This window comes from Thalassophryne amazonica, chromosome 18 (assembly GCF_902500255.1).
Source record: "Thalassophryne amazonica chromosome 18, fThaAma1.1, whole genome shotgun sequence".
Classification (NCBI taxonomy): Eukaryota; Metazoa; Chordata; class Actinopteri; order Batrachoidiformes; family Batrachoididae; genus Thalassophryne; species Thalassophryne amazonica.
The window spans coordinates 4,230,210-4,302,298 of record NC_047120.1 but is presented as its reverse complement, the minus strand read 5'-3'; the positions used below and the strand labels follow the sequence as shown (position 1 = coordinate 4,302,298).

Below are 72,089 nucleotides of genomic sequence, written 5' to 3'. Positions count from 1 at the left end.
GGTAGACCAAGGAAGACATCAAAGCGTCAAGACAGAAAACTTAAAGCAATATGTCTCAAAAATCGAAAATGCACAACAAAACAAATGAGGAACGAATGGGAGGAAACTGGAGTCAATGTCTGTGACCGAACTGTAAGAAACCGCCTAAAGGAAATGGGATTTACATACAGAAAAGCTAAACGAAAGCCATCATTAACACCTAAACAGAAAAAAACAAGGTTACAATGGGCTAAGGAAAAGCAATCGTGGACTGTGGATGACTGGATGAAAGTCATATTCAGTGATGAATCTCGAATCTGCATTGGGCAAGGTGATGATGCTGGAACTTTTGTTTGGTACAGTTCCAATGAGATTTATAAAGATGACTGCCTGAAGAGAACATGTAAATTTCCATAGTCATTGATGATATGGGGCTGCATGTCAGGTAAAGGCACTGGGGAGATGTCTGTCATTACATCATCAATAAATGCACAAGTTTACGTTGATATTTTGGACACTTTTCTTATCCCATCAATTGAAAGGATGTTTGTGGAGGATGAAATCATTTTTCAAGATGATAATGCATCTTGCCATAGAGCAAAAACTGTGAAAACATTCCTTGCAAAAAGACACATAGGGTCAATGTCATGGCCTGCAAATAGTCCGTATCTTAATCCAATTGAAAATCTTTGGTGGAACTTGAAGAAAATGGTCCATGACAAGGATCCAACCTGCAAAGCTGATCTGGCAACAGCAATCAGAGAAAGTTGGAGCCAGATTGATGAAGAGTACTGTTTGTCACTCATTAAGTCCATGCCTCAGAGACTGCAAGCTGTTATAAAAGCCAGAGGTGGTGCAACAAAATACTAGTGATGTGTTGGAGCGTTCTTTTGTTTTTCATGATTCCATCATTTTTTCCTCAGAATTGAGTGATTCCATATTTTTTTCCCTCTGCTTGGTCTAAAAAAGTAACAGTTACTGACTGCCACAATTTTTTTTCCTGATTTCTTATAGTGTTTCTTAAAGCCAGAAAGTTGCCATTTGAAATGACTTTAGTTTTGTTTCATGTCTGTGATCTGCTTTTTTTCTACAAAATTAAACAACTGAATGAACATTCTCCGAGGCTGGTGATTCCATAATTTTTGCCAGGGGTTGTAATCTTATACGGGTATTTTCGGATTCCTGCCAACTCCAGCTTCTTTCTGCAAATTCTCTTTGTCCGGATACATCATCAAAAAAACAAACTTGGAAGTAGAGAAACAACGAACTCTGCGGACGTGCTCACGTTTCCCCCAAACAAAGGTGGCGCCTAGAAATTGCATCACGTGTGACGCCACGCCAACTGCGAGGATGAGAACAGTCTGTCGGGGGCACGCGTCTCTGTGAACGCGTTTCCTTTTGTCCCTTTGAAAAATATTTATTTCGATTAAAGGACTGCTTTCTTTCAACCGTGTTTTGCTGTCGAATTTACAGCCACAAGCCACTGCAGTAAACACATTAGAAACAGTCCACACGTTTAGAAAACAGAAATAAAATTAACTTTGACCTGTTTAGCTGCTATGCTATGCTAAGCAGCTCCAAACTAGCCCCGCTGCTAACGTCCTGCTAAACTAGTTTGTTAATGAGTCCTAAGTATCCATTAGCATCACTTGGCTCATGCACAAATAAAGTGTGTTACCTGCTGAAATGCTCCGCTCGACGGACTCCGACAACTATACCTTTTTCGAATCTTTATGTTCAGACAAATGATGTGGTGACGTTGTCAATATGATTGGAGCATTTTTTAATTTTGACCCCTGTCTAATTTCTCAATTGACCCCGACCTGGCTGCCTATTGAAAATTCAAGTAGCCAGTCCATTTTTTTTTTTTTTGGTTTTTACAAAAATAAATGTCTGAGTATTTTTGCTGAATTTAACACTTGCATCACCATTTGAAGGACTGTTTTCTGCTACACTAGATCTACAGGAACTCTGTAAAAACATTTTTGGCAGTGAGAACCAAAATGTACTGCAGATAGTCCATGAGAAATCACAAAATGAAATACAAATGTCTCATTTTCAATCTTGTAAAGTTTAAAAATTACACAAAATATTAGATTTTCTTGAAAAATGTATTCAGAAATAATAAAACAAAGCCATTTCATCTTAGTCTCGTTTGTTGTTCAAAATTGTGATGAAGGTTTGGGTGGGCTCCAGAAGCTTTTCAGATCCAGTGTCAGCTCTTTGCTGCCCACTTGTGTCCTACTTTAATTTGTGAGAATGCAACATATTTCTGTTGGCACTGAACTCTGGGTCTCTGGAACTCTGTCTTTCTGTGAAACACTGTTTCTGTGCTTGTCATGTGGTTGTAGCTCATTTGTTCTAGTCTTCATCTCACAGACACTGTTCCAGGTTCTGAAGGTTCCTTCCAGGACCTGTAGGTCGAGAGCTGCTGATGCTGCTTCCTCAGACCTTTGACCGTTATTAACCTCTTGTCATTCAGATTATGAGCTAATGTGCTGGACTGGACCTCACAACAACTGTGCAGCCCAACAAGAGTCTGAAATAAGTGCATCAAAAAATTAAGTTTTAAATATGTTCACATTTCAAAGAATGTAGTTATTTGATTAATTTTTTTACCCGCAACAATTAATCAGAATGTTTTTTTTTAAATCACTTTCTCTGCACGACCAGCGGATTATCCGTAGTGTCCGTGGATATCGGTGAATCTCTCATAGGTTTGTCAGTAATATGCACCAAATACAGAGTTACACTCACCACACTAGTTCAGTTGCAGACTCCCTCAAACTTTATTCTTTGAGTTATCCACATTAAAAGTGGAAAATGTGATTAAAAAAAAAACCTGTTCTGTAGAAGAGATTTGGAGGATTAAAAATAGCATCCAGCCTTTTACCTCTTTTGTTCTCTTCTTTTAAATGACTCATTTCTTCTTCCTGGTCTGTGATCATTCCTTCATCAGCAGGTGTTAGCTGTAGTTTCAACATGTCCCTCAGCTGCTGTACTTCAGACACGTTTGTAGAAAAACTTTAAAACACACAAAAGAAAGAGAGAGTCAATGACCAAGTGAAGGAAAGATAAAAAAAAAACAGGCCGATTTAATCATCTGCTGCTGCTCTGCTGCCCAGGATGACCAATCACAAGTGTGAGACAACACCGAAATGTCCCTGTGCTGGGACAGACGTCCTAAAGCAGGAGATACCAACCCTCATCCCAGATATCACCTGACGTGCACGTTTTCCTTGCGTACCTGCTGCAAACAGCTGATGAGAGAGAGAGAGAGAGAGAGAGATGATATTAATGTCCATAAGATGTTTGTTTAAGTAAAACTAAGATGGTGATGAAATAAAATTAAATGTTCTGAACATCCACAGCCATTGATAAGGAAGAGAAAGAAGACAATGAGACATCGTCCCCATTTTGTGGCAAGTAATGGGACAATTTAATTTACAACTACAGGACAAACCTTCCGCAACGCTAGTTTCTAATTCCACAAATTTTTATCTCTGAAAAACTTTTCAAGGTCAAAGTCCCATGGCTTTTCAAAAGCTAAATTAAATGTGATCAAATGTCAGGGGCATGTATTTAGTCCATGCAGTTGAACCAAAGGTTTTTTAGGAGTGATGTCAGGGTCTGTTTTTCACCTTTTTCGGTTTTCACAGAACATTGGTTGTCTCTGCTATGCACAATTTGTCATCCCTTTTTGGCACTTGGTTTCCCACTGATAACTGGAAGACAAACAGACATAAAATTGGAACTTCCATCCAATTTTGATGGTGTAGGTAAATCCATAACAGAATAATGTGACTGAGGCACTTTTGAATGAGATATAATGCAAAATGTTCACTAAATGGGCTTTTCAATATTAAATTCAAACGTCCACAAAATTCACAATCCAAATCAGATCTGGATCAAATGTTGTCAGGCGATAGCCAGTGCCAGTCTGCACCTCACTTTCAAATATGAAAGTGACACATTTGATTAAGATATAATGTAAAATATACATTAAACGGAGTTTACAATGTTAAATTTAAATGGCCATAAAATCAGATCTGGATCAAACGTTGTCAGTCGATAACAGATACCATCCTACACAGATTTTTTTCAAATATGAAAATGACACATTTGATTAAGATATAATGTAAAATACACATTAAATGGAGTTTGCAATGTTAAATTTAAATGGCCACAAAATCAGATCTGGATCAAACTTTGTCAGTCGATAACGGATACCATCCTACACAGATTTCTTTCAAATATGAAAGAAATGTTATCTTTTTTGGTATAGCTATGAATTTTGGAAAATGTGTTCAGTGTTAAAGACAGGGATTTAGTCCAATGTTCCAAGATTTTTCCTGACTCTGACCGATGACCTTGAAAACTGAATCAGTTCTTGCCTATCAGGATATGAATCTTAAGTAAAAATTATTTCATAATGATATATTAAAAATTGTGAGCTCCAGGCTCTTCACAAACAAACAAACGGGCAAAAACATAACATGAGCTTCAGATTTTATGAATTGTGTGCACAGTTCCAATTCTGGTGTATAAAGGAAAAACTGTAATCGATAGTATTGATTACTGATCGGATTCATCAGTCCATCACCAAGCTGAACTGTCCTTCATTTATCATCATAAAGTACAGTTTGTCTTATTTATTTTGTTGATATTTGGTGTTCAGTCTATAATAAGAAGAACTCCAACACAAACTAACAGCTATCATTTGGATGTGGTGGAGTTGGTCTGAAATAAAGTTTAGTGGACAAACCTGCTCTGGATCAGCGAACTTCAGGCTTGAAAACAGCATCCAGCACGTTGACTAGTTGCTTCTCTTCTTTAAATCCACTCGTTTCTTCTTGCTGCTCTGCGATCTGTTTGTTTCTACCAACTCAAATATCTCGGCTTCATTAGCAGCAGTTAGCCGCTGTTTCAACAACCTTCTCAGCTCTTCCACCTTTTCGCGCTAACTTCGCCTTTTCTTCTTCTTCCGGTTTACTGTGGACCTTTGTGCTTCTGGAGCTCTTCAAAAAACATATTCGAGGATCACAGAGTGAAGTTTGATCTGTTCACAGAAGAGTTTCCAACGTCTCCAGCTAACTAGCTTTAGCCTCGGACCACAACAGGAAACAGTTCTTCGTTGCATTACCGCCACCTACTGGACTGGAGTATTGACAAGAGATTCACCAGGAGACACCAGGAAACTTAAGTATATATATATATATATATATATATATATATATATATATATATATATATATATATATTCTCTCCATCAAACCTGTAATTTAAAGATGTTGAACTGTTGTGTTCTTCAATGTGCTCTTCACTCTGTTCTCATTGTCAGAGTGCAGCAGATAATCAATAAATGACTGTGACTTTGCTCCTGTGAGCAGTTTTCCTGTCAGTCAAACAAACTGAAGGCTGTGTGTGAGTTTGTTCCTCATGATGTTAAGACACAGTATTCCAGTGCTTTTATGATGCAACATCAACAGGTTATGGACCCAGGAAGGAGACTGGAAGCTGATGGAATCGATTATGTTTCGATGGAGATGAGAAAAACTATGAGTTACGGGAAACTGCATCTGCTCAGTCTAAAGAGGAACAAACTGCAAGAGCCAGATGAAGGTGACGAGGATGCAGATGAGACACTGAAAGAAATGAAGAGGTGTTTGTTGAACTGATTCAAGTGTTGGATGATAAAAGTCTGTCACTTGTGATGAGAGACACAGCGGACGACAGCAGGAAGGTGCTTCAGATTCTCAGAGACCATGATGCTGGTAAAGTGAAGCCACGTGTGATCAGCCTGGATACAGAGCTGACATCCCTTCAAAAAGCTGTTCATGAGAGCATCACAGATGATATTATTCATGCCAGACTGTTATCACCACACTGAGGAAGGAAGAAGAGACTTTGGTTGATGGTTTATTTAAGAGTTTTGACTCAAGTTTCAAACTGCAAAAGCACATATTGGAGCTGCTGATGGACAGAGGACCAACAGGGTTTTGTTGGGGGGGGGGGGGGGGCAGCCAAAGTTCACTTGACTGACAGCAGAACTTTTACGTCCCATCATTCCACCAAGACATCTTCTCCATGAAGGCAACGACCGTCATCTTCAAGGAGGGACAGAAGGAGCTCGTCCATAAGGACGATCTGACCTTTGACATTCATGTGTCTGATCAACTGAACTATTTAAACACTGTTCAGCCTCCAGATGAAAGTGATGTTGATTAATGTCATGGATGATACCATCTTCAAACACGGCACCAAATATTAGGTCACTGTGACTATATGAGGACGTGTTAAAGCTGTAAAGTGTCACAGAGGAGATGAAAATTAAAGGTCAAACACACAGAGTTTACATCTCCAGAGTTTCAGTCACTGATTTGTCTAAACACCATTCAGCACGAGGCCTCAGCTCCTTACTGTCCCCATCAGAATGGGACAGGGAAGAAGTCTGGCCTTTTAAGGATGAGAACATTTGGGTCGGTGTGTCGTGTCCACAAACAGAACAAGAAAAAACTGGACTCACAAAAAAGGGGTTTTTGTGTGTTCTGACAAAAACAGCTCTTCATATCTTCATATCTTTATATCTTGTCTTTTATCCAGACACAGGAAGAGAACTCAAAAACAGGTTGGTGAAGTTCATCACCAAATTTGCAGTTGAGTGTCAGATGGTCTCATGGTTAAGGCGTTGGGCTTAAGACTAGAAGATCCTCAGTTCAAATCCCAGTCTGACTGGAAAATTACAAAGGGCCCTTGGGCAAGGTCTTTATTGCTTTATTGCTCCCAGTGTGTAGGGAATGTGAGGCATTATTGTAAAGTGCTTTAAGTGTCTGATGCAGATGGAAAAGCACTTTATAAATGCAGTCAATTTACCATTTACATTCTGTGGTCCTGTCCAGCTGTCCTAGAGTAACTGTCTGTCTCCTGGAATCTCATTTGTGCTCTTGAGACTGTGCTGAGAGACACAGCAAACCTTCTGGCAAAGACACATATTGATGTATGTGTTGGGTCCAGGTACCGCCCCATGGTCCCAGTGATGACACTGACCCAAACCAAATGCTCCTGGAAAAATCACTCAGAAAATGAGGGGAAAATGTCGGTGGCCTCCACCTGTAAAACCATTCCTCTTTTAATTAATAAGGAAATGGTTGTTTTGCCATTGATTTATCATCATCAAGGAAAATTATATATGTACAGGAGAAATTAATGTTTTAGTTCACTTTTGTGTCCACCTGAGGGCAGTGAATCATGATTTCCTTTGAATTCAAGAAGTTTATTTTTTGTGGCTCGTAATATATATTGTAAAATATATTTATTTTACATATTTTGAAATCTGTTCTGACTGAAATTCATGACTCTGTAGTACAGCATTAATATCCACTTGAGGGCAGTAAAAATTCATTTTAGTTTACAGTTTTTGTCGGTTGCTTACGCACATTTTGCAAAATTTGGCTCAGTGTGTCAAACCTCTACACACAAACAAGATAAGACACAACAGTTGTTGTAAAACTCCTCACAGCTCTGTGAAAATGAAACCCGACAGTCAAAACCTAACAATCTCTTCTAAAAATGTCATTCGAGCAACAAAATGATACAAACATGCACCATTTGGAAACACTTTCAAATCAACAGCAACACACTGATGTGTTTTACACAAAACACTGAAGTCAATATATTTTTATTTACTTTTTCTCAAACAAGAGCTGAATGTTACAGGATTTAGAAACAAAGGTGTAATTTCCCTGTTTTTGTGTTTTGTTTTTACAAAGAAATTTAAATTTCATACAAATACCTAAAGAAACAGAGAACTGTACAGTTTAAATTCAAAACACAAATCAGAACAATGACAACAAGTGTTTCCAGTCCTGTAGTTTCTATCCATGGTACAGTAACATCAGAATGATGTTGTACTTGACAGTACGACCCACAAAGTGACGGAGATAAACGACTTTGGCACGACACCTGTCACAAGAAGAATGATAAACTAACAGAAATCAGAGCGCACACCTGCTCATTTTACAGTCTGGATGCAGGTGACCACCTCATTCCTGCGTCGTCGAGGCCGCATGAAGCAGCTCGGTGTCAAATGCGCTTTAAGCACAGAAAGCAGGGCTGTAACAAATGTTGCTGGTGCATGTCTGCCCTTTGTCTTGGCTGGTGATAAGAAAAGGTTCCATCAGTTCATAGTCAAAGCAGTTGTGGGGGATGTTTGGTGAGGCATTTGTTACATTGTTGTGGAACAGATGTTAATGCTCGTAGGTGTGGTTGTAAACTGGAGGCTACATGCATTCCCATTAGGATGATAATCAGAGTTTACAATCGGTCTGCCGTACAGTATTGTGCGACCAGTGAAATGTCACACAGTCTCTGAAGAGAGGACTGTTCATAACAACATGACTGAGATTATATTTCCTGTTACACTGTTCTGGAAAAAAGCAAAAGCCTGCAATTGAATCTTTAGTTCTGTATTGTTGTTCAGACAGTGAGTACAAATACAGGAGATTCTGCTCCCCATTTAGCCAATGTTGCAATATTACAGCATTTCTGTAAAACTTACAAAAACATAATATGAAAACACTTCATTTTCAGCCTTAAAGGCCTCCAACAACATCTGAATGGTTGGAATTTTTTTGTGTGTGTGTTTTTCTATAGTTGGGTTCTTCTACAAGTATATTTGCCACACCTTCAAGTGATCACCAAAAACACCTTAAATTCCTTGCATAGTGCTGGTATTAATGGAAAAGAAATCTTCTGAAAAAAAATATTTTGTTGAACATTTTAAGCATTTTAAACTTGACATAATTCTCACAATTACAATTAAAATGACCTGTTTTGGTTAAAATTACAGATTACATGAAAAAATGTAATGATTAGAATCAGTTATGATTACAGATTGTGATTACCCCACGTCTGCCACATATCATCAGACTGATGATTAAAACTGATCAAGAACATTATCCAGACTATTGTGCAAACTCTTTTCTTCATCTGCAGGGGTGGTGTGAAGAAAGGGGGCAAATAAATACCATGTATTTGATGAAAATTATTATTAGCAGGTAATCTAAAGATATTTACTATTACATTTTGGAGGTACAAAGTGAAGCAGACCATGTTGGAAAATAATTATAGATTACAATGTAGTAATATATATATAATATACGAAGTCTGTTAGAAAAGTCAATCAATCAATCAATCAATTTTTTTTTTATATAGCGCCAAATCACAACAAACAGTTGCCCCAAGGCGCTTTATATTGTAAGGCAAGGCCATACAATAATGATGTAAAACCCCAACGGTCAAAACGACCCCCTGTGAGCAAGCACTTGGCTACAGTGGGAAGGAAAAACTCCCTTTTAACAGGAAGAAACCTCCAGCAGAACCAGGCTCAGGGAGGGGCAGTCTTCTGCTGGGACTGGTTGGGGCTGAGGGAGAGAACCAGGAAAAAGACATGCTGTGGAGGGGAGCAGAGATCGATCACTAATGATTAAATGCAGAGTGGTGCATACAGAGCAAAAAGAGAAAGAAACAGTGCATCATGGGAACCCCCCAGCAGTCTACGTCTATAGCAGCATAACTAAGGGATGGTTCAGGGTCACCTGATCCAGCCCTAACTATAAGCTTTAGCAAAAAGGAAAGTTTTAAGCCTAATCTTAAAAGTAGAGAGGGTGTCTGTCTCCCTGATCTGAATTGGGAGCTGGTTCCACAGGAGAGGAGCCTGAAAGCTGAAGGCTCTGCCTCCCATTCTACTCTTACAAACCCTAGGAACTACAAGTAAGCCTGCAGTCTGAGAGCGAAGCGCTCTGTTGGGGTGATATGGTACTACGAGGTCCCTAAGATAAGATGGGACCTGATTATTCAAAACCTTATAAGTAAGAAGAAGAATTTTAAATTCTATTCTAGAATTAACAGGAAGCCAATGAAGAGAGGCCAATATGGGTGAGATATGCTCTCTCCTTCTAGTCCCCGTCAGCACTCTAGCTGCAGCATTTTGAATTAACTGAAGGCTTTTTAGGGAACTTTTAGGACAACCTGATAATAATGAATTACAATAGTCCAGCCTAGAGGAAATAAATGCATGAATTAGTTTTTCAGCATCACTCTGAGACAAGACCTTTCTGATTTTAGAGATATTGCGTAAATGCAAAAAAGCAGTCCTACATATTTGTTTAATATGCGCTTTGAATGACATATCCTGATCAAAAATGACTCCAAGATTTCTCACAGTATTACTAGAGGTCAGGGTAATGCCATCCAGAGTAAGGATCTGGTTAGACACCATGTTTCTAAGATTTGTGGGGCCAAGTACAATAACTTCAGTTTTATCTGAGTTTAAAAGCAGGAAATTAGAGGTCATCCATGTCTTTATGTCTGTAAGACAATCCTGCAGTTTAGCTAATTGGTGTGTGTCGTCTGGCTTCATGGATAGATAAAGCTGGGTATCATCTGCGTAACAATGAAAATTTAAGCAATACCGTCTAATAATACTGCCTAAGGAAAGCATATATAAAGTGAATAAAATTGGTCCTAGCACAGAACCTTGTGGAACTCCATAATTAACTTTAGTCCGTGAAGAAGATTCCCCATTTACATGAACAAATTGTAATCTATTAGACAAATATGATTCAAACCACCGCAGCGCAGTGCCTTTAATACCTATGGCATGCTCTAATCTCTGTAATAAAATTTTATGGTCAACAGTATCAAAAGCAGCACTGAGGTCTAACAGAACAAGCACAGAGATGAGTCCACTGTCCGAGGCCATAAGAAGATCATTTGTAACCTTCACTAATGCTGTTTCTGTACTATGATGAATTCTAAAACCTGACTGAAACTCTTCAAATAGACCATTCCTCTGCAGATGATCAGTTAGCTGTTTTACAACTACCCTTTCAAGAATTTTTGAGAGAAAAGGAAGGTTGGAGATTGGCCTATAATTAGCTAAGATAGCTGGGTCAAGTGATGGCTTTTTAAGTAATGGTTTAATTACTGCCACCTTAAAAGCCTGTGGTACATAGCCAACTAACAAAGATAGATTGATCATATTTAAGATCGAAGCATTAAATAATGGTAGGGCTTCCTTGAGCAGCCTGGTAGGAATGGGGTCTAATAAACATGTTGATGGTTTGGATGAAGTAACTAATGAAAATAACTCAGACAGAACAATTGGAGAGAAAGAGTCTAACCAAATACCGGCATCACTGAAAGCAGCCAAAGATAACGATACGTCTTTGGGATGGTTATGAGTAATTTTTTCTCTAATAGTTAAAATTTTGTTAGCAAAGAAAGTCATGAACTCATTACTAGTTAAAGTTAATGGAATACTCAGCTCAATAGAGCTCTGACTCTTTGTCAGCCTGGCTACAGTGCTGAAAAGAAACCTGGGGTTGTTCTTATTTTCTTCAATTAGTGATGAGTAGAAAGATGTCCTAGCTTTACGGAGGGCTTTTTTATAGAGCAACAGACTCTTTTTCCAGGCTAAGTGAAGATCTTCTAAATTAGTGAGACGCCATTTCCTCTCCAACTTACGGGTTATCTGCTTTAAGCTACGAGTTTGAGAGTTATACCATGGAGTCAGACACTTCTGATTTAAAGCTCTCTTTTTCAGAGGAGCTACAGCATCCAAAGCTGTCTTCAATGAGGATGTAAAACTATTGACGAGATACTCTATCTCCCTTACAGAGTTTAGGTAGCTACTCTGCACTGTGTTGTTATATGGCATTAGAGAACATAAAGAATGAATCATATCCTTAAACCTAGTTACAGCGCTTTCTGAAAGACTTCTAGTGTAATGAAACTTATTCCCTACTGCTGGGTAGTCCATCAGAGTAAATGTAAATGTTATTAAAAAATGATCAGACAGAAGGGAGTTTTCAGGGAATACTGTTAAGTCTTCTATTTCCATACCATAAGTCAGAACAAGATCTAAGATATGATTAAAGTGGTGGGTGGACTCATTTACTTTTTGAGCAAAGCCAATAGAGTCTAATAATAGATTAAATGCAGTGTTGAGGCTGTCATTCTCAGCATCTGTGTGGATGTTAAAATCGCCCACTATAATTATCTTATCTGAGCTAAGCACTAAGTCAGACAAAAGGTCTGAAAATTCACAGAGAAACTCACAGTAACGACCAGGTGGACGATAGATAATAACAAATAAAACTGGTTTTTGGGACTTCCAATTTGGATGGACAAGACTAAGAGACAAGCTTTCAAATGAATTAAAGCTCTGTCTGGGTTTTTGATTAATTAATAAGCTGGAATGGAAGATTGCTGCTAATCCACCGCCCCGGCCCGTGCTACGAGCATTCTGACAGTTAGTGTGACTCGGGGGTGTTGACTCATTTAAACTAACATATTCATCCTGCTGTAACCAGGTTTCTGTTAGGCAGAATAAATCAATATGTTGATCAATTATTATCTCATTTACCAACAGGGACTTAGAAGAGAGAGACCTAATGTTTAATAGACCACATTTAACTGTTTTAGTCTGTGGTGCAGTTGAAGGTGCTATATTATTTTTTCTTTTTGAATTTTTATGCTTAAATAGATTTTTGCTGGTTATTGGTAGTCTGGGAGCAGGCACCGTCTCTACGGGGATGGGGTAATGAGGGGATGGCAGGGGGAGTGAAGCTGCAGAGAGGTGTGTAAGACTACAACTCTGCTTCCTGGTCCCAACCCTGGATAGTCACGGTTTGGAGGATTTAAGAAAATTAGCCAGATTTCTAGAAATGAGAGCTGCTCCATCCAAAGTGGGATGGATGCCGTCTCTCCTAACAAGACCAGGTTTTCCCCAGAAGCTTTGCCAATTATCTATGAAGCCCACCTCATTTTTTGGACACCACTCAGACAGCCAGCAATTCAAGGAGAACATGCGGCTAAACATGTCACTCCCGGTCTGATTGGGGAGGGGCCCAGAGAAAACTACAGAGTCCGACATTGTTTTTGCAAAGTTACACACCGATTTAATGTTAATTTTAGTGACCTCCGATTGGCGTAACCGGGTGTCATTACTGCCGACGTGAATTACAATCTTACCAAATTTACGCTTAGCCTTAACCAGCAGTTTCAAATTTCCTTCAATGTCGCCTGCTCTGGCCCCCGGAAGACAATTGACTATGGTTGCTGGTGTCGCTAACTTCACATTTCTCAAAACAGAGTCGCCAATAACCAGAGTTTGATCCTCGGCGGGTGTGTCGTCGAGTGGGGAAAAACGGTTAGAAATGTGAACGGGTTGGCGGTGTACACGGGGCTTCTGTTTAGGGCTACGCTTCCTCCTCACAGTCACCCAGTCAGCCTGCTTTCCCGGCTGCTCGGGATCTGCCAGGGGGGAACTAACGGCGGCTAAGCTACCTTGGTCTGCACCGACTACAGGGGCCTGGCTAGCTGTAGAATTTTCCACGGTGCGGAGCCGAGTCTCCAATTCGCCCAGCCTGGCCTCCAAAGCTACGAATAAGCTACACTTATTACAAGTACCATTACTGCTAAAGGAGGCCGAGGAATAACTAAACATTTCACACCCAGAGCAGAAAAGTGCGGGAGAGACAGGAGAAGCCGCCATGCTAAATCGGCTAAGAGCTAGTAGCTACGCTAAGCTAGCGGATTCCTAAAAACACGCAAAGTGAATAATGTGTAAATAATTTAGAGGTGATTCAGCAGAAGGAGTGCTTTAGTTAAGGCACGTAAAGATTACACTGGGAAACAAATCGTAATCTAGATAACTAGATCAATCTAACTGCGCAGATTAAACAGCTAACAGATACAGAAAAACACCGCTGTGCTCCGGAACAGGAAGTGATACAATACCGCAGTGAGAGCCAACCACCAGTAGAGGCAAGCAAGCATATATGTGTGTGAAGTAATGGACCTTTTTATTTTTTGCAGTAACCTTATGGATTTGAATCATGTGTGATTGCATCAGCCAAGCTTGAACCTTCGTGCACATGCGTGAGTTTTTTCACGCCTGTCGGTTGCGTCATTCGCCTGTGAGCACGCCTTGTGGGAGGAGTGGTCCAGCCCCCTCGTCGGATTTTCATTGTCAGGAAACTGGCTGAGCGACTGCCGCTTTGCTTCATCAAAATTTTTTCAGAAAGTGTGAGAGACAGCCAGGTGGAAACCATTTGGAAAATTCAGATGGCTTTCGGTGAAGATCTAATGGGGATCACACAGATTAAGGACAATTACAACTGGATTAAAGACGGCCCACAGCGGCAGATGGCGCACCGCGCACCAAGTGGCGATCGACAGGCTCAAACGACCAGATCATTTCCAAAGTGAACGCTGTGTTGATCCGGGACATCATCTGACTACCAGAGAAATGGCAAGAGAGCTGGACATAGCACTTTTTCGGCACATTCCTCTGTTACAGGAATTTTTGTAATGGAAAGAGGAGCAGAGAAATTTGCACGTCGGGACGGAGGTGAAGGGCACAGAACAAAAAAAAATGCCTTGATGAAGCCTCACAGGACATGTTGTGGCATGTCCAGCTCGTCCACAATTTCTCAGATAGTCACACGACTGAAAAGCCACCAAAAGCCGTCTGAATTTTCCGAATGGTGCAAGAGCTGGGCATGTTAGGGCTTGTCCTGTGAGACCAACATGGAGGTGCTTTCATCCCGCACCATGAGCGGCTCCGTGGCAAAATTCTCCGAACTATTCCACTATTCAAGAAATTCAGCTGGTTTTCGGTGAAAAGTTTAACGGCTGATGAGAGGTTGTGGAGTTTCTTTCGCTTTAAGGACAGCTCACAAAGCGGATCGGCGCAGCGCGGTCGGAAGTGGTGTCCGTCTGGCTGTTTCGAGCTAAAAACATCCTACTTTAAGGCTCTGTTCACCCAGGACGTCGTCAGAGAACAGAGAAGTTTCAGAAGAAGTCGGCATGAGGAGTTTATGCGGACATTCCACTGTTAAAGGAGATTTTGTAATGAAAGAACGTGCGGGCAAATTCGCCGAGTCGGTTCCGTGACGACAACGCAAATCCATCTGTGCCGTGACAGGAAAAACACCTCTGTGTTGAAAACCATTTGTAAAATTCAGGCGGCTTTTGATGGCTTTCAACAAGTGAGTATCTGAGATATTGTTTAACAGCTGGGCATGTTCCAACTTGTCCGTTAAGGTTTCCAATGGAGGTGTTTTTCCTGTCTCGACCCCCCGCGGTCGGGTCCGGCCCGACATGCGAATCTGCCCGCATGTTCTTTCATTACAAAATCTCCTTTAACAGTGAAATGTCCGCATAAACTCCTCATGCCGACTTCTTCTGAAACTTCTCTGTTCTCTGACGATGACCTGGGTGAACAGAGCCTGAAATGTGGAAGTTTTCAGCTTGAAACAGCGAGACGCTGCCGCCTCGGAGAGCAGATTGCCGTCAGGCGCCGTGGGCCGTCCTTAAAGCGACACTTACAGACTAAAATCTCTCATCAGCTGTTAAAATTTTTACCGAAAACCAGCTGAATTTATCAAATGGTGTCCACTCAGTTGTGCCTTACAGTTTTTGAAAAAAATTTTATCAAACAAAGCAGCATTCTCTGAGCCATTCCTAAACAATGAAAAAATTGACGAAAGGGTGGGCCACTCCTCACTCAAAGACTGCCCACAGGTGAATGACGTAACCGACAGGTGTGAAAAAACTCTCGCATGCCCACGAGGGTTCAAGCATGTCTGATGTAATCACACGTGATTCAAATCCATATGGTTTTTGAAAAAAATAATAAGGTCGGATACTTTTCTAACAGACCTCGTATTGCATTTTCAGTTTAGTCATTTATTGCTTTTCTTTCTGTCACTAGTTTCATTCTTGGTTATTTATTAGTCACGTATGTATTGGTTTAACTTTTCACATTTTTTACATTATGCTTTAGTCACAGGTTTTGCTTATTGTTTATCTTCAGTGTTTTGTATCTGATTATGTTCCGTTTGTGATTTTTTTTTCTTATTAGTTATTCTGTATTGTCATTTATTTTTCTATACTTTATTCAGTCTCAGTTCTGTTCGTTTTATTATTTTTGATCTCCTGTTTTTCCACATTATTGATTAATCACATTATCTCCTAGTTTTTTCCCCTTTTGTTTTGCTCACTTTTATTATTGTCTGCCTTAAGCACGTCTTATTTTCCTCCGTTAATTTTCCAGTCATCACGTAGTTCCTTTGATTTGTCTGCGTTGTGTTTTCCTCCCTCACTCCTCATCCACCTGTTCCTCATCTGTCAGCCACGCCCCCTTTCCAGATCCTTTGTCCTCACGTGCATCTTGTTTTCCTGTCACCGTCTTCCTTATTTAAACTGTGTCTGTTCACTCCCTCACTGCTCGTTTGTTGATGTTCATCACTTACCAGCACCTCATCTCCATCCTGTTTTTGCTACGCCGTGTTTTGACTCTACTCTGTCTCAGTTTAGTTAAATCAGGAGGTGCCGAATATCTACTGGAATCCTGGATCGGACATACGCCTCATTTAATGACAGGGACTGAATTTTCTCTGATTTTTTTTTTTTGTTTTGTTTTTTTGCTAAATGTATTTGATCTATTATCAAAATGTAATCTGCATTCAACGATGAAGTCACTTCCATCCCACACATCTGACTTTATTTTCCCAAATGTTTCTTCTGTTCAAATCTGAAGGGAATCTGTACATCTTGAAGCCCTTGTTGTGTGTGCTTGTGCCTCCAAATGCACAGCAACGCAGCATTTTCAGCAATTAAATGAATAGCTGGATTTCCATACAGACAGATTAACAATGAATGCTATTTTGAACCCATGAGTCACATGACCGATTTTTTTCAACTCGTCATGTCGCCACTCTCTCTAATCAAGGCGCTCTACTTTGGGGGTGTCTGGCTCAGACCCCCCACCACTGAAAATGTCTGTCACTGGTCATTTCTGTTAAAGTGGGCTCTCCTGATAAATTTGAAGTTGCAGGTTTCAAGTTGTTACTCCACAAGCTGATCTAGCATGATTTTTGGTGCCCTTTTTTTTTAGTATTCCAGATTTTCCACTCTTATTATTGCCCCCTTCCTGAATTGCCACCTTATTGTGGTGGAGGGTGGACTTTTTTCTGGTTCCGGAGCACAGCGGTGTTCTGCTGTATCTGTTAGCTGTTTGAACTGAGCTGTTTGAGTTCTTTGAATTAACAGTCTTTTTCAAGACTTTTTTACTTTTTTTTACTTTTTCACCGTGCTCCAACGCCTAAAGAAGACCTCTAACGGTCGAAGCATCGCGACGGAGCTCTTTTATCAGCTAACCTTCATCAGCGTTGGCAAGCTAACTAGCTTGCTAACGCTTTCGTTTTTATTTTTATTTTATTTTTTAGCACTGTTGTCGTGCTGCTCCACAGCCTGCCTAGTGGATTTTTATTTTATTTTTAGCACTGTTGTCGTGTGTTACCTGTGCTGCTCCACAGCCTGCCTAGTGGATTTTTATTTTATTTTTAGCACTGTTGTCGTGTGTTACCTGTGCTGCTCCACAGCCTGTTCAGTGGATTTTTATTTTATTTTTTAGCACTGTTGTCGTGTGTTACCTGTGCTGTTCCACAGCCTGTCCAGTGGATTTTTATTTTATTTTTTAGCACTGTTGTCGTGTGTTACCTGTGCTGCTCCACAGCCTGTTCAGTGGATTTTTATTTTATTTTTTAGCACTGTTGTCGTGCGTTACCTGTGCTGTTCCACAGCCTGTCCAGTGGATTTTTATTTTATTTTTTACCACTGTTGTCGTGTGTTACCTGTGCTGTTCCACAGCCTGTCCAGTGGATTTTTATTTTATTTTTTACCACTGTTGTCGTGTGTTACCTGTGCTGCTCCACAGCCTGTTCAGTGGATTTTTGTTTTGTTTTTTGGCACTGTTGTCGTGTGTTACCTGTGCTGCTCCACAGCCTGTACAGTGGATTTTTATTTTATTTTTTACCACTGTTGTCGTGTGTTACCTGTGCTGCTCCGCAGCCTGTCCAGTGGATTTTTATTTTATTATTTTTATTTTTTTTTAATTTATTTATTTATTTTATTTTTTTTAGCACTGTTGTCGTGCGTTACCTGTGCTGCTCCACAGCCTGTCCAGTGGATTTTGATTTTTATTTTATTTTTTTGGGCGCTGTTGTCGTGCGTTACCTGTGCTGCTCCACAGCCTGTCTAGTGAATTTTTATTTTGTTTTAGCACTGTTGTCGTGCGTTGCCTGTGCTGCTCCACAGCCTGTCCAGTGGATTTTTATTTTTATTTTATTTAATTTTTTAGCACTGTTGTTGTGCGTTACCTGTGCTGCTCCACAGCCTGTCCAGTGGATTTTTATTTTTATTTTATTTTATTTTTTAGCACTGTTGTTGTGCGTTACCTGTGCTGCTCCACAGCCTGTCCAGTGGATTTTTATTTTATTTTAGCACTGTTGTCGTGCGTTACCTGTGCTGCTCCACAGCCTGTCTAGTGGATTTTTATTTTGTTTTAGCACTGTTGTCGTGCGTTGCCTGTGCTGCTCCACAGCCTGTCCAGTGGATTTTGATTTTGATTTTATTTTTTTTAGCACTGTTGTCGTGTGTTACCTGTGCTGCTCCACAGCCTGTCTAGTGGATTTTTATTTTATTTTTTACCACTGTTGTCGTGTGTTACCTGTGCTGCTCCGCAGCCTGTCCAGTGGATTTTTATTTTATTATTTTATTTTATTTATTTATTTATTTATTTTTTTTTTAGCACTGTTGTCGTGTGTTACCTGTGCTGCTCCACAGCCTGTCCAGTGGATTTTTATTTTATTTTAGCACTGTTCTCGTGTGTTACCTGTGCTGCTCCACAGCCTGTCCAGTGGATTTTTATTTTATTTTAGCACTGTTGTCGTGTGTTACCTGTGCTGCTCCACAGCCTGTCCAGTGGATTTTGATTTTATTTTAGCACTGTTGTCGTGTGTTACCTGTGCTGCTCCACAGCCTGTCCAGTGGATTTTTATTTTATTTTTTAGCACTGTTGTCGTGCGTTACCTGTGCTGCTCCACAGCCTGTCCAGTGGATTTTTATTTTATTTTTTACCACTGTTGTCGTGCGTTACCTGTGCTGCTCCACAGCCTCTCCAGTGGATTTTGATTTTGATTTTATTTTTTTTGGGCGCTGTTGTCGTGCGTTACCTGTGCTGCTCCACAGCCTGTCCAGTGGATTTTTATTTAGCGCTGTTGTCGTGCGTTACCTGTGCTGCTCCACAGCCTGTCTAGTGGATTTTTATTTTGTTTTAGCACTGTTGTCGTGCGTTGCCTGTGCTGCTCCACAGCCTGTCCAGTGGATTTTTATTTTTATTTTATTTTATTTTTTAGCACTGTTGTTGTGCGTTACCTGTGCTGCTCCACAGCCTGTCCAGTGGATTTTTATTTTGTTTTAGCACTGTTGTTGTGCGTTACCTGTGCTGCTCCACAGCCTGTCTAGTGGATTTTTATTTTGTTTTAGCACTGTTGTCGTGCGTTACCTGTGCTGCTCCACAGCCTGTCTAGTGGATTTTATTTTGTTTTAGCACTGTTGTCGTGCGTTGCCTGTGCTGCTCCACAGCCTGTCTAGTGGATTTTTATTTTGTTTTAGCACTGTTGTCGTGCGTTACCTGTGCTGCTCCACAGCCTGTCTAGTGGATTTTTATTTTGTTTTAGCACTGTTGTCGTGCGTTGCCTGTGCTGCTCCACAGCCTGTCCAGTGGATTTTTATTTTTATTTTATTTTATTTTTTAGCACTGTTGTTGTGCGTTACCTGTGCTGCTCCACAGCCTGTCCAGTGGATTTTTATTTTGTTTTAGCACTGTTGTTGTGCGTTACCTGTGCTGCTCCACAGCCTGTCCTAGTGGATTTTTATTTTGTTTTAGCACTGTTGTTGTGCGTTACCTGTGCTGCTCCACAGCCTGTCTAGTGGATTTTTATTTTGTTTTAGCACTGTTGTTGTGCGTTACCTGTGCTGCTCCACAGCCTGTCTAGTGGATTTCTATTTTGTTTTAGCACTGTTGTCGTGCGTTACCTGTGCTGCTCCACAGCCTGTCTAGTGGATTTTTATTTTGTTTTAGCACTGTTGTCGTGCGTTGCCTGTGCTGCTCCACAGCCTGTCCAGTGGATTTTTATTTTTATTTTATTTTATTTTTTAGCACTGTTGTTGTGCGTTACCTGTGCTGCTCCACAGCCTGTCTAGTGGATTTTTATTTTATTTTAGCACTGTTGTCGTGCGTTACCTGTGCTGCTCCACAGCCTGTCTAGTGGATTTTTTTTTGTTTTAGCACTGTTGTCGTGCGTTGCCTGTGCTGCTCCACAGCCTGTCCAGTGGATTTTTATTTTTATTTTATTTTATTTTATTTTTTAGCACTGTTGTTGTGCGTTACCTGTGCTGCTCCACAGCCTGTCTAGTGGATTTTTATTTTATTTTAGCACTGTTGTCGTGCGTTACCTGTGCTGCTCCACAGCCTGTCTAGTGTCGGATTCCCTGTTTGGGAATCCGCTAGCTTAGCGTAGCTACTAGCTCTTAGCCGTTTTAGCATGGCGGCTTCTCCTGTCTCTCCCGTACTTTTCTGCTCTGGGTGTGAAATGTTTAGTTATTCCTCGGCCTCTTTTAGCAGTAACGGTACATGTAATAAGTGCAGCTTATTCGTAGCTTTGGAGGCCAGGCTGGGCGAATTGTCGGCTTGGCTCCGCACCGTGGAAAATTCTACAGCTAGCCAGGCCCCTGTAGTCGATGCGGACCAAGGTAGCTTAGCCGCCGTTAGTTCCCCCCTGGCAGACCCCGTGCAGTCGGGAAGGCAGGCTGACTGGGTGACTGTGAGAAGGAAGCGTAGCCCTAAACAGAAGCCCCGTGTACACCGTCAACCCGTTCACATCTCTAACCGTTTTTCCCCACTCGACGATACACTCGCCGAGGATCAAACTCTGGTTATTGGCGACTCTGTTTTGAGAAATGTGAAGTTAGCGACACCAGCAACCATTGTCAATTGTCTTCCGGGGGCCAGAGCAGGCGACATCGAAGGACATTTGAAATTGCTGGCTAAGGCTAAGCGTAAATTTGGTAAGATTGTAATTCACGTCGGCAGTAATGACACTCGGTTACGCCAATCGGAGGTCACTAAAATTAACATTGAATCGGTGTGTAACTTTGCAAAAATAATGTCGGACTCTGTTGTTTTCTCTGGGCCCCTCCCCAATCGGACTGGGAGTGACATGTTTAGCCGCATGTTCTCCTTGAATTGCTGGCTGTCTGAGTGGTGTCCAAAAAATGAGGTGGGCTTCATTGATAATTGGCAAAGCTTCTGGGGAAAACCTGGTCTTGTTAGGAGAGACGGCATCCATCCCACTTTAGAGGGAGCAGCTCTCATTTCTAGAAATCTGGCCAATTTTTTGGGATCCTCCAAACTGTGACTGTCTAGCGTTGGGACCAGGAGGCAGAGCTGTGGTCTTATACACCTCTCTGCAGCTTCTCTCCCCCTGCCATCCCCCTATTACCCCATCCCCGTAGAGACGGTGCCTGCTCCCAGACCACCAATAACTAGCAAAAATCTATTTAAGCATAAAAATTCAAAAAGAAAAAATAATATAGCACCTTCAATTGCACCACAGACTAAAACAGTTAAATGTGGTCTATTAAACATTAGGTCTCTTTCTTCTAAGTCCCTGTTGGTAAATGATATAATAATTGATCAACGTATTGATTTATTCTGCCTAACAGAAACTTGGTTACAGCAGGATGAATATGTTAGTTTAAATGAGTCAACACCCCCGAGTCACACTAACTGTCAGAATGCTCGTAGCACGGGCCGGGGCGGAGGATTAGCAGCAATCTTCCATTCCAGCTTATTAATTAATCAAAAACCTAGACAGAGCTTTAATTCATTTGAAAGCTTGTATCTTAGTCTTGTCCATCCAAATTGGAAGTCCCAAAAACCAGTTTTATTTGTTATTATCTATCGTCCACCTGGTCGTTACTGTGAGTTTCTCTGTGAATTTTCAGACCTTTTGTCTGACTTAGTGCTTAGCTCAGATAAGATAATTATAGTGGGCGATTTTAACATCCACACAGATGCTGAGAATGACAGCCTCAACACTGCATTTAATCTATTATTAGACTCTATCGGCTTTGCTCAAAAAGTAAATGAGTCCACCCACCACTTTAATCATATTTTAGATCTTGTTCTGACTTATGGTATGGAAATAGAAGACTTAACAGTATTCCCTGAAAACTCCCTTTTGTCTGATCATTTTTTAATAACATTTACATTTACCCTGATGGACTACCCTGCAGTGGGGAATAAGTTTCATTACACTAGAAGTCTTTCAGAAAGCGCTGTAACTAGGTTTAAGGATATGATTCCTTCTTTATGTTCTCTAATGTCATATACCAACACAGAGCAGAGTAGCTACCTAAACTCTGTAAGGGAGTTAGAGTATCTTGTCAATAGTTTTACATCCTCATTGAAGACAACTTTGGATGCTGTAGCTCCTCTGAAAAAGAGAGCTTTAAATCAGAAGTGTCTGACTCCGTGGTATAACTCACAAACTCGTAGCTTAAAGCAGATAACCCGTAAGTTGGAGAGGAAATGGCGTCTCACTAATTTAGAAGATCTTCACTTAGCCTGGAAAAAGAGTTTGTTGCTCTATAAGAAAGCCCTTCATGAAGCTAGGACATCTTTCTACTCATCACTAATTGAAGAAAATAAGAACAACCCCAGGTTTCTTTTCAGCACTGTAGCCAGGCTGACAAAGAGTCAGAGCTCTATTGAGCTGAGTATTCCATTAACTTTAACTAGTAATGACTTCATGACTTTCTTTGCTAACAAAATTTTGACTATTAGAGAAAAAATTACTCATAACCATCCCAAAGATGTATCATTATCTTTGGCTGCTTTCAGTGATGCCGGTATTTGGTTAGACTCTTTCTCTCCGATTGTTCCGTCAACATGCTTATTAGACCCCATTCCTGCCAGACTGCTCAAGGAAGTCCTACCATTATTTAATGCTTCAATCTTAAATATGATCAATCTATCTTTGTTAGTTGGTTATGTACCACAGGCCTTTAAGGTGGCAGTAATTAAACCATTACTTAAAAAGCCATCACTTGACCCAGCTATCTTAGCTAATTATAGGCCAATCTCCAACCTTCCTTTTCTCTCAAAGATTCTTGAGAGGGTAGTTGTAAAACAGCTAACTGATCACCTGCAGAGGAATGGTCTATTTGAAGAGTTTCAGTCAGGTTTTAGAATTCATCATAGTACAGAAACAGCATTAGTGAAGGTTACAAATGATCTTCTTATGGCTTCGGACAGTGGACTTATCTCTGTGCTTGTTCTGTTGGACCTCAGTGCTGCTTTTGATACTGTTGACCATAAAATTTTATTACAGAGATTAGGTCATGTCATAAGGCATTGCGCTGCGGTGGTTTGAATCATATTTGTCTAATAGATTACAGTTTGTTCATGTAAATGGGGAATCTTCTTCACAGACTAAAGTTAATTATGGAGTTCCACAAGGTTCTGTGCTAGGACCAATTTTATTCACTTTATACATGCTTCCCTTGGGCAGTATTATTAGACGGTATTGCTTAAATTTTCATTGTTACGCAGATGATACCCAGCTTTATCTATCCATGAAGCCAGAGGATACGCACCAATTAGCTAAACTGCAGGATTGTCTTACAGACATAAAGACATGGATGACCTCTAATTTCCTGCTTTTAAACTCAGATAAAACTGAAGTTATTGTACTTGGCCCCACAAATCTTAGAAGCATGGTGTCTAACCAGATTGTTACTCTGGATGGCATTTCCCTGATCTCTAGTAATACTGTGAGAAATCTTGGAGTTATTTTTGATCAGGATATGTCATTCAAAGCGCATATTAAACAAATATGTAGGACTGCCTTTTTGCATTTACGCAATATCTCTAAAATCAGAAAGGTCTTGTCTCAGAGTGATGCTGAAAAACTAATTCATGCATTTGTTTCCTCTAGGCTGGACTTCGCTCTCAGACTGCGGGCTTACTTGTAGTTCCTAGGGTTTGTAAGAGTAGAATGGGAGGCAGAACCTTCAGCTTTCAGGCTCCTCTCCTGTGGAACCAGCTCCCAATTCAGATCAGGGAGACAGATACCCTCTCTACTTTTAAGATTAGGCTTAAAACTTTCCTTTTCGCTAAAGCTTATAGTTAGGGCTGGATCGGGTGACCCTGGACCATCCCTTGGTTATGTTGCTTTAGACGTAGACTGTGTTTCATAATTATTGTATGGCCTTGCCTTGCAATGTGGAGCGCCTTGGGGCAACTGTTTGTTGTGATTTGGCGCTATACAAGAAAAAAGTTGATTGATTGATTGATAGGTCTGGAAGCAGGGGTGGTGGCCAACCTTGGAGCAGCCGAAGGGACTTACTTTTTTTTTTTAGGTCTGGCAGGGGTACCCCACCACCAAAAACATCTGTCATTGGTCATTTCTAATACACTTTATCATGCATATTACATTTTGACTTGCTTTTCTTTGTTACTTACAAAAGCTAAGCTAGCTCAAATTTTCCATGTATTATCCTGCCCCTGAGGGCAGGGATGGTGGCCAAGTGGTTAATGTGCTTGGTTTCATGCAGAAGGTTCCAGGTTCAAATCCCACCCCTGCCACATTTCTCCATGTAATGTGGAGTTGCGTCAAGAAGGGCATCCGGCGTAAAACTTGTGCCAATTCAACATGCAGATCCACCTAGGATTTGCTGTGGCGACCCCGAGAGCAAACAAGGGAGCAGTCGAAGGGACTTATCCTGCCCCTGAGGACCACACCCACCAGCAGGGGACCAGCAGACTTCTTTTTCCAAATTATTGTGATTTTGGTGCGACATGTTCTTTTGGAGGTCAGTCAGTCAATAACCTCATCCATGGTTCTAAAAATAACATCAGGGTTACATATGGTCTCAAGATCAACATTTATATAAAAGTCTACAAATAGACAGTGAAAAAATAAAAAACACTTTGGAGTATTTTCATCTTTCCAACAGAAAAATGTTGAGTAGAAGCGACGTTCTGATTGGCTGATGTGCCTGATGTGCCTGAGCCAATCACTGTGCTGCTTGGACGGAGGTGACCATGTGTTCTCAGCATGAGACAGAGATATGTCCGTACTGCGGAGAGGCAGAAACAGTACAGCATGTACTCCTGACTAGAGGTGGGCAATACTGGGAATTTTGGTATTGATCCGATACCAAGTAAATACAGGCCCAGTATTGCCGATATCGATACTGATACCAATACTTTTTCAGATTTAAGCTTCATAGATCCAAAGGATCCAAAAGACTTAGGATATAATTTCACCAAACATTGTACATGACAACAAAATACTTTATTATCACAATCAAGATTTTTGTTTAAAAAAAAAATCACTCAACACAACTTAAAATCTCTTGAGGCAGAGGCCTGACAAACCACAATACAAGTGTGTGCTGCTCCGTGTTGTGCGGCACGGAGCAGTGCTGCTCTTACAGACAGAGAGTAGATTTTGATGAATCTGCGTGCGCAGCAGTCAGTGCGTGCGGGAGAGAAAAAAAGCTTGTGTGTCAAGGAGCGTTCAATATCAATACCAGAGTTGGTATCGATATTATTGATATTAGGATCGATCCGCCCACCTCTACTCCTGACATGTAGCCAGTACTCTGAAGAGAGAGAGGAACTTAAGAGGATAACGAAGAACTCGTGCTCAGTCCACAGCCAAAGCAGTTATAGATTTTTTGAAATGAACTCAACTTGCAAGGAGACTTTAGTTTTGTTTGTTTGTTTGTTTGTTTTTTTCTGTTAGTTTAGTCGTCCATTGACAACCCAAAGTGATCACACCTCAATCCAGTAGATGGCGGTAGTACACTGAGATTGCAAGCCGCCACTAAAAGTCACAGAAGAACAAGACGACCGTGTGGCACTGTTAGTTGAAATGGGAGAGACTCCTTTGAGTATTAGGAGAGAGAAGTTGGGTCTTCAGTACTGGGCCAGGCTGTCAGGACTTGCGCATAACTCATCCGTGAAGTGTTTATTGGAAGAGAGTTATGAATTTACTAAAAAGAAGGATAAATCTAATTTCCTTTTTGATGTCCGGCAGGTCGCTAAAAGGGCTGTCCAGGGAAATAAGGTGATAGGGCCAGTGTGGTCTCCTATTCCTTCTTGGGTTTTGCCTGTACCAGATGTTGAGTTGGACCTTCTGGGGCTGAATAAGACTGTAGCCAGCAATCTAGTAAGTCAGTTTATATCTCAGAATACAGTTAGTATGTGTCCCATTTTTACAGATGGGTCTCGGGATCCAAGCTCTGGTAAGGCAGGCTTTGGGTTTATATTATGAATAATCAGATAAGGCAGAGTACCCGTGTTACTAATTGTTCTTCTGTATGTTCGATGGAACTGTCAGCCATATGGTGGGCGTTAGAGTGGGTACAAAGTAACAGACCTGAGTGTCATATTTATTCTGATTCTGCAGCTGCATTGCAAGCTTTGATGGGCGGAGCCTCAGGAGGAGCTCGTCCTGACCTCGTGCTAGAGATTCTGTCTTGCCTCCATCGTGTTGAGTCAGCTGGCTGTTGTGTAACCTTCACTTGGATTCCTGGGCACTCTGGCATTATAGGTAATGAGATTGCAGATTCATTGGCCAAAGAGTCCCTTCTGAAAAATAAAGTTGATGCTAATATCCCTTTGGGAAAGGTTGATTGTTATAGTATTTTTAAAGAGCTGAGTGATCAGAAGTGGCAAAAGCAGTGGGAGAGTGAGTCGGTAGGGAGGCACTATTTTATGTGTCAGCCTTCGATTAAAAATAAGAGACTCCTCTCCTCATCCTGTCGTAAGGATCAAGTCAAATTGATTAGATTGAGACTGGGGCATTGTGGGTTGGCAGCATATTTAAAAGTGATTGGAAAACATCCAGATGTATTGTGTCAGTGTGGTCAGTTGGAAAGTGTTCATCATGTTTTAATGTGCTGTCCTATGTATTCTAGTGATAGGCGGAAATTGTTTAAAGATTTGTCAAACTGTGGATTGACTGTGTTTTCTTTTAGGTCAATTTTTTCTGAGGGTAGTTACTCGCATTTAGTGGACAAAGCTGTGATTAAGTTCCTCCATTCCACCAACCTCTATTTGAGAGTCTAACATGAGATAAAGTATTTAACTATTACCTGTGGGGGGCAGCATTATGCTACGCCAGCGTACAGCCTGCCGGAATATATTAGAAGAAGAAGACGACGACCGTGCTCGCTGACCTCTGTTCTTCTCCAACATTTCAAATTCGGGAAAGCCTACACAGAAACTTCGGCTTTTATTCTTCTCATCTGTCCGAGTCCGTGGAGTATTTCAGCAGGTAACATACTTTATTTGTACATGAGCCAAAGGACGTAAATGGATGCTTAGGATTCATTAACAGACTAGATTAGCAGGGCGTTAGCAGCAGGGTTAGTTTGGGTTCTGGTTAGCATAGCAGCTAAACTGATCAAAGTTAACTTTGTTTCTGTTTTGTAAATGTATATGTTTAATATTAATATGTTAATTAATATGTTTACTGCAGTTGATCGTGGCCGTAAAGTCGGTAGCAAATAATGTTTTAAAGAAAACAGTCCTTTAATCGGAAGAACTATTTTTCAAAGGGACAAAAGGAAGCGCGTTCACAGAAACGTGCGCCCCCGACAGACTGTGCTCGTATGGTGCGTGTAGAGAAACCTCGGATATTCGGGAAGACCCGGGAAAAAAAAACAGACTTAAGCGGGAAAAAGGCTGCAGGGGTGGTGTCCAAGTGGTTTCAGTGCGGAAGGTTCCCGCTTCGATCCCCGCCGCTGCCACATACTTGTAAGGGTCTTACTTTTTACTTCTGGAGGGAAAAAAAGCAACGCAAACAAATGTAAATCGATGAACAAAGTTAACATTTATTTGTGTAACACATGCACAAATAACTTATATTTAATGTTTATTTGGATTAAAGAAATCGTGTTGGAGAAAATGAAAATTCTGTGTAAATGAAATTGCTCAGCTGAGGCTTGCTGTCTTATTTCTCAAATTATTTCATCTATCCTTTTTCGGGACTCACTTACTCCAACAAAACGGTGGGGGGCTGGAGCCTGTCCCAGCAGTCAAAGGGTGTGAGACGGGGTTCACCCTGGACAGGATGCCAGTCTATCACAGGACCACACACACTCAGACAGGCGGACTCATTCACACCTATGGACAATTTAAATTTCCAATTCATCACACCTGCGTGTCTTTGGATGTGGGAGGAAGTCCAAACTCCTGGAGGGATCTCATGCAAACACCGGGAGAACATGCAAACTCCACACAGAATGGTCCGAGGTGGGACGCGATCCCATGAGTTAAGCTGAAATTTCACCAATAACTTTGGTAAATAACAATATAACTTAACACAAGGATGATAATTTTGCACGGATCTGTGGATTTCAGAGTTTTTCTGGGTTTCTGGGCCATTTCTGAGATCACTGTAAATCCATTGAGAAAAGTTTTTGTGTGTATGGGGCAGTGCGAGTCATCTGTGCAAGTTAAAGCTTTCCTCATATGCATGGGAACCATAATAGCGCTGCCAAAACTGCAAGCTAAACCATGCAGCGTCATTGGTTACTTTTTCTACAACAGCGAACCTTCATCCAATCAGAATCTCTGTAAATCTGAAGTTACTGAAAGTACCTGGATGTGGACATTTTGAGTTTCGGCAAGTTTTAGCTGTCGAGCTAAGTCTTCAGCGTGGTCAAAATTACAGAGAGATTGGACGAAGACTGCGTTAAAGACATTGATAGTGGTGTAAAAAATAGGTTCAAGTGGGTATGTTTGAACAGTGTGGACAAAGGTAAGACTGTGAATTTTTCTACAAGGTTGACCTCCCTGCTAAAGTCCTCTGCACCCTATGTTCGGATTTCATCAGCAAAACCTTGCAGGGTTCTCCCCAGAAATTTTAGTATAGCGGTGCTGTTGGCAGTTATCACCCGAGGCCGCGTGTTGTGAGTCATTTTGACTGGTTTTAGATGCATTGAAAGCAAGAATAATAGACAAAAAATGACACTTATGTTATCATATCAAAGTTCTTTTTTGCATGTTTCTGTCTAAATTAATAAAATAAATAACATTGAAAAGTTTAAAAACACTTTAATATTTGATGGACATAACATTTGCTCTCCTCTTCAGAAATGACACACTGTACCTTTAATCCAGTCAGAAAGGCAGAGTTTTTCTGTCATGTTGACAGTTTAGTTTTTTCTTTTTAACATTTCTGAATGGGATTGCATACTTTTTAAAAACTATATAATGCCCCAGTCCGAGGGAGATTGACAGTCATGTTTAGCTTCTTCCATTTTCTAATAATTGCTCCAACAGTTGATCTTTTTTTCACCAAGCTGCTTGGCAATTGCCCCGTAGCCCTTTCCAGCCTTGTGGAGGTCTACAATTTTGTCTCTGGTGTCTTTGGACAGCTCTTTGGTCTTAGCCATGTTAGTAGTTGGAGTCTTACTGATTATGTGGGGTGGACAGGTGTCTTTATAACACAGGTGCGCCGTGAGAGCTCTTCTCTCCCACCGAGTCTTGGTGATTAAATTATCCCGGCGTCAGCCACAAAGAAATAAAATAAAAATGTTAAAATGAGTCTGTTCTGTTTCTGTCGAGCGGACAGTAACACTGTAAGGTCCAAAGTGAACCTGAACTACACTACCAATGCTCAATGCACAATGCTCCCTGCATCGACTGGCCAATCACGTGTTGCACTTAATGATGATGTCATCAGCAAGTGACAGCCAGTCTGCCACAAACACAAGATGTTTGATTTTAAAATGTTTGATTTTATGGTTTACAAATGTTTTTGATCAATAAACTTTGCTCACATTACCAGCAAGAAAAATGTTAGCGAACTGAAAGTTATCGGTTGGTCTGCTGATGGTTTTAAAAGTTATCTGAAAAGCTAATCTGCTAACAAAAACATTAGCTTCGATAATTAATCGGTTAGTGGATTAGCTGAACTGTGCCCATCGCTACCCAGACCTCAACGCATTGTTGAAGAGAGGTGTCATCCAAGACAGTCCCTCCCCACCCAGAGCCTTCAGCATTTGTGGACTGATCTCATCAACCCCCGAGGCCTTGCCACTGTGGAGTTGTTTCACTACCTCAGTGACTTCCACCAGTGAAATTGGTAATAATCCTCCATCAGCTTCCAGCTCTGCCCCTGCTTTTGAGGGTGCTCTGGTCTGATGCAGGAGTTCCTCAAATTGTTCCTTCCAGCGGCAGATTTCATCCTGACTAAAGGTCAACAGAGTCCCATCCTTACTGTAGACTGCTTGGATGGTTCCCCGTTTTCCCCTCCTGAGGTGCCTTACAGTCTGCCAGAAGCACCTTGGTGCCGACTGAAAGTCCTCCCACATCCACTGCTTCGCCACCCCCACAGCAGAGGCTGCCACCCTTCGGTCCTGTCGGTACCTTGCAACTGCTTTCAGGTTCCTCCGAGATAACATCCCGGAAGGACTCCTTCAGTCAGACACCTTCCCTGACCACTGGTGTCCACCACGGTGTAAAAGGGATGCCGCCCCTTGTGATACCCAAGACCTTTAGACCACAGCTCATTGCCCATTCTGGTTCAATGTCCCCAACCTCCACAGGGATGCTAGACAAGCTCTGCCGGAGGTGTGATTTAAAGATCTGTTGGGCAGTGACCTCCTGCAGACATTCCCAGTTCACCCACACTATCTGTTTGGGCTTACCAGGTCTGTCCAAAGTCCTCCCCCACCCTCTGATCCAACTCATCACCAGATGAACATGCAGCCACAGCGTTTACATCCAGATCTGCATTGGTAGTCGGCACACGTTTTACGCCGGATGCCCTTCCTGACGCAACTCCAGTTTTACCTGGAGAAACACACACACCCACTGGTGTTCCGAAGAGGTCTCCCATCTAAGTACTAACCAGATCCTGCACTGCTTAGCTTCTGAGAGCTGACGGGATCAGGCTGACACAGAGCAGACTAGCTGCCTATGTCAGATGATACTATCACAAAATTGATCTTCGGCCTAGGGTGCTCTGGTACCATTTACACTTATGAGCATCCTTATGTTCGAACATGGTGTTCGTTATTGACAGTCCATGACTAACACGGAAGTCGAATAACAAACGACTGTTCGGGTTAAGATCGGGGAGGCTGTTCCTCCCAATCACGCCTCTCTGGGTGTCTCTGTCATTGCCCACATATGCGTTGAAGTCCCCCGGCAGAATAAGGGATTCCCCTACTGGAGTCCCATACAGAACTCCATTCAGTGACTCCAAGAAAGCCGAATACTCCAAACTGCTGTTCGGGGCATGCGCGCATTCAGTTGTAAACCTAATGAGTGATCAAAGACCATCGATCCAAGAGGCATGATGTCAATATTCGTGACAGCAATATCATGTGCAAGAACCAAATCCAGGGTATTTCCACTAATGTGCGCCGAGTCCTGAATGCATTGCTGAAATCCTAATGCATCCACAATGTCCATAAATGATTTGCAGAGGGGATCAGAAGGCTTATTTATATGAATGTTAAAGTCACCAATAATCAGAATGTTATCTGCACTAGTTGAAAATTTAGAGATGAACGCACCAAATTCATCTCAGAATTCAGAGTATGCGCCAAGGAGCCTATATACAGCGACAGAATAATACGGGTGATTTTTATTCTTCTGAGCAATCAGATGCTCAAATGAGTTATATTTGTGACTCTCAATAGCTAATAAGATAAATCTAGATTTATAAATAAGAGTAACACCCACGCCTTGCTTCGCATCACGAAGTACATGACTAATTGTGTATGCCGGTGGGCAGGCCTCATACAACCCCTGGCAAAAATTATGGAATCACCGGCCTCGGAGGATGTTCATTCAGTTGTTTAATTTTGTAGAAAAAAAGCAGATCACAGACATGACACAAAACTAAAGTAATTTCAAATGACAACTTTCTGGCTTTAAGAAACACTATACAAAATCAGGAAAAATTGTGGCAGTCAGTAACGGTTACTTTTTTAGACCAAGCAGAGGGAAAAAATATGGACTCACTCAATTCTGAGGAACAAATTATAGAATCACCCTGTAAATTTTCATCCCCAAAACTAACACCTGCATCAAATCACATCTGCTGGTTGACATGACGCTATGTCATGAAATTGACCTTATGTGTCTTTTTGCAAGGAATGTTTTCACAGTTTTTGCTTTATGGCAAGATGCATTATCATCTTGAAAAATGATTTCATCATCCCCAAACATCAGAAAAGTGTCCAAAATATCAACGTAAACTTGTGCATTTATTGATGATGTAATGACAGCCATCTCCCCAGTGCCTTTACCTGACATGCAGCCCCATATCATCAATGACTATGGAAATTTACATGTTCTCTTCAGTCAGTCATCTTTATAAATCTCATTGGAACGGCACCAAACAAAAGTTCCAGCATCATCACCTTGCCCACTGCAGATCCGAGATTCATCACTGAATATGACTTTCATCCACAGTCCACGATTGCTTTTCCTTAGCCCATTGTAACCTTTTTTTTTTTTTTTGTTTAAGTGTTAATGATGGCTTTCGTTTAGCTTTTCTGTATGTAAATCCCATTTCCTTTAGGCGGTTTTGTACAGTTCGGTCACAGACGTTGATTCCAGTTTCCTCTCATTCGTTCCTCATTTGTTTTGTTGTGCATTTTCATATTTTGAGACATATTGCTTTAAGTTTTCTGTCTTGACGCTTTGATGTCTTCCTTGGTCTACCAGTATGTTTGCCTTTAACAACCTTCCCATGTTGTTTGTATTTGGTCCAGAGTTTAGACACAGCTGACTGTGAACAACCAACATCTTTGGCAACATTGCATGATGATTTACCCTCTTTTAAGAGTTTGATAATCCTCTCCTTTGTTTCAATTGACATCTCTTGCGTTGGAGCCATGATTCATGTCAGTCCACTTGGTGCAACAGCTCTCCAGGTGTGATCACTCCTTTTTAGATGCAGATGTGACTTCATGCAGGTGTTAGTTTTGGGGATGAAAATTTACAGGGTGATTCCATAATTTATTCCTCAGAATTGAGTGAGTCCATATTTTTTTCCTCTGCTTGGTCTAAAAAAAGTAACTGTTACTGACTGCCACAATCTTTTTTTCTTGATTTCTTATAGTGTTTTTTAAAGCCAGAAAGTTGCCATTTGAAATGACTATAGTTTTGTGTCATGTCTGTGATCTGCTTTTTTTCTACAAAATTAAACAACTGAATGAACATCCTCCAAGGCCGGTGATTCCATAATTTTTGCCAGGGGTTGTATAAGGGGAGGACAGCTGTAGGTTTAAGCCAGGTTTCACATAACCAAATCATATCTAAGTGGTGATCCATAATTAGATCATTAATCAACAGTGATTTTGAGGATAGTGATCTTATCTGATCACTTATGTTAATGAGACCCAGACTAAGGACCTCAGTGGGGTTGACAGTTTGACTGTTTGGATTTAGGGGTGGTTCCAGAGTAGCATATATAAGACGCCTGGAAGTAGGTTTAGGTTTGAGACATTCCATGCAAGTTGTAGGTAGCAGATATGAAATCTTTGATATTGCTGGAACACCCAACGCGTCATCCTCAACGCCATCATCATCCAATGTAGTAATGGGTGTTAAGTTTGCAAAACATATCCCTCGATGATTTTTATGGACATGTCTACGGAAACAGGCCACAGTCTCAACTTGTTGAATTTCCTTCCATGGCAGATAAACTGCACTGTCACCATAGTGGATTTTCTGCACTAATTTCCTCGCTAAGCTAATGGGTTCCACACCCACATTTGTCATAAACCTTGCAGGGTCTCTAATCACCTGCTCCATGGCCTGCTGTAAACCAAACACGGCTCATGTAACAAGTTTGTCTGCTTTGGTTTCACTCGGGAAATAGCGCTCATCGTAATGAGAAAAATCCCCATGTGGAATTCTTTGGTTTTCACCCTTTTTGTGTAACAACACACACACCCTCCCGGAATAACAGAATATTAATTTTGACTGAAAACAGTCGTGAAACAGGCCACACGCATCCTTGTGTATGCTAATGTCAAGGAATCATACAGAGCCACAGTCCTCCCGCCACTCGGCAGAGCGGACCATAACCTGGTCTATTTAGAGCCACTCTACATTCCTGCAGTTCTGTGGCAACCAGTGATCACCAGAGTGGTACGTAGGTGGTCACAGGAGGCTGAAGACAGTCTCCGTGGATGTTTTGAGGTGACTCACTGGGGTGTGATCTGTGATGTGCAGGGGGAGGACACCGAAAGCATTACAGATGACAGGACGGATTCTATCAACTTCTGTACAGACAATATCATTGCAACCGGGACTGTGTGCCATTTCCCCAATAACAAACTGTGGGTGACCAAGGACATCGAGGTGACACTAAACAGGAAGAAGGCTGCATTCAGGAGTGGAGACAGGGAGGAGCTGAAGAGTGTGCAGCAAGAACTGAGGAAGAAGATTGCAGAGGGGAAGGACAGTTACAGGAGGGAGCTGGAGAGCAAGCTCCAGCAGAACAACATGAGGGAGGTGTGGAAGGAGATGAGAACCATTGCTAGTCATCGTAAGAAGGCGGACCAGGTGATGCAAAGAGACCTACATGAAGCCAGTGAGCGAAGCCTGTTCTTTAACAGGTTTCACAACATGGACTCTTCTCACCTTTCCCCCATCTCCTCTCAGTGCTCCCACTTCCCTGTGCACTCACCTAACATGACTTATTACCACCAACCTGCCCCCACTCCCGTCCCTCCTCTACACCCTCATTGTCCTTGACACCCCCACTTGCTCCTGCCCAGACACCCTGGCACCTTTCTCAACCAGGGCTCGATCCATCCTTTCCCATCACCATCACTGCTCTGACAGCCTCAGCCCCAGAGTGCTGAAGGGATGTGCTGTCCAGCTGTGTGGGATTTTCCAGCACAACTTAAACTTGAGCCTGAGCCAGATGGTTGTTCCCGAGTGGTGGAAAACCTCATGTCTTGTTCCTGTGACCAAGAAGAAGAATCCCAACAGACTTTGACTACAGACCTGTGCCCCTAACGTCACATGTTCTGAAGTCACTTGAGAGGCTTGTCCTGAAGCACCTCTGCACAGTCACTGAATCATCACTGAACCCCCTTGCAGTTTGCATACCAGCCCAACAGGGAAGTAGAAGATGCCATTATCTCCATGCTGCACAGAGCTTACTGTCACCTGGAGCATGCAGGCAGCACTGTGAGAGTCATCAAATCAATTTTATTTATATAGCGCCAAATCACAACAAACAGTTGCCCCAAGGCGCTTTATATTGTAAGGCAAGGCCATACAATAATTACGGAAAAACCCCAACGGTCAAAACGACCCCCTGTGAGCAAGCACTTGGCAACAGTGGGAGGGAAAAACTCCCTTTTAACAGGAAGAAACCTCCAGCAGAACCAGACTCAGGGAGGGGCAGTCTTCTGCTGGGACTGGTTGGGGCTGAGGGAGAGAACCAGGAAAAAGACATGCTGTGGAGGGGAGCGGAGATCAATCACTAATGATTAAATGCAGAGTGGTGCATACAGAACAAAAAGAGAAAGAAACACTCAGTGCATCATGGGAACCCCCCAGCAGTCTAAGTCTATAGCAGCATAACTAAGGGGTGGTTCAGGGTCACCTGATCCAGCCCTAACTATAAGCTTTAGCAAAAAGGAAAGTTTTAAGCCTAATCTTAAAAGTAGAGAGGGTGTCTGTCTCCCTGATCTGAATTGGGAGCTGGTTCCACAGGAGAGGAGCCTGAAAGCTGAGGGCTCTGCCTCCCATTCTATTCTTACAAACCCTAGGAACTACAAGTAAGCCTGCAGTCTGAGAGCGAAGCGCTCTATTGGGGTGATATGGTACTACGAGGTCCCTAAGATAAGATGGGACCTGATTATTCAAAACCTTATAAGTAAGAAGAAGAATTTTAAATTCTATTCTAGAATTAACAGGAAGCCAATGAAGAGAGGCCAATATGGGTGAGATATGCTCGCTCCTTCTAGTCCCTGTCAGTACTCTAGCTGCAGCATTTTGAATTAACTGAAGGCTTTTCAGGGAACTTTTAGAACAACCTGATAATAATGAATTACAATAGTCCAGCCTAGAGGAAATAAATGCATGAATTAGTTTTTCAGCATCACTCTGAGACAAGACCTTTCTAATTTTAGAGATATTGCGCAAATGCAAAAAAGCAGTCCTACATATTTGTTTAATATGCGCATTGAATGACATATCCTGATCAAAAATGACTCCAAGATTTCTCACAGTATTACTAGAGGTCAGTCATGTTCTTTGACTTCTCATTCAACACCATCTGGCCTGACCTGCTCAGCGATGAGCTATGTGACATGAAGGTGGAGGCTCCACTGGTGGCCTGGGTCACCAACTACCTCAGAGGTTCCCCACAGTATGTGAGGCTTCGAGATATTACTTCCGACACCATCATGAGCAGCACAGGGACACGACAGGTGACAGTCCTGTCTCCCTTCCTGTTCCCACTCTACACCGCAGAATTCAGGTTCTGGTCACAGTCCTGCCAACTGCAGATGTTTATATGTGACTCTGCCATTGTGGGTTGCATCGGCAGTGACCAGGAGGCTGAGTGCATGAGTGTGGTGGACAGGATTGTGGAGTGGTGCGGACTCAATCACCTGCAGCTCAACATATCTAAGACAAAGGAGCTATTGGTGGACTTTAGAAGACGAAAGACTTGTCCAAACCCAGTTACCATTAATGGAACAAAGGTGGATATTGTGGACGACTACAAGTACCTGAGTGTGCACATAGACAACATACTGGACTGGAATGTAAATGCAGATGCTGTGTACAAGAAAGGTCAGAGCCGACAATATTTCTCAGATCTTTCAGTGTGTGCAGAAATAGGTTGCAGATGTTTTATCACTCGGTGGTCTTCAGCATCATCTTCTACGCTGTAGTGTGCTGGGGCAGCACGCTGAAGGCAGCTGACATGAACAGACTCAACAAGCTCTTCAGGAGAGCTCGCTCTGTCCTGGGCATTGAGGTGGAATCTGTGATGAGGTATCAGAGAGGAGGAAGCTGCGCATAATCCTGGACAACACTTCCAATCCCCTGCATGCCACACCGACTTCTTGTCAGAGCACCTTCAACCATAGACTGAGACCACGGGGTGCACCACAGAACACCACAGGAGGTCCTTCCTACCTGTGGCAATCACACTGTATAATTATTCCCCTTCTGCAGGATGAATACTTGAAGAACAGAGTTATTGAGTTATGCAGCGTTACATGCAGTATTGTCAAACATCTTGTGCAGTGTATCTTCCAGTCATTTCACAAATTGTTGTAATTATTGTATATAAAAACAGTTTCCTGTTTTTGTACTCTAGCAAAATAATTTCATAATTTGGGATAGTTGATTTTTCTTAAATGCTGTGTTGAAATTTCCTTGCTTTGTTAAAAAGCACTTGGGTAATTTTTTTTAGAAGAAAATGTTAAATTTCATTGGGGGATAATAAATTTGTCCTCATCTATGGTTGTGTTTGGGGAAAAAATCTGTGTAGTGTTTGTTATAAATCGTTTTAAGTCACAAATGTGTTACCTACCCTACAATGTTTGAGTGTTCACTCACACATTTTTATTGTTTGACTTGTACGCCTTTCTGTTGTTTTACATCCACATGCAAATACACAAAGTTGGTGATGTCCAAATACTTAGAGACCCAACTAGAGTTCCCAAGTTATCAAAGCTTTAATGAGCAAATGCACTACAAAGTGTTTTCCAACGTTGTTTTTTTGATCAGTGTCTTAACCCTCTGGGGCCGACGCCGTTGTATCACGCAATTTCTCGCAATTGCCTTTTGCAGGATGTCGCAGCCCAGTGAGATCGGATCCTTACTTTGATTTGGGGGGGGGGGTTGGACCAGCTGTCTATCTGGATGGTTCTCATTCAGGACCTGAGTGTTCTGTGATGTAGTTGACCAGGCAAAGTGCAGCTCGCAGCAGACTGCCCTCAGCTGTGATTGTTCATGGCACATTTGTCCAGTGTTGTACAACCAAGGTGACAATGATAAAACTTTAACAAATATCAAGCATATCTTCAACTGGACTGAACCTCTGAGTCACCTCGGTCCAGATCAAGAATGTGAAAAAAATCTAAATCATGGAGGCTTGATGTGTTATTCCACAGTATCAGTTCCATCAGTGCAGTAACTTCATGGTGACAGTGCTGCTGGTTTGTCTTCACTTTGACAAATGTTCTTCTTCATATTATTTGCTTCCTTGCAGACATGTTGCAGCAGTTGGTGATTAAAGAAGAAATGCTCCCTGAACAGCAGGAGTTGAATCTGAGTGTCGACCAGAAGGACGTTAAACAGGAACAAGAGGAAGTCTGGGCAAGTAACGAGGGACAGCAGCTTCACTGGCTGGAGACTGAGAAGACCAAGTTCCTTTTTGCCCGTGTCCCTGTGAAGACTGAAAATGATGATGAAATACCACAGTCATCACAAGTTCTTCAAAACTCAGGTATGAATTGATCAAAATCTGTGAAATATTTGTTAGTGGGAGCAGGTGTTCCACTGCTATGAAACTATTTAATTACTCTGAAGATGGAAAACGAATTCTCCCGACCACATATAGGAAAAATCAACCCAGGATGCATTGCGTCAACATTTGGAGCCTCATGTACAAAGACGTGAGTGGATTTTCTACTGAAACATGGCGTACTCCAAAACCCAGAAACTGGCGTGAGCACAAAAAATATCCAGATGTATCAAAGTGTGCTATCATGTCCCATCACTTGATCGAGCAGGACAGAAGGAGAGCCTTGCTGTGGGACTAGAATAATCCAATGGAGATTTTTACATATGCTGAGGTTCAACAGTGATGCTGCTTCCGTCTGCCTACAATCCAAGACATGGTAGCTCCAGCCATCAACCACCAAACGAGAAGGAACAACACCCTGCCAGTACTTCATGTTTTGATTGTGCTGAGGTTTTATGCCTGTGGGACTTTTCAGCAGGTTATGGGCGACACCATCCATGTCTCGAAGTCGACCGTGTGCTGAATTGTGAGGAATGTTACTTTGGCACTTACCTGCACATTAGGTGCTTTGTCCAGCTACTATTGAGGGCCGATGTTGTTCCTTTGAAGCACTCAAGAGCACCCCATGTTGCTCATATTCCTACAAAAGTAGAGCTTTCTCTGCTTTGGAAAACGAGCCTTTCTCCAGGAGTGCTTCTCCTCTGGTGTCGTGGATTCAGCCATGGTTGTAGCAGATGACCAACCTAGAAGTATACAACCCCTGGCAAAAATTATGGAATGACCGGCCTCGGAGGATGTTCATTCAGTTGTTTAATTTTGTAGAAAAAAAGCAGATCACAGACATGACACAAAACTAAAGTCATTTCAAATGGCAACTTTCTGGCTTTAAGAAACACTATAAGAAATCAAGAAAAAATAATTGTGGCAGTCAGTAACGGTTACTTTTTTTTAGACCAAGCAGAGGGGAAAAAAATATGGAATCACTCAATTCTGAGGAAAAAAATTATGGAATCATGAAAAACAAAAGACCGCTCCAACACATCACTAGTATTTTGTTGCACCACCTCTGGCTTTTAGAACAGCTTGCAGTCTTAATGAGGACTTAATGCATGGACTTAATGAGTGACAAACAGTACTCTTCATCAATCTGGTTCCAACTTTCTCTGATTGCTGTTGCCAGATCAGCTTTGCAGGTTGGAGCCTTGTCATGGACCATTTTCTTCAACTTCCACTAAAGATTTTCAATTGGATTAAGATACGGACTATTTGCAGGCCATGACATTGACCCTATGTGTCTTTTTGCAAGGAATGTTTTCACAGTTTTTGCTCTATGGCAAGATGCATTATCATCTTGAAAAATGATTTCATCATCCCCAAACATCCTTTCAATTGATGGGATAAGAAAAGTGTCCAAAATATCAATGTAAACTTGTGCATTTATTGATGATGTAATGACAGCCATCTCCCCAGTGCCTTTACCTGACATGCAGCCCCATATCATCAATGACTGTGGAAATTTACATCTTTATAAATCTCATTGGAACTGTACCAAACAAAAGTTCCAGCATCATCACCTTGTCCAATGCAGATTCGAGATTCATCACTGAATATGACTTTCATCCAGTCATCCACAGTCCACGATTGCTTTTCCTTAGCCCATTGTAACCTTGTTTTTTTCTGTTTAGGTGTTAATGATGGCTTTCATTTAGCTTTTCTGTATGTAAATCCCATTTCCTTTAGGCAGTTTCTTACAGTTCGGTGACAGACGTTGACTCCAGTTTCCTCCCATTCGTTCCTCATTTGTTTTGTTGTGCATTTTCGATTTTTGAGACATATTGCTTTAAGTTTTTCTGTCTTGATGCTTTGATGTCTTCCTTGGTCTACCAGTATGTTTTCTTTTAACAACCTTCCCATGTTGTTTGTATTTGGTCCAGAGTTTAGACACAACTGACTGTGAACAACCAACATCTTTTGCAACATTGCCTGATGATTTACCCTCTTTTAAGAGTTTGATAATCCTCTCCTTTGTTTCAGTTGACATCTCTCGTGTTGGAGCCATGATTCATGTCAGTCCACTTGGTGCAACAGCTCTCCAAGGTGTGATCACTCCTTTTTAGATGCAGACTAACGAGCAGATCTGATTTGATGCAGGTGTTAGTCTTGGGGATGAAAATTTACAGGGTGATTCCATAATTTATTCCTCAGAATTGAGTGAGTCCATATTTTTTTCCCTCTGCTTGGTCTAAAAAAGTAACCGTTACTGACTGCCACAATTTTTTTTTTTTTTCCCCTGATTTCTTATAGTGCTTCTTAAAGCCCGATAGTTGCCATTTGAAATGACTTTAGTTTTGTGTCATGTCTGTGATCTGCTTTTTTTCTACAAAATTAAACAACTTAATGAACATCCTCCGAGGCCGGTGATTCCATAATTTTTGCCAGGGGTTGTACAAAACTCTCATGCATTGGAGGTGTTTCGTGGCAACGGCACTCGCAAGACTGTTTATGACCGTGAAAATCATCGACTAACGTTAGACGGCTAATCCACAAATTTAGCTGTTGATGTGAAAGTGAGATTAGACAGCCTTGTCCTCATGTCTGTAGCACTTGCAGGGGTGGGATTTGGTTGTCTTGACAACAGGAGAGATGTTTTGTCTTCACAACAACGTGTGTGCACACGCAGGCCAGCCACAAACATTTGGAATGTGCGTAAATAGTTGAAGTAGTTGATAAAATGTTCTTTCCGATTTTGTATGACAACGTTGCTTTTCGTCCCATATGTGGACGAGTCATCAGCAATGCAAGGATGTTTTGTGTAGCTCATTGGAGGTTTAGTTCTTATTCTGTTCAGATATAATCAATGTTCATGTAAGACGTCAGACTTGGGAGGTTGGATGACAATCAGACAGAAAGCTGATGTTACAGAAACCACACAAACGATGGATGGACGAATTGAGGTCATTGTCGGGATTTGTTCACATTCAACAGTTGAAAATTATGACCAAGCGCCAGCTGCAGGAAGGAAGCTAGACATCGGTTACATGATGCCTCCGAGAGTAAACGTAAGTCCAGATTTCTTGTTTTGTTTGGGCTTTGGTGTTCTTCGTTAGTGTTGTGTGGCCGGGGCTTTAGTTGATTAAGTAAGTTTAGTAGACTAAAAGATTAGACTGCTTTATGAAACTGGGTCCTGCTATATATTTCCACTTTATCAGTTCCATCAGTGCAACAACGTTTTTGTTTTTTACAGACATGCAGCCATTGTTGGTGATTAAAGAAGAAACTCTCCCTGAACACCAGGAATGGAATCTGAGTGTTGACCAGGAAGACATTAAAGGAGAAGAGAAGCTGTGGATAAGTCAACAGGGAGAGCAGCTTCAGCAGCTGGAGGAGGCAGATCTCACCAAGTTTGGTTTCACTGCCGTCCCTGTGAAGAGTGAAAATAATGCTGAAAAACCAGAGTCATCACAGCTTCATCAAAGCCAAAGTGACGAGAGCACAGAGGCTGAGCCTGTAGCCAGCAGCTCATCTGTACACAGAACACTGACAGCAGAAGCTGATGAAGAGGACGATGGAGGACCACAACCAGCCAGCAACTCGGGTCCAAACAGGCATTTACAACCAGATACCAATGGCAGGAGTTCAGACAGTTCTGGAACTGAGAATGATAATGGTTATGACTGGAAAGAGACCAGAGAACTGCAGTCAAATTTTAGCTGTCAAAAAAATACCAATATTGTTAGTTCAAGCAAATGCAACATTGCTGAGACACAATTTATGTATTCTCAAGCATCTGTACCCATGAACAATTCAAAGCAATACAAGGGGAGGCAAGCAAGCATGAAACCATTTTGCTGTTCTGATGAGAGTAAAACACTGGAACAGAAGACAATTCAGACTGGAAAGAAACCATTTGGCTGTTCAGAATGTGGCCGCAGATTTGGAAAAAAGGGCAACCTGAAAAAACACATAATTCATACAGGAAACTATTTGGAAAAAAATCACAGACTAGTGTACAGAAAGCTGGCAAATGACACAATAGAAGTACAACAGCCACCTGAGAGAGAGGAAATTGAAAAATTCTGGAGACCACTCTTTGAAGACCCAAAACAACACCAAGAGGCTGAGTGGATTGAAAAAATACAACAGAAAAACAGACCAACAACAAATGCCAGCAATTGTAATCAATGAAGAGGAGATCAGAAAGAAAATGAGTGAATACAGTAACTTCAAGGCACCTGGCATTGACAAAATCCCAAATTTGTGGCTGAAAAGACTGACAGCATTACACCAACATTATGCTGTGGCTTTCACAAAAATATTGAACGGAGAAGAGGACACACCAGACTGGCTAACGACAGGGAACGCAAGCCTAATTCCAAAGACCAAGGATACACAGCTTCCCAACAAGTACAGACCCATCTGCTGCCTAACAACAACGTACAAATGGCTGACAGGAATCATAACTGATGCCATTTATGAACATCTTGACACTGGTGGCTACCTGGAAAATGAACAGAAAGGATGTTCCAAAAGAATATTAGGAGCTAAAGACCAGTTACTGACAAAGTTATCCTGGAGGACTGCAAAACAAGGCAGAGGAACCTCAGCGTGGCTTGGATTGACTACAAAAAGGCATTTGACAGTGTACCACACTCCTGGATCATGAGGTGCTTAGAACTCTACAACATCAATGAGGAAATAAGATCTTTCCTGAGAGCACAAATGAACAAGTGGAACACCACCATCACCCTCAATCACACAGAGGGACAAATAACAATCCCAGACGTACGAGTTCAGAGAGGGATACTTCAGGGAGACAGCCTTTCGCCTCTCTTATTCTGCTTAATCATGGACCCGCTCAGCAAGATCCTGAAGGAGCAAGACATCGGATATGACTTAAGTAAAGACAAAGGAAAGGAAAACCAAAAACTTGTGAACCATCTGTTGTTTATGGACGATTTGAAAATCTATGCCAACACAAAAAACGGACTCACTCAGCTTGTGGAAACTGTCCATAAGTTCTCAAACGACATTGGCATGGAATTTGGACTGGATAAATGCTCAAAATGCACAATGACAAAAGGAAAAAAGACAAAAACCGAAAACATACAATTGGATGAAGGGAGCTACATTGAAGATCTGGCTGCAGACTCCACATACAAATACTTGGGAATTGAACAAAGTAATACAATTGAGCACAAGAAAATGAGAACAAGAACAACAAAAGAATACCTAAACCGCTTAAAAAAGATCTGCAAAACACAGCTGACACCAAAAAATAAGATCACAGCCATAAACCAGTTTGCAATACCAGTGGTGACCTATGGATTTGGCATAGTGAACTGGCCACAATGTGAGCTTAATAAGTTGGACACAAAAACCAGGAAAATGCTCACCCTCCACAAAATTATATACAGAAATCAGTGCATGGACAGAATATATCTCCCTCGCAGAGAAGGCGGTATGGGTCTCACTGAAATCAACCAGGCCTACAGAGCATCGATAAGTATTGGACAGTACTTAAAGAGCTCTGAAGAAGAAATCGTAAAAACGGTCACACAACACCACAAGGCCATAACTGAACGGACCTCAATCACTAAACTGGCAAAAAACTTTGGCAGAGAACTTCTACAAGAGAGAAAAAGCAACAGTCTCATGCCTGCAGCAAAACTTGCAAGACAATACCCCATTCCTACCAGGCTGCTCAAGGAAGCCCTACCATTATTTAATGCTTCGATCTTAAATATGATCAATCTATCTTTGTTAGTTGGCTATGTACCACAGGCTTTTAAGGTGGCAGTAATTAAACCATTACTTAAAAAGCCATCACTTGACCCAGCTATCTTAGCTAATTATAGGCCAATCTCCAACCTTCCTTTTCTCTCAAAAATTCTTGAAAGGGTAGTTGTAAAACAGCTAACTGATCATCTGCAGAGGAATGGTCTATTTGAAGAGTTTCAGTCAGGTTTTAGAATTCATCATAGTACAGAAACAGCATTAGTGAAGGTTACAAATGATCTTCTTATGGCCTCGGACAGTGGACTCATCTCTGTGCTTGTTCTGTTAGACCTCAGTGCTGCTTTTGATACTGTTGACCATAAAATTTTATTACAGAGATTAGAGCATGCCATAGGTATTAAAGGCACTGCGCTGCGGTGGTTTGAATCATATTTGTCTAATAGATTACAATTTGTTCATGTAAATGGGGAATCTTCTTCACAGACTAAAGTTAATTATGGAGTTCCACAAGGTTCTGTGCTAGGACCAATTTTATTCACTTTATATATGCTTCCCTTAGGCAGTATTATTAGACGGTATTGCTTAAATTTTCATTGTTACGCAGATGATACCCAGCTTTATCTATCCATGAAGCCAGAGGACACACACCAATTAGCTAAACTGCAGGATTGTCTTACAGACATAAAGACATGGATGACCTCTAATTTCCTGCTTTTAAACTCAGATAAAACTGAAGTTATTGTACTTGGCCCCACAAATCTTAGAAACATGGTGTCTAACCAGATCCTTACTCTGGATGGCATTACCCTGACCTCTAGTAATACTGTGAGAAATCTTGGAGTCATTTTTGATCAGGATATGTCATTCAAAGCGCATATTAAACAAATATGTAGGACTGCTTTTTTGCATTTACGCAATATCTCTAAAATTAGAAAGGTCTTGTCTCAGAGTGATGATGAAAAACTAATTCATGCATTTATTTCCTCTAGGCTGGACTATTGTAATTCATTATTATCAGGTTGTCCTAAAAGTTCCCTAAAAAGCCTTCAGTTAATTCAAAATGCTGCAGCTAGAGTACTGACGGGGACTGGAAGGAGAGAGCATATCTCACCCATATTGGCCTCTCTTCATTGGCTTCCTGTTAATTCTAGAATAGAATTTAAAATTCTTCTTCTTACTTATAAGGTTTTGAATAATCAGGTCCCATCTTATCTTAGGGACCTCGTAGTATCATATCACCCCAATAGAGCGCTTCGCTCTCAGACTGCAGGCTTACTTGTAGTTCCTAGGGTTTGTAAGAGTAGAATGGGAGGCAGAGCCTTCAGCTTTCGGGCTCCTCTCCTGTGGAACCAGCTCCCAATTCAGATCAGGGAGACAGACACCCTCTCTACTTTTAAGATTAGGCTTAAAACTTTCCTTTTTGCTAAAGCTTATAGTTAGGGCTGGATCAGGTGACCCTGAACCATCCCTTAGTTATGCTGCTATAGACGTAGACTGCTGGGGGGTTCCCATGATGCACTGTTTCTTTCTCTTTTTGCTCTGTATGCACCACTCTGCATTTAATCATTAGTGATCGATCTCTGCTCCCCTCCACAGCATGTCTTTTTCCTGGTTCTCTCCCTCAGCCCCAACCAGTCCCAGCAGAAGACTGCCCCTCCCTGAGCCTGGTTCTGCTGGAGGTTTCTTCCTGTTAAAAGGGAGTTTTTCCTTCCCACTGTAGCCAAGTGCTTGCTCACAGGGGGTCGTTTTGACCGTTGGGGTTTTACATAATTATTGTATGGCCTTGCCTTACAATATAAAGCGCCTTGGGGCAACTGTTTGTTGTGATTTGGCGCTATATAAAAAAAATTGATTGATTGATTGATTGACAAACCAGAGAACAATACAGCAAAAGAGAAGGAAAACATCGAGTGGAAAGATGGAAACAGCACAAAAGAGCCGGATGTTTCCAAGAAGAACTCAAAGGAATACATCGACAAAGTTGGATCAATGCAGTGGCTAAAAAATGGAAAACTTGGTTTTGATGGAGAAAGAATTCTGATTGGAGCACAAAATCAGGGACTTCTAACAAATGGCTTCAAAAAAAATGGCAGGGATCTCACAGAATGATAAATGCCGATTCTGTCATACAGCTGTTGAGAGTGTAAACCAACTAACTTCAGCATGCCAGATCCTCATGGCAGATGGGCATTATACATCCAGACACAACAAGATCTGTCAATATCTCCACTGGAAGATCTGCAAGGAACTGGAGATGGAAGTCAAAGAACATGTCTGGGAGCACGAGCCAGCACCAGTCTCATCCAACGGAAAAGTAACGATCTTATACGACAAAGAGATCCCAGCAGGAAGACACATTGAAGGAGGTGCAATCAAACCTGATATTGTCATCTGGAACAAGCAAGAGAAAACAGCCAAAATCATTGATGTGACAGTCCCCAATGACTACGGCCTGAATCGAGCGGAAAGGGGAAAGATCTTGAAATACCAAGACCTGAAAAATGACCTAAGAACAACGTGGTCATTGAAAGACATCGATATCATCCCAGTTGTGGTGAGAGCAACAGGCCTGATGAAGAAGAACCTGAAGAAATACCTTGAGGCAATCCCCGGTCACCCAAGTGCAGATGAGGTGCAGTTGTCTGCGATTAAGGGAACGATCACCATCTTGAAGAGAGCCCTCAGATACAATGCCAGATCTGGTTAGGATAACTATAGAGCCTAGGGTTCCCCAGGTTTGGGGCCCATTGCATTCTACTAAAAAGACATCAAAGAAATAAAGGTGGGTTGGAGTTCCTACTGGACAGCCTCGAGTGTCCTCGGTCCCACTGTGAAGGGGTTTGCCAGGAGAGATCTTGGTATGAGGATGTTTCAAAAGAAACAAACCCCAGCTAAAACCTCCACAAAGCACCAGGCACCAGGGCGTATGAAGAAAATGGTGCAACTTCTCCCAGTGCTGCGGGGAGACATCTCCTCTGTAACAGCACTCAGCTGGGTCATCCACCAGATCAGCGGTGTCATCCACCAGATAGTTCTGATTCTGGACCCCAGCAACAACACCATCAAAGGGCTAAAAGAATCCAGTGAAACTGCATCATTGTAAATTGGTCCATTGGGGAGAAGAAAAGATCTCTCACTGCTTCGCTTACTCAAACATGAGAAGTAGGGCAGGAGATCAAAGGCAGTATTTGAGGAGAGGAAATGTCACCATCTTGAAGTGAGCCCTCAGATACAAAGTCAGTAATGTTAAGGGTGCAGCTTTAGACCCCGGGTCTGGGGCCCACTGCACTCTTGTAGAAGGAAATTCAAGGCAAATGAAAAAAAAAAAAGACAAATACTACAACCGAGCACAAGAAAATGAGAACGAAAACAACACAAGAATACCTAAACTGCTTAAAAAGTTCTGCAAAACAGAGTGGACACCAAAGAACAAGATCACAGCCATAAACCAGATTGCAATTCCAGTGGTGACCTGTGGGTTTGGCAAAGTAGACTGGCCACAGCGTGAGCTTAGTAAGTTGGACACGAAAACCAGGAAGATGCTCACCCTCCCTCGCAGAGAAGGTAGTCTGGGTCTCACTGAAATCAACCAGGCCTACAGAGAACCTGTAATAACAGTACTTAAAGTAGACCTGCTTTGAAATAAATGCAGTCAGATCGTTGGACCAAAAAATGACTTACATTTATTTACACATAAGATCCTCCTGAATGTAGTAAAGTAAATCTCCAAGCCCAGATCTGTCATTCAACGGAGAAATCTTTGTTTAAAAAAATGACAAATTTACAGCTAAAATTTGGCCCTCCGCAAAACTGTTATCACATCCAGGACGTTGCCGTGACGTAAGAGAGATGACACTATCCCAGCATACATTGTGCGCGCCGGTACAGATATAGCGGTGTAAAGTGTAATTTGTGGATTTACATCAGTTTGCATCTCTTACAAAAGCACCTTTTTATTGTCTTATACGGAAGCATCAACATTTTTAAAAATTCATATTGTCGTGTGGCACGTTTGGTGAGTATACATTTCTTTTTTGGGGGGACATTTTCATACGCCCATTTGAATGAGTGGCATCGCATTGAAAATCTACTGTCTTTAGCCTACCGCCATTTCGAGTTTGTTTATGATTGTTTTGCCTTTATACTAGATCTATATTCGATCATATTTCCCCGTAAAAAAACAATTGTTGGTGAGTTTTATATTATCTTGCTCTAAGACTGAATGTTTGTGGACTGCATAAAAATGATATTTTCGGGACTTTTACCAATGTAAGTAGGATCTGCATGATCAGTGCAGCTGCAGTATGAGTGAATGGATGGAGGCACTCCATGCAAGCCAATATTTTCTCACGGGGCAGGGCTGTGGTCGGGGCCGGGGAAGAACGTCGCCCGCTGTTGAAGTCGCCGCTTATCTGAGCATGCAGAGCTGTATCTCGCATTCATTGCAGCTTACTTTTGCATGTTAAAACCAGGATGTGTATAACAGTAACATTACTAACAGATAAAATCAATTTCATTTGAGATAAATTACCTTCTCAGCCTAACAGACGACTCTAGTTATAGTCAGAGCTGAGCCACGCTTGGGTTGGGAGCGGCCCGTAGACATAGTGAATACCGGATTATGATTGCACATTATTATCGCAATCGTTGGGAAAAAAAATCAGAAGTACATGTATAATCAATCAATCAATCAGTTTTTTTATATAGCGCCAAATCACAACAAACAGTTGCCCCAAGGCGCTTTATATTGTACGGCAAGGCCATACAATAATTATGTAAAACCCCAACGGTCAAAACGACCCCCTGTGAGCAAGCACTTGGCTACAGTGGGAAGGAAAAACTCCCTTTTAACAGGAAGAAACCTCCAGCAGAACCAGACTCAGGGAGGGGCAGTCTTCTGCTGGGACTGGTTGGGGCTGAGGGAGAGAACCAGGAAAAAGACATGCTGTGGAGGGGAGCAGAGATCGATCACTAATGATTAAATGCAGAGTGGTGCATACAGAGCAAAAAGAGAAAGAAACAGTGCATCATGGGAACCCCCCAGCAGTCTACGTCTATAGCAGCATAACTAAGGGATGGTTCAGGGTCACCTGATCCAGCCCTAACTATAAGCTTTAGCAAAAAGGAAAGTTTTAAGCCTAATCTTAAAAGTAGAGAGGGTGTCTGTCTCCCTGATCTGAATTGGGAGCTGGTTCCACAGGAGAGGAGCCTGAAAGCTGAAGGCTCTGCCTCCCATTCTACTCTTACAAACCCTAGGAACTACAAGTAAGCCTGCAGTCCGAGAGCGAAGCGCTCTATTGGGGTGATATGGTACTACGAGGTCCCTAAGATAAGATGGGACCTGATTATTCAAAACCTTGTAAGTAAGAAGATAGAGATATTGCGTAAATGCAAAAAAGCAGTCCTACATATTTAATATGCGCTTTGAATGACATATCCTGATCAAAAATGACTCCAAGATTTCTCACAGTATTACTAGAGGTCAGGGTCATGCCATCCAGAGTAAGGATCTGGTTAGACACCATGTCTCTAAGATTTGTGGGGCCAAGTACAATAACTTCAGTTTTATCTGAGTTTAAAAGCAGGAAATTAGAGGTCATCCATGTCTTTATGTCTGTAAGACAATCCTGCAGTTTAGCTAATTGGTGTGTGTCCTCTGGTTTCATGGATAGATAAAGCTGGGTATCATCTGCGTAACAATGAAAATTTAAGCAATACCGTCTAATAATACTGCCTAAGGGAAGCATGTATAAAGTGAATAAAATTGGTCCTAGCACAGAACCTTGTGGAACTCCATAATTAACTTTAGTCTGTGAAGAAGATTCCCCATTTACATGAACAAATTGTAATCTATTAGACAAATATGATTCAAACCACCGGAGCGCAGTGCCTTTAATACCTATGGCATGCTCTAATCTCTGTAATAAAATTTTATGGTCAACAGTATCAAAAGCAGCACTGAGGTCTAACAGAACAAGCACAGAGATGAGTCCACTGTCCAAGGTCATAAGATCATTTGTAACCTTCACTAATGCTGTTTCTGTACTATGATGAATTCTAAAACCTGACTGAAACTCTTCAAATAGACCATTCCTCTGCAGATGATCAGTTAGCTGTTTTACAAGTACCCTTTCAAGAATTTTTGAGAGAAAAGGAAGGTTGGAGATTGGCCTATAATTAGCTAAGATAGCTCGGTCAAGTGATGGCTTTTTAAGTAATGGTTTAATTACTGCCACCTTAAAAGCCTGTGGTACATAGCCAACTAACAAAGATAGATTGATCATATTTAAGATCGAAGCATTAAATAATGGTAGGGCTTCCTTGAGCAGCCTGGTAGGTATGGGGTCTAATAAACATGTTGATGGTTTGGATGAAGTAACTAATGAAAATAACTCAATGTGTGGGAAAAAATATACCGTTCTTCAGTGGCGGATCCAGGCTTTGAAAATTGGGGGGTGCCAATGAAGATTTTGTGATTTTTAACATGAACAGTCAATGAGTGGTTTTCAAATTATGGGAGAGCAGGCGTGTCTCCTGCACCCCCACCTGGATCCACCACTGGCTGTTTTACAGATGTTGGTACAGAAATCATCCTGGAACACCATTTCCAGGTTACATTTTTGTATAATTTTAGAAATCATTTATTTTGTCATGTCCACTACACCATAATCGCGTAAAAATTGGTGCTTAACTAGGACATGGCCGATCCACAACTCCAGGGGTAGTCTAGTAGAAAGTACTAGGTTCTTGCAATTTTCAAAACTGTTAGTGTTACTTAGTGCCTTAATTCTAGTGTTTATTTTACTGTGAGTGACTGTCAATTATGGGGAGTGCTTGTTTCCAGTTGTTCATTTTGATGTTTGTACTGTGATGTTGGTTTGTTGTGATTCCAAATTTCTTCCCAAATTATTTTGTTTGTTTTTTGTTGCTTACACCCTTAAATGAGACCGAGTTTGTTTCTACAATGTTGATTTTCATTACAAATTTTACAGTACACTTTTTCTATTCATTGTACTGTAGGTCAGATCCTGATGGAGATAGATGCCAATCCAGGACCAGAGAAAAAGAGGCGGAGAACTGGGCCTCGCTGTGTGGTGTATGGCTGTAGCAATGAGGCTCAACATGGGTACTTCATGCACAAACTTCCAGGAAAGAAACCAAGTGGGCAGGAGCGATACAATCCACTGCAGAGAGCTTGGATATCCTTCATAGGACGAAAAAGGCAGTTTGACACGAAGGTTGCCCGCACCTACAAGTCTGATATCGTGGTATGTTGTGGACATTTTCGTAAAGAGGACTATGATCGTACAGATGCCATGATGTTCAAGGCTGGACTTCGTACACACCCTCCATCACTGCTGAAAACTGCTGTACCGACCATTGATGTGGCTCAGCATCCTTTCCACTCAGTTTTATCCAGTTCATCAGCCTCAACATCGACGCTTTATGCTTCTGTCCTTCCGTTATCTCAATATCCTATCTACCCATCTGCCAGTTTCCCTCCTTCAACAAGCTCATCTTCAACAGCCTCACCATCAACTCTTCCTGGTCGTGCTGTTTCTTTATTGTCCTACACATCTGTTACCACCACTATGACCTTCGTTTCTAGTTCATCGACCATTTCAGGCACATGTACCACTTCAGTCCTACACACTCCAAAGACATCAAACAGAGGATCAATCTACATTAGAAAAAAGGTAGGCAAGCAAACATTTGTGTATACGAGGTCTGTCCATAAAGTATAGGTCCTTTTTATTTTTTTCAAAAACTATATGGATTTCATTCATATGTTTTTACGTCAGACATGCATGAACCCTCGTGCGCATGCGTGAGTTTTTCCACGCCTGTCGGTGACGTCATTCGGCTGTGAGCACTCCTTGGGGGAGGAGTCGTCCAGCCCCTCGTTGGAATTCCTTTGTCTGAGAAGTTGCTGAGAGACTGGCGCTTTGTTTGATCAAAATTTTTTCTAAACCTGTGAGACACATCGAAGTGGACATGGTTCGAAAAATTAAGATGGTTTTCAGTGAAAATTTTAACGGCTGATGAGAGATTTTGAGGTGACACTGTCGCTTTAAGGACTTCCCACGGTGCGAGACATCGCGCTGCGCTCTCAGGCGGCGTCATCAACCTGTTTCAAGCTGAAAACCTCCACATTTCAGGCTCTATTGATCCAGGACGTTGTGAGAGAACAGAGAAGTTTCAGAAGAAGTCGGTTTCAGCATTTTATCCGGATATTCCACTGTTAAAGGAGATTTTTTTAATGAAAGACGTGCGGACGGGTCCGCGCGTCGGGACGCAACCGGCGCGGAGCGGCGGCACAGGAAAAACACCTCCGTGTTGATAACCATTTGTAAAATCCAGGCGGCTTTTGATGGCTTTCAGTGGCGTGAGTATATGAGAAATTGTTTAACAGCTGGACATGTTCCAACTTGTCCTTAAGGCTTCCAACAGAGGTGTTTTTCCTGTGGCGGAGCGTCGCGGCGGCTGCGAGCTGACGCGCGGACCCGTCCGCACGTCTTTCATTAAAAAAATCTTTAACAGTGGAATATCCGGATAAAATGCTGAAACCGACTTCTTCTGAAACTTCTGTTCTCTCACGACGTCCTGGATCAATAGAGCCTGAAATGTGGAGGTTTTCAGCTTGAAACAGGCTGACGATGGCGCCTGAGAGCGCTGCACGACGTCTCGCACTGTGGGAAGTCCTTAAAGCGACAGTCTCACCTCAAAATCTCTCATCAGCCGTTAAAATTTTCACCGAAAACCAGCTTAATTTTTCGAACCATGTCCACTTCGATGTGTCTCACAGGTTTAGAAAAAATTTTGATCAAACAAAGCGCCAGTCTCTCAGCAACTTCTCAGACAAAGGAATTCCGACGAGGGGCTGGACGACTCCTCCCACAAGGAGTGCTCACAGGCGAATGACGTCACCGACAGGCGTGGAAAAACTCACGCATGCGCACGAGGGTTCAAGCATGTCTGACGTAAAAACATATGAATGAAATCCATATAGTTTTTGAAAAAAATAAAAAGGACCTATACTTTATGGACAGACCTCATATTATGTAAATGTAATGAAAACAAGCATTCAATTGTGTGCACTGTTCCTCCTACATTCATTCCTAACAATGAAATAGGGAGGTAATAATAGCCCCCCAAAAGATGAATCTGAGATAAGCCCCGATTTGGAGTTAACATTGAAAAAAGGGGGAAAAATTGGTGGCTTGAAAATATGCTATAATCTACACAGACGACTCATGTAGTGTAGGCCAATCTCAAAGAAAATGTACTAGACCTTTAGCCCATAGATAACCAAGATTTCTCCAAGGTCTAAATGGATCACTGTTTGATCCTCAAATTGGCAATTTTTTTTATCTTTATTTCACTCCGGCAACCTTTAGAAAAATCAAATTCATGTAGTAGTAAAAACAATTCAGGTCTCAAATCCGGTTGAGTCCCTGGCTACAGGGGTGGTCGGATTTACCCTGCTTCATGCGAGGATTGTGTGAAGCAAAATTTTTACAGCCGGATGCCCTTCCTGCCACCAACCTGGGACAGGTGGTGGTGGTGAACTACCTGTACAGGTAGTACTGGTTTACTAGGGTACCAGTAGCAGGTCCTCGAGGAGAAAATTATAAAATGCATACCAAAAAAATTGCAAATTTGCACATGAAAAAAGCAGTTATATATTATCCTCCGTGTTGCAAATTTTGTGATTTCAATGATTTTCATTTAAACTTTTCTAATTAAAAAAAAAAAGTTTAATGTACAGTGGCAGAAATAAATCCCTATAAGTCAGTGATTTTTGCTTTTTTTATGTGTATTTCATAGTTCATGGCATTCTAGTTTCAAATAAAACGCCTAAGCGTCACTCAAAAGAGACGTCATCTGTGGGTTATTTGGTATTGCAAAGAATAAAAAATGTTCATCTCTATTCATAATATCACAACACATTTGTTTTCTTGTATTTTCGGTTAATTATTTTACAGGAAATGGCAGCAATATATGCAGACTATGACCGACAAGAAGAGAAAAAAAGAATGAAGTTTGCCAAAGAAATCGAAGCTGAACGATTGAGAGACTTTGTGAATAGAACTAAAGGAGTGCAGTGGAGGTCACAGGTCAGTATCGGTGTCAGTATTATTACAGAATGAAATCCAGTTACTGCCGAAATGATCTTGCTGACACGGTGTCATCACACTTTCTTGTTGAAAAAGAAATCCCCTTTTCTCCTTAATAGCAGTTTCTTTGCTATCTCACTAACTTGGACATATTAATTTTTTTCTTATCTGACATTGTATTTTACATGGTTATTTTGTTTTACATGTATGTCAGATGAGGGACCAGAAAGTTGGGACAGACATACATGTACCCAGACGCTCTGTCAAAGTTCAGACGAAGCCAAGAGGCATTTCCAAAGGTAAGTTATCCGATATTTAATGAAAAGGAATCAGTCGTCACTAGAACAACAATCTGGCTAATAATTTCCTGTCACAATGTTGTAAGTGAAGATAGCCATCATGAATAATATGAAGGGCAAATTAATTCCATGGCAATTCGTAATTCAGATGCTGACATAAAATAACTTCAGTTTTGATTTAGATTTTTTTTATTTCGAATTTAGACTGCCTTGGTAAGAAACAAGAAACAGAGCCGATATACATTACAGTCCCTGAGCCTGCCACATTGTCACTTTTGGCATAGGTTTCAAGGGTCTTATCCCTGAGGAAGGCTGAAGTATCAGACAAACATTTGCATGTTATATTTTACCTAAATTTTCTTTTTTTCTTATTTTTAGAAGAAAAGTTAACTTTTATTCATCAATCTTTTTTATTAGGTGTCTTGGATGACTATATCTAATACAAAGTATGCAAAATGGGGATGTGAAAATGAAGCTCGAAGTCAAGAAATTTGATGAAATGTATGTATGTATAGGGCTTGACCTTGGCCTTTTTCATAGGGAGCCAATTAGGGTGCTTAGACTCATTGGGCCTCATGTATCAATGTTGCGCACTTGTGGCGTAAATTTACGGCGGAAACTTAAAATACACCAAAGTCGCCGTGACGTATCAAGCAGTGCACACCTGCCCATTTCCGGCGTACGCCTGACGTGATCTTGATAAATGCGGCAGGTGGAAACAATCATAATTATAATAAACACGCCCATAAATATTCAGACTCCGCTTCAGACACACCCTCATTTTACGACTTGGAAGTCAGGAAGACGGCAGTGAAAAAGAACTCCACCAATCACGACGCGTGCCAATAGAGCGTCAAAAGCGGCCGTCGTATCAATTGTTTTGTAGTATATAATCAATAAAGTGTTACAGTGGTCCCTCATTAATCACTGGAGTTACGTTCTAAAAAATAGCCCGTAATACGTGAAACCGCGACGTAGTCAGCGTTATTTTTTACAATTATTATAGAAGTTTCAAAGCTGTAAAACCCCTCACTACACAGTTTGTACACTTTCTCAATCAGGCATGAACATTTTCTTACTTTTCTCTCGTGTGTAAACACTCTCAAAGTTCAAACCTTAGTAGGAAAATAATACCAAACTGTTTTCAGGCCCAAACATTTGTTTGAGAAATAAAAATAGAACGTTTTCCTATAAATAATTATGATGGCATTTAGAACTAACGAATTAATTTTAACGATCAACGAATGAGGTCGGACACATAAGAAATTATTAATAGTGACTGACCAGTATTTCACAGATCACTCCTCTGCGTCCTGACGCTGCGCCTTTTTCCACTCACACCTGGCTGCAGCAGGTGTTTGTTTCCTTGTGACAAACACAGTTATGAGTAGTTGTTGGCACTCTTTTCTCTTCTGGGCAAGAAGATTCTTATAAACAGATACGCAGAACACTAAAAAAAAAAAAAGGCATGCAAAATTGGACTAAATACTCCGCGAAACTCCGAGGCTACGACAGGTGAACGGCGTTATAGTGAGGGACCACTGTATTCTCTTTTCACGTCAATAATTCTTGACATGTGGATATTTGCTCGCTCAATTAATAAGACACGCTTAATCTGTCAGATTTCTTTATTTTTTAAATGTATTTCTCTATTTATTTTATTGTGACAACCGAATGGAGATGACAAAACCTGGCTGCAGCACGGGCGAATTAAGGGAATGACGAAACTACAGTTGTTATCAATTTCATAGTCTAAAACGATCACACCACATGAAGTTAAGCTCAGCGCTTTTTTGCAGTCAGCGCTGTGACCACGGACCGTGCTCCATAACATTCCCGCAAAGGCGGGATTTGTATTGATTATTATGTAGTATAATCAGGAAAGTGTTATTTATGTAACATATGCATTGATTTGTATAATGGCACTGTTTATCATGTTGATCATCTTCATTTTTATGTGGATTCCAGCGCTGGTTCATTTTGGTGTATAATTTATGCCACCTCTCAACCTGGTGTATATTTTCAGCGCAGCGTACGCCAACGACCACATTGATAAATGCCAAGTAGCGCAGCCGTTTTGGCGTACACCCCATATACGCTCAAATATAGCATGGGCCAAGGCGGAGGGTTAGCAGCAATCTTCCACTCCAGCTTATTAATTAATCAAAAACCCAGACAGAGCTTTAATTCATTTGAAAGCTTGACTCTTAGTCTTGTCCATCCAAATTGGAAGTCCCAAAAACCGGTTTTATTTGTTATCTATTGTCCTCCTGGTCGTTACTGTGAGTTTCTCTGAATTTTCAGATCTTTTGTCTGACTTAGTGCTTAGCTCAGATAAGATAATTATAGTGGGCGATTTTAACATCCACACAGATGCTGAGAATGACAGCCTCAACACTGCATTTAATCTATTATTAGACTCAATTGGCTTTGCTCAATGTAAATGAGTCCACCCACCACTTTAATCATATCTTAGATCTTGTTCTGACTTATGGTATGGAAATTGAAGACTTAACAGTATTCCCTGAAAGCTCCCTTCTGTCTGATTTCTTAATAACATTTACATTTACTCTGATGGACTACCCAGCAGTGGGGAATAAGTTTCATTACACTAGAAGTCTTTCAGAAAGCGCTGTAACTAGGTTTAAGGATATGATTCCTTCTTTATGTTCTCTAATGCCATATACCAACACAGTGCAGAGTAGATACCTAAACTCTGTAAGTGAGATAGAGTATCTCGTCAATAGTTTTACATCCTCATTGAAGACAACTTTGGATGCTGTAGCTCCTCTGAAAAAGAGAGCTTTAAATCAGACGTGCCTGACTCCGTGTTATAACTCACAAACTCGCAGCTTAAAGCAGATAACCCGTAAGTTGGAGAGGAAATGGCGTCTCACTAATTTAGAAGATCTTCACTTAGCCTGGAAAAAGAGTCTGTTGCTCTATAAAAAAGCCCTCCATAAAGCTAGGACATCTTACTACTCATCACTAATTAAAGAAAATAAGAACAACCCCAGGTTTCCTTTCAGCACTGTAGCCAGGCTGACAGAGTCAGAGCTCTATTGAGCCGAGTATTCCTTTAAGTTTAACTAGTAATGACTTCATGACTTTCTTTGCTAATAAAATTTTAACTATTAGAGAAAAAATTACTCATAACCATCCCAAAGATGTATCATTATCTTTGGCTGCTTTCAGTGATGCCGGTATTTGGTTAGACTCTTTCTCTCAGATTGTTCTGTCTGAGTTATTTTCATTAGTTACTTCATCCAAACCATCAACATGTCTATTAGACCCCATTCCTACCAGGCTGCTCAAGGAAGTCCTACCATTATTTAATGCTTCGATCTTAAATATGATCAATCTATCTTTATTAGTTGGCTATGTACCACAGGCTTTTAAGGTGGCAGTAATTAAACCATTACTTAAAAAGACATCACTTGACCCAGCTATCTTAGCTAATTATAGGCCAATCTCCAACCTTCCTTTTCTCTCAAAAATTCTTCAAAGTGTAGTTGTAAAACAGCTAACTGATCATCTGCAGAGGAATGGTCTATTTGAAGAGTTTCAGTCAGGTTTTAGAATACATCATAGTACAGAAACAGCATTAGTGAAGGTTACAAATGATCTTCTTATGGCCTCAGACAGTGGACTCATCTCTGTGCTTGTTCTGTTAGACCTCAGTGCTGCTTTTGATACTGTTGACCATAAAATTTTATTAGAGATTAGAGCATGCCATAGGTATTAAAGGCACTGCGCTGCGGTGGTTTGAATCATATTTGTCTAATAGATTACAATTTGTTCATGTAAATGGGGAATCTTCTTCACAGACTAAGGTTAATTATGGAGTTCCACAAGGTTCTGTGCTAGGACCAATTTTATTCACTTTATACATGCTTCCCGTAGGCAGTATTATTAGACGGCATTGCTTAAATTTTCATTGTTACACAGATGATACCCAGCTTTATCTATCCATGAAGCCAGAGGACACACACCAATTAGCTAAACTGCAGGATTGTCTTACAGACATAAAGACATGGATGACCTCTAATTTCCTGCTTTTAAACTCAGATAAAACTGAAGTTATTGTACTTGGCCCCACAAATCTTAGAAACATGGTGTCTAACCAGATCCTTACTCTGGGTGGCATTACCCTGACCTCTAGTAATACTGTGAGAAATCTTGGAGTCATTTTTGATCAGGATATGTCATTCAAAGCGCATATTAAACAAATATGTAGAACTGCTTTTTTGCATTTACGCAATATCTCTAAAATTAGAAAGGTCTTGTCTCAGAGTGATGCTGAAAAACTAATTCATCCATTTATTTCCTCTAGGCTGGACTATTGTAATTCATTATTATCAGGTTGTCCTAAAAGTTCCCTGAAAAGCCTTCAGTTAATTCAAAATGCTGCAGCTAGAGTACTAACGGGGACTAGAAGGAGAGAGCATATCTCACCCATATTGGCCTCTCTTCATTGGCTCCCTGTTAATTCTAGAATAGAATTTAAAATTCTTCTTCTTACTTATAAGGTTTTGAATAATCAGGTCCCATCTTATCTTAGGGACCTCATAGTACCATATCACCCCAATAGAGCACTTCGCTCTCAGACTGCAGGCTTACTTGTAGTTCCTAGGGTTTGTAAGAGTAGAATGGGAGGCAGAGCCTTCAGCTTTCAGGCTCCTCTCCTCTGGAACCAGCTCCCAATTCGGATCAGTGAGACAGACACCCTCTCTACTTTTAAGATTAGGCTTAAAACTTTCCTTTTTGCTAAAGCTTATAGTTAGGGCTGGATCAGGTGACCCTGAACCATCTCTTAGTTATGCTGCTATAGACTTAGACTGCTGGGGGGTTCCCATGATGCACTGTTTCTTTCTCTTTTTGCTCTGTATGCACCACTCTGCATTTAATCATTAGTGATTGATCTCTGCTCCCCTCCACAGCATGTCTTTTTCTTGGTTCTCTCCCTCAGCCCCAACCAGTCCCAGCAGAAGACTGCCCCTCCCTGAGCCTGGTTCTGCTGGAGGTTTCTTCCTGTTAAAGGGAGTTTTTCCTTCCCACTGTCGCCAAGTGCTTGCTCACAGGGGGTCGTTTTGACCGTTGGGGTTTTTCCGTAATTATTGTATGGCCTTGCCTTACAATATAAAGCGCCTTGGGGCAACTGTTTGTTGTGATTTGTCGCTATATAAATAAAATTGATGAAAATTGATTGATGAAATATCGCCGTACGCAACGTTGATACATGAGGCCCATTGAGAGTATACAGACAATAATATTTTGGGGGTGCACAGAGCCATTTTGGGGAGCCAATGTCCTCTTGGCTCCTGCTAATGTCGAGCCTTGGGGTAGTATCAAGTCATAGGTAACTGGCGTTTTTTTATTCTTCCAGGAATACAAGCAAGTGTTATCAAGAGACCCTGTACTGATTCTGTATTAGTGCAACAGGCAGATGCTTCAACACAAACTGAAGAGTAGAGGACAGAAGAAGAAGAGGCGGAGTTGGATTTTTGTGTTTCCGAAGATGTTGAAGTGGACGATGAAAAACATGATCCAACATACCAAACAAACACATCCACTGGAATCTCTTCAGACAAAGAATTAATTAAAGTGTGAATATTTTTTTTCTTCTAATTCTTCGATCTTCATAATACAAATTTAATTTATTTATTTTTCATTATTGCACCATATATATAATAAGGAATTGAAATGGGAATTTCATTTGATAACAGAGAAAATCAGAAATAAAAAGGGGATTCTTTGTTCCATGTCGCGCTGTGAAGCCTGCCAAAAATGTATTATCTCCACCTTATACAGTATTGTATAGTAAAAATAAAGTTTTGTATTTGTTCGTAAAAACAATGGAGTTTGTCTGAATGGTGTGTGTCCAAATACATGCAACCCCGTTTTAATTTTAAGAATGGTGTTAAAACCTGGCGTTGATGTTAAATAACAAATTAACTTCATCCGGCTGTAAAAAATTTTGCTTTCACAAAATTCTCGGGGTAAATCCGGCCACCCCTGTAGCCGGGGACTCAACCAGATTTGAGACCTGGATTGTTATTTACTACTACATAAAAGCGAGGTGAATCCGGCCACCCCTGTAGTTGGGGACTAAACCGGATTTAAAACCTGGATTTCTTCTCTCTCGATCTCTCTCTCTCTTGAATCGTCAAAGAAGATAGGTAAAGTTGAATTAAGGACGTCATTTTGCTTGTCAACGATAACATCAGCCTTTAGCACCATGCTTCAAATCAACCAATACACAACCCTGAATAATATTCCCCATTAGTGGTAATGTGAATGAAGTCTGCGAATGTGAGGGACACAAATGATAAACTCACTTGAGCCCCTGGTCCCAACAGATTTGACTTAGGAAAGGTATACTGTAGTGTAAATTGTCTGCCATTAATAACGAAAAACAAAACAAAATGGACATTGGACATACAAATGGACTTGTCATTTAGTTATAGACATGTAATATAATAATCAAATTCTTAATCAATAAATAGTGCAAGCCAATATCGCCTGCGTAGCAAGAGCGAGACAAAGTCATAGGTGTCAACTTTTATAGTCTTATAGTAGAGTCTACACACAGTTCTTGGAGACAAACTGCAGCATATCTAATAAATCAATCAATCAACTTTTTTCTTATATAGCGCCAAATCACAACAAACAGTTGCCCCAAGGCGCTCCATATTGTAAGGCAAGGCCATACAATAATTATGAAAAACCCCAACGGTCAAAACGACCCCCTATGAGCAAGCACTTGGCCACAGTGGGAAGGAAAAACTCCCTTTTAACAGGAAGAAACCTCCAGCAGAACCAGGCTCAGGGAGGGGCAGTCTTCTGCTGAGACTGGTTGGGGCTGAGGGAAAGAACCAGGAAAAAGACATGCCGTGAAGGGGGGCAGAGATCGATCACTAATGATTAAATGCAGAGTGATGCATACAGAGCAAAAAGAGAAAGAAACAGTGCATCATGGGAACCCCCCCACAATCTACATCTAAAGCAGCATAACCAAGGGATGGTCCAGGGTCACCCGATCCAGCCCTAACTATAAGCCTTAGCGAAAAGGAAAGTTTTAAGCCTAATCTTAAAAGTAGAGAGGGTATCTGTCTCCCTATAAAATACTCAGTGTTTCCATATCGTCATAACTTTCAGCCAGGTTCGGGTCAGTGTGGCTAAATCATTATAATTACAACAAAGTACCTTACAGGTAAAACAAAGATGTCGGTTTCCTTCATTCTCTGTCTGTTTTATGGGTCTTTTGGGTAAAGCAAATTACATGCTCAGTCTTGAACACTGCAGCTAAAATGGCATGGTTTAGCATGGTCATCTTTCATGTTAATCGTTATCCAGGCATCGCAGGCGAGTTCCTCTATAAACATTTGCCCCATCTGGGTAGGCGGCCTTGATCGTGTAGAGGACACAGGCTGGCAGCTGGACACGGATGTCTTTACTTAGGTATCCCCAGCACCAACGGACAAATTGCCGATATGAAACATAGCGATTTTTCCTGCAGTGGATAAAAATAGAAACAAAAGATAAGATGCAATAAGAATCGAGCATTATGTTTTTTAGTAGAATGGTTTATACTGTGTGCGGAGGGGGAGCACGGCCACATGGTCCCCCCCAATATCTTGGGCAAATTTGCAGAATATTCCTGCTTTATTCTGTTTCATCACACCTATTGTCTGAAAGTTGATGAAATTCTGTTGGGCTGGGCATCAAGGATCATACCCCTCCCCCCCTTCCCATGTTGAAATGCTAGCTATGCTACTGACGGGCTTTTGTAAAAAAAAAAAAGTTGCTATTTCTATTCTTATTTCAAGTCATAGTTTCCCCTCATTTGAAAGCATTAAACTATATTCTTGTATTATCTGACAGCGCCTGCACCCCACATGTGGTTCACATATATTTCAGTGCAAAAATGATTTTAAAAATACGAAATCACTGGCTCATTGTTGCGAGCTTCAAATGCTCTCGCCGTTCTATGCCACCGCTCAGTGAACTGAACCCAGGCTATAAACAGGACCGTGGGGTTGAGTATCGCTGCATCAAAATCATCAGCCCGAGTGATGCACCTAACGGCATTACGTTCTGCCTCATTATTCACCTCAGGAATCGATCAGCATATGCAGTCGTCCACGCCAAAAGAATCGTGAATCTGGTAGCATCCACATTGACGCCTAAAAGTAAAACAAGAACAAAACAAATAGACGCAAGGTCAAGATTTTCTTTTTATTACAATACAGTTTTTCACACATAGCTAACATTAAAAGTTGACTAAAAATCTAGTCACTCATTGTATATATTCATAAATCCAAGATCAAAATTTAAATAACATAGCAACTTAAAGTTCTAGATCTAGTTTATTTCATTACAGGGTCTAGTATCAGATAAGCTTGCTGAACTGAATGATCATCTTCGGTCTCATTTTTTTATTATTTTTTTTAAGAGAGAAAAATTAGTCCATACCTCTAATATGTTACTGTATTAACCCTCTGGGGTCCGAGACCATTTTTTTTGGACAGCTCACTCACTTGGCATAAATGTTTTATTATTGCTGTTAACAGCTCTCCCTGCATCCCACAATCAAGTTTTATGTCTCTTTTTTTCAGGACAACCTGTGCTTTCAGAATATATGTTTTTGTTGTGTTTTAAAAGTGTAATAAAGGTTTACAATCAAAAATAGACAAGGAAAAAATAAAGTGAAAAATCATTTTCCACATATTTATTCAAAACACAGCAAACTATAATAAATTGTTTTGACACTTTATAAAGGTAATTTGAGGTCTTCTGTGAAAGACTGTACAACAAAAAGGTTCAAACAAACACAAATGCACATTTTGAACAACATACAAAATGGTCTATGCGTTTTGTCCATTGATATGGTAAACAGTGCTTTATGCCGAGAAAGCAACAGTGTTATCCAGTAACGTTCACATGCAAACTAGTGGAGCAATCCTGATAGTTACACACTCTTTGTTTAAGAACATGAGATTGTCATCAGAAGCTCTGTCTGCTCCTGCTATCACTGGTCGCTGTGCGTAATGGCGCAGGGCACACTGAGTATGTACTAATACAACCCCTGGCAAAAATTATGGAATCACCAGCCTCTGAGGATGTTCGTTCAGTTGTTTAATTTTGTAGAAAAAAAGCAGACCACAGACATGACACAAAACTAAAGTCATTTCAAATGGCAACTTTCTGGCTTTAAGAAACACTATAAGAAATCAAGAAAAAAAGATTGTGGCAGTCAGTAACGGTTACTTTTTTAGACCAAGCAGAGGAAAAAAATATGGAATCACTCAATTCTGAGGAAAAAATTATGGAATCACCCTGTAAATTTTCATCCCCAAAAATAACACCTGCATCATATCAGATCTGCTCGTTAGTCTGCATCTAAAAAGGAGTGAACACACCTTGGAGAGCTGTTGCACCAAGTGGACTGACATGAATCATGGCTCCAACACGAGAGATGTCAATTGAAACAAAGGAGAGGATTATCAAACTCTTAAAAGATGGTAAATCATCACGCAATGTTGCAAAAGATGTTGGTTGTTCACAGTCAGCTGTGTCTAAACTCTGGACCAAATACAAACAACATGGGAAGGTTGTTAAAGGCAAACATACTGGTAGACCAAGGAAGACATCAAAGCGTCAAAACAGAAAACCTAAAGCAATATGTCTCAAAAATCGAAAAATGCACAACAAAACAAATGAACGAATGGGAGGAAACTGGAGTCAACGTCTGTGACCGAACTGTAAGAAACCACCTAAAGGAAATGGGATTTACATACAGAAAAGCTAAACGAAAGCCATCATTAACACCTAAACAGAAAAAACAAGGTTACAATGGGCTAAGGAAAAGCATTTGTGTACTGTGGATGACTGGATGAAAGTCATATTCAGTGATGAATCTCGAATCTGCATTGGGCAAGGTGATGATGCTGGAACCTTTGTTTGGTGCCGTTCCAATGAGATTTATAAAGATGACTGCCTGAAGAGAACATGTAAATTTCCACAGTCATTGATGATATGGGGCTGCATGTAAGGTAAAGGCACTGGGGAGATGGCTGTCATTACATCATCAATAAATGCACAAGTTTACGTTGATATTTTGGACAATTGAAAGGATGTTTGGGGATGTTTCAAGATGATAATGCATCTTGCCATAGAGCAAAAACTGCAAAAACATTCCTTGTAAAAAGACACATAGGGTCAATGTCAACGAGTAGATCTGATTTGATGCAGGTGTTAGTTTGGGGGATGAAAATTTACAGGGTGATTCCATCATTTTTTCCTCAGAATTGAGTGATTCCATATTTTTTTTCCTCTGCTTGGTCTAAAAAAGTAACCATTACTGACTGCCACAATCTTTTTTTCTTGATTTCTTATAGTGTTTCTTAAAGCCAGAAAGTCATTTGAAATGACTTTAGTTTTGTGTCATGTCTGTGATCTGCTTTTTTTCTACAAAATTAAACTACTGAATGAACATCCTCCGAGGCCGGTGATTCCATAATTTTTGCCAGGGGTTGTAGTATGTACTCATTGGAGCACCCAGGGGGCTATTCAAACGAGCCAACTACTAACACATCACTCCTGAAAACAATCTTTGGCTTTTCACGTGAGGTAAATCTGCCCTACGATTGGATTTTGGAAAACCATGTGATGGTGAACCAATTCCAATTGGACACTCACATTGCACACGTCATCACACAGCTTCAATGAGGAGTACAAAGATGGCCGATGGCTGGCTTGAAAGTCCACGGAGTTAACTTTTCAGCAAAAAAAAAATAATATATATATATATCATTAAAAAGTTATTTATAATTTAGTAAAACTTGGTCTTGCCCCAGAACGTACAATCAGTCAAAACCTTACCAGTTTCTTAAATTTTGTGGGTCAAGTCTGCTAAGATCCATGTTTTGGCCTGCCAGTTCACTGCACACTTCGGCGCCTGGATCAACGGCTTCCCCCCCTCGCAGCTCGGCTTCGTGCTGGTAGGGTCTTAGCTGTGTGTCCGCCAGCCTCACTGCTTCTCCACCTTGATCTCCACTGTCATTTTCCTCATCAAATTCTCTGATATCACCATCATCTTGGTCACTATTTGAGCTATCTGAGCTACTGCTACTGTAAGATCATCAGGATCTTCTACGTTGACTTCTATGTCGAGATCGATCTCATTGTCTGACAATTCGGCGGTGATTTTCAAACGTTCAAATTGAGAAATATCTAGTATTGCATTCATTCAACGCGTGACTGAAGGCGCTAGTGCTCTGTCTTCTACATCACAGCAATGTCCTGGTCCTGGATGTACAAACAGTTTTCGCGGAGGGCCAAATTTTAGCTGCAAATTTGTCGTTTTTAATGAAGATTTCTCCGCTTAATTACAGATTTGGGCTTGCACATCTAGTTTACTGCATTCATAAGGGTCTATATGACCGCATTTATTTCAACTCTAAAGAGTTCTGAAGTACTCATGAAGAAGGTAGCACATCATGAGAGGGCCTTATCCGAACAGACCTCAGTCATAAAACTGGCAAAAATCTTGGCCGAAGACTGCCTAGAAGAGAGGAAAGCAGCAATCTGACACCTGCAGCAAACGTTGCAAGACAGACCAGAGAACAATACAGCAAAAGAGAACGAAAATATTGAGTGGACAGATGGAAACAACACAAAAGGGCTGGACAATTCCAAGAGGAACTGGAACAGGAATACATTGACAAAAGTTGGATCAATCATAGAAGTAGAGCAGCGGTGGGCAACGTGTTCCAGAAAGGGCCAAGAGGGTGCAGGTTTTCTTAGCAGCCACTGACTGCACCAGGTGATTTCACTGATTATCACTTTGAGCAGGTGGAATCAGTGGCTGCAAAGAAAACCTGTACCCTCTTGGCCCTTTTTGGAACAGGTTGCCCACCCCTGAAGTAGAGAGATGGAATGCCAACTTCTCAGGGCTGAGGTTGTGCTGCGCATGCAGAAGAGAACTTTGGGTTCTGACTTCCGGTCTTTTGCTCTGCAGCCAGCGCTTCGTTCACAGGTATTATAAAGTCCAATATTCTTCTGGGAATCAACAATATCAGACATAAAAAAAAGGTTAAGGGTTCTTTAAAAGTGATTTCTGGTCCAAAAGACGAGCTTATCTTCTAGTCCATTTTCTCGTCTAAAACGTGCTAAATATGTTGTCTACACTTCTACAGGGATACAGTTACTATTTATTTATTAATAAATAGTTTATTTATTGAGATATTTTTGTTCTGTGTTCAATTTGTACTTATTTTATTTTATTGATGTCCCAGTGTAAATTGTATATACAACCCCAATTCCAATGAAGTTGGGACGTTGTGTAAAATGTAAATTAAAAACAGAATACAATGATTTGCAAATCCTCTTCAACCTGTATTCAATTGAATACACCACAAAAACAAGATATTTAATGTTCAAACTGATAAACTTTTTGTTTTTGTGCAAATATTTGCTCATTTTCAAATGGATGCCTGCAACACGTTTCAAAAAAGCTGGGACAGTGGTATGTTTACCACTGTGTTACATCACCTTTCCTTCTAACAATCCTCAATACAGTAGTGTTCAGAATAATAGTAGTGCTATGTGACTAAAAAGATTAATCCAGGTTTTGAGTATATTTCTTATTATTACATGGGAAACAAGGTACCAGTAGATTCTCACAAATCCAACAAGACCAAGCATTCATGATATGCACACTCTTAAGGCTATGAAATTGGGCTATTAGTAAAAAAAAAAAAAAAGGAAAAAAGAAAAGGTGTTCACAATAATAGTAGTGTGGCATTCAGTCAGTGAGTTTGTCAATTTTGTGGAACAAACAGGTGTGAATCAGGTGTCCCCTATTTAAGGATGAAGCCAGCACCTGTTGAACATGCTTTTCTCTTTGAAAGCCTGAGGAAAATGGGATGTTCAAGACATTGTTCAGAAGAACAGCGTAGTTTGATTAAAAAGTTGATTGGCGAGGGGAAAATTTATACACAGGTGCAAAAAATTATAGGCTGTTCATCTACAATGATTTCCAATGCTTTAAAATGGACAAAAAAACCAGAGACACATGGAAGAAAACAGAAAACAACCATCAAAATGGATAGAAGAATAACCAGAATGGCAAAGGCACCCCCACTTGATCAGCTCCAGGATGATCAAAGACAGTCTGGAGTTACCTGTAAGTGCTGTGACAGTTAGAAGACGCCTGTGTGAAGCTAATTTATTTGCAAGAATCCCCCGCAAAGTCCCTCTGTTAAATAAACGTGCAGAAGAGGTTACAATTTGCCAAAGAACACATCAACTGGCCTAAAGAGAAATGGAGGAATATTTTGTGGACTGATGAGAGTAAAATTGTTCTTTTTGGGTCCAAGGGCCGCAGACAGTTTGTGAGATGACCCCCAAACTCTGAATTCAAGCCACAGTTCACAGTAAAGACAGTGAAGCATGGTGGTGCAAGCATCATGATATGGGCATGTTTCTCCTACTATGATGTTGGGCCTATATATCGCATACCAGGTATCATGGATCAGTTTGGATATGTCAAAATACTTGAAGAGGTCATGTTGCCTTATGCTGAAGAGGACATGCCCTTGAAATGGGTGTTTCAACAAGACAATGACCCCAAGCACACTAGTAAACGAGCAAAATCTTGGTTCCAAACCAACAAAATTAATGCCTCGTAGATGTGAAGAAATCATGAAAAACTGGTTATACAACTAAATACTAGTTTAGTGATTCACAGGATTGCTAAAAAAGCAGTTTGAACATAATAGTTTTGAGTTTGTAGCGTCAACAGCAGATGCTACTATTATTGTGAACACTCCCTTTTCTACTTTTTTTTTTACTAATAACTTAATTTCATAGCCTTAAGAGTGTGCATATCATGAATGCTTGGTCTTGTTGGATTTGTGAGAATCTACTGGTACCTTGTTTCCCATGTAACAATAAGAAATATACTCAAAACCTGGATTAATCTTTTTAGTCACATAGCACTACTATTATTCTGAACACTACTGTAAGCGTTTGGGAACTGAGGACACTAATTGTTGAAGCTTTGTAGGTGGAATTCTTTCCCATTCTTGCTTGATTTACGACTTCAATTGTTCAACAGTCCGGGGTCTCCATTGTCGTATTTTGCGCTTCATAATGCGCCACACATTTTCAATGGGCCACAGGTCTGGACTGCGGGCAAGCCAGTTTAGTACCCGTACACTTTTACTACAAAGCCATGCTGTTGTAACACGTGCAGAATGTGTCTTGGTATTGTCTTGCTGAAATGAGCAGGGACGTCCCTGACAAAGACGTTGCTTGAATGGCAGCTTGTGTTGCTTCAAAACCTGGATGTACCTTTCAACATTGATGGTGCCATCACAGATATGTAAGTTGTCCATGCCATGGGCACTAACACACCTCCATACCATCACAGATGCTGACTTTTGAACTTTGTGCTGGTAACAATCTGGATGGTCTTTTTCCTCTTTTGTCCAGAGGACACGACATCCATGATTTCCAAAAACAATTTGAAATGTGGACTCTTCAGACCACAGCACACTTTTCAACTTTGCGTCTGTCCATTTCAAATGAGCTCGGGCCCAGAGAAGGTGACGGTGTTTCTGGATGATGTTGATGTATGACTTTCCCTTTGGATGGTAGAGTTTTAACTTGCATTTGTAGATGTAGTGACGAACTGTGTTAACTGACAATGGTTTCCTGAAGTGTTCCTGAGCCCACGCAATAAGATCCTTTACACAATGATGTTTTTTTTTAATGCAGTGCCACCTGAGGGATCAAGGGCATTCAGTGTTGCTTTTTGGACTTGCTGCTTAAGTGTAGAAAGTTCTCCAGCCAGCGACATTTTGGCGCATTTACTACTGTAATTTAGAACCAAAATACTACAGAAGACAAGGAATTTTTACTTCAGTTTGAAGTGAGTTTTTTGTTTCAGAGGGCTTCATACTCATTAAAATTCACCAGAATATACAAGTCAACACATACTGAACCATGTTTGCGTTTAATGACTAATTACATGTCGTGTGATGTAAATTCATCCAACACGAATGACCAATTTAATGAAAAGAGTTTGCGTTTCCACTCTTACGGTGTTAAAGTGTCTGATGCAGCTCTGCAGTTCAGATTAAAGCTACTGTGTATATATTTGTGAAAACTGCAGCAAAGGAAATGTTGTGTGGGCCGCTGAAGAGGAGGTACTGCTGGCCCACCACCACTAGAGGGCGCCCTGCCTGGAGTGCGGGCTCCAGGCACCGGAGGGCGCTGCCGCCTTATGGGAGCAGCCAGGATGACAGCTGTCACCCATCACTGGAGACAGCTGATCCCAATCAATAAGGAGGTATATCAGCAGGACGGCATCTCCACTTCATTTGCCGAGATATCGCCTTACCAAAGCGGTAACGAACTCAGCCAGTTGTATTATTCTGAGAATTAATACTGTGTTGCTTGTGCTTAGGTCAGCTGAAGACCGTATTGGACGAAGTAGGATAAGTACTCACCTTCCTACATTTCTTGATTGTTGTTGACGAGAGGTGGAGGTGGACTCTCCACTCTCCGTGTTGCTGGGTGCAGCCGCATCCACACCTGACTGTTTCTGTTTCCTGCCAGCAGTACCGGATCCGACGAGCGGAGGCAGTGGCCACCTGGGAATTCGGGACTTGGCGGCTCCAGTATTCCCGGGGTTCGGTGGCAGAGGAAATCGGGTTGGTTCCGGTTCGACTTGGACAGACGTCTCCTATCGTCGAGCCTGCCCACACGACACCGTTGTAATAAGACTCAATCTCCATATTGTAATCGGTTGTATTTGTTGTGCCTTTTTCACAACAGTAAAAACAGTGTTATTTGATTCCTCCATTGTCCGTTCATTTGCGCCCCCTGTTGTGGGTCCGTGTTCCTACACTTTCCCAACAGGATATCTCCGGGCGCCGCTGCGGCTCTCCCTCCCGTAGACCCTGTGCGTAACATTGACGTTCCACTGGTCGTTCAACGACCCCTCCCACCTTCCCCGGAAGCATACATAAGCCCCCCAGAGCCGTACGGAGGCTGTGTGGAGACGTGCGCGGATTTCCTTATGCAGTGTTCGCTCGTCTTCGCACAGCGTCCAGTTATGTACGCGACTGATGCTAGCAAGGTAGCTTATGTAATAAACCTGCTTCGCAGCGAGGCACGCGCTTGGGCTACAGCGCTCTGGGAGCAAAAGTCACGGCTCCTTCAGACATATGATGGGTTTGTGAGGGAGCTCAGAACCGTGTTCGATCACCCCAATAGAGGAGAAACCGCTTCAACTGTGCTACTGTCGATGAGACAGGGGCGTCGGAGCGCAGCTGCCTATGCAGTCGACTTCCGCATCGCGGCTGCGAGGTCCGGCTGGAATAGCGCTGCCCTCCGCGCCGCCTTTGTAAACGGACTGTCATTGGTTCTTAAGGAGCACCTGGTGGCTAAGGATGAACCGCGGGATTTAGATGGGCTCATCGATCTTGTCATACGGTTAGACAACCGGTTAGAAGAACGTCGGCGGGAACGAGACGAAGGGCGTGGCCGGGCACGCGCCGTCCCTCTCCCTTCCGGTTCCGACCGCGCTCCGCCTTCCCCACGCTCCACGGCCCCTGCGCTCCGTGGGGCCACAGCTCCCCCTGCTGACGAAGCTATGGACACGAGTAGGGCAACATTTAGGGCACCAGACGCACAGAGGAGACGGGCCCACGGAGCTTGTTTTGTTTGTGGTGCGATAGAGCACCACATGAGGGACTGCCCCGAGCGGTTCAACTCCAACGCCCCGCCCCTAGAGACTGGGCTAGGGGTGGGCCGAGACATTCACGTGGGACACACCCACATTGCCACACGACTCCCAGTCACGATCCTTTATGAGGACTCAACCCTGAAGGCCCCAGCACTGGTGGACACGTGCTCTGAGGGGAATCTGTTGGACAGCAGATGGGCCAGGGAGATAGGGCTCCCTCTGGTGGCGCTTACCTCGCCGGTACAGGTTCGGGCACTAGATGGCTCCCTACTCCCTCCGATCACGCATAAGACACCACCTGTAACTCTGGTGGTGTCAGGAAATCACCGGGAGGTGATCGAGTTTTTTGTGACTCAGGCCACCTCCTGTGTGGTTTTAGGTTTTCCCTGGATGTTGAAGCACAATCCCCGGATTGATTGGCCGTCCGGGGTAGTGGTTCAGTGGAGCGAGGCCTGCCATCGGGTGTGTCTAGGTTCCTCGGTTCCTCCCGGCTCCCAAGCTAAGGAGGAGGTCAGAGTCCCGCCCAATCTGGGGACGGTGCCGGTGGAGTACCACGACCTTGTCGACGTGTTCAGCAAGGATCTGGCTCTCACTCTTCCCCCCTACCGTCCGTATGATTGTGCCATTGATTTGGTTCCGGGCAGTGAGTTCCCGTCCAGTAGGCTGTACAACCTCTCATGGCCTGAGCGCGAATCAATGGAGACCTACATCCGGGACTCGTTAGCTGCCGGGTTGA

At 41.6% G+C, this 72,089-nt stretch overlaps 1 protein-coding gene across 1 annotated transcript; it reads left to right on the top strand.

The window, feature by feature from the left end:
* Positions 1 to 27,133: 27,133 nt before the first annotated feature.
* LOC117530231 lies at positions 27,134 to 60,415 on the top strand. Its single transcript, XM_034193159.1, has 6 exons — positions 27,134 to 27,245; positions 38,187 to 38,423; positions 51,198 to 51,874; positions 54,164 to 54,295; positions 54,510 to 54,594; positions 59,981 to 60,415. Exons 2-6 carry the CDS (start codon positions 38,189 to 38,191, stop codon positions 60,064 to 60,066), a joined length of 1,215 nt encoding a protein of 404 aa, XP_034049050.1. The 5' UTR covers positions 27,134 to 27,245; positions 38,187 to 38,188; the 3' UTR covers positions 60,067 to 60,415.
* Positions 60,416 to 72,089: the final 11,674 nt, after the last annotated feature.

Excerpts from the sequence above, each read along its gene's own strand:
- LOC117530231 (XM_034193159.1), top strand. The coding sequence starts at position 38,189 with ATGTTGCAGCAGTTGGTGATTAAAGAAGAAATGCTCCCTGAACAGCAG. Across the intron at positions 38,424-51,197 it reads ACAAGTTCTTCAAAACTCAG|GTCAGATCCTGATGGAGATA; the intron begins GTATGAATTGAT and ends ATTGTACTGTAG. Across the intron at positions 51,875-54,163 it reads CAATCTACATTAGAAAAAAG|GAAATGGCAGCAATATATGC; the intron begins GTAGGCAAGCAA and ends ATTATTTTACAG.